Genomic DNA, 70,383 nt, shown 5'->3' on the forward strand with positions numbered 1-70,383 from the left:
CTGGGGCAGGGCAGACCCAAGCCTGCCACTGTGCTCTGCTATCAGTTAGAAAGTGAGCAGATTCAGATATAGTCAGGGCAAAGGCAGAGAAAGGCGCAATGAAAGATTCTTCAGAAGAAAGAATGATGGTGGAGTTGTGGGTATGGTTTGTCCCTAGAGAAGAATATCAGAGAGGCTCCCTCTCCTCCAGGGATGATACAAAGGGGGTCCGACTGCAGCTGGGAGGATCTGTTCAGACAGCAGGGGGATGTCTCTGACAGCTGGCCTGGCTGGGTCTCCCTTCCTTGGAGGACATCCCCATCCTGACTGAGGGAGCAGATCCTCAGAATGGTGTGAGGCTGGCCTTTAGCTTCTTCATCTCCTTTCCTATGGGCCCACAAAGAGAAGAGGCCTGGCTGTATAAGCTGTGCAGGGCACCTGGGCTGGCGGCGGGTCCGGCCTTCTTGGTAGTGATGGGGGATGCTTTGGGCATTTTTCAGGATGTGGATGCGGCTTATTTCAATAAGGTGGAGCTGCAAGCCAAGGTGGACTCCATGAACCAGGAAATCCAGTTCCTCAGGAGTCTCTTTGAAGCTGTAAGTCTGTCTCTCCACTCCATCCATCTGGGGCTGGGAAGGGCACAAAGGAGGGGGCCTGTAGTTAGCCATTCAACTCCCATCTCAGCCCTGGAGGTCCCTCAGTCTCTGCCCTCTGAGTGGAAAGGAAATGGGCCAGGGTCATCTCTCATGGCAGTGGGAATCTGCCTGAATCACTTTGCCCAGAGGGGCCACAGCCGTAGGTTTTACGCCTTTACGTTGGCATCACGGGAATCTGCTTGCATCACTTGAGGGAGGATGCCTGAGGCTGGCTTCCGGCAGCGGTCGAGCCCTGAGACTATCTCCATCTCCCCTCCAGGAGATCGCCCAGATCCAGTCCCACATCAGTGACATGTCCGTCATCCTGTCCATGGACAACAACAGGGACCTGAACCTGGACAGCATCATCGATGAGATCCGTGCCCATTACGAGGAGATCGCCCTGAAGAGCAAAGCCGAGGCCGAGGCCCTGTACCAGACCAAGGTGAGGCTGGGCTGAGCCGGCCTGGGGAGGGTGAGCCCAGCAGGCTCCTTCCCAGAGCAGAGGCCGGGTCCAGCCAATTGTCCGACATGCCCAGCCCAGCCCTGAGACATCACATTCCCCCTTGACCTGCTCATCAGGCTGGTCCACAGCTCTGTGCTTGGGTTCCCAGTTCCAGGAACTGCAGCTGGCCGCTGGCCGACATGGGGACGACCTCAAAAACACCAAGAATGAAATCTCGGAGCTCACTCGGCTCATCCAGAGAATCCGTTCGGAGATTGAGAATGTGAAGAAGCAGGTAAGGGGATGGTTGCTTGTGGCGGATGAGTTGGCCCAGTGGTCAGCTTCTTAGCCTCTGCCCATGAGACGGGAGAAGGCCCGGAGGTCACTGCCTCTAACAGAGGGGGCAGGACATCCCCAGAGGTACTTTGTTTCCTACTCACCCCACAGATCTTGGCTTTGAAGTCCCCTCCCCAGGAAGCCTTCGCTGATCCCCAGGCTGGGTTAGGACCACTTCTCCCTGCCCTGCCCCAGCGATGTGCTCTCCTGGCACCTGTACTTTCCCAGTACTTGTCACACTATCTGTAATTGTCTGACACACCTGCCTCCCCCCGCCCCACCACCCCTACCCCAGACACACACTGGACTGAAAGGTCTTTGGAGGCAGGAGCTATCTGTTCTGTTTGCCACGATTTTCCTGCCATCTAGCATAGTAGCTGGCACACAGTAGCAGCTTAATAAATATTTGTTGCTTTAATGATTGAGGAGGAGAAACGGGTTCAGGGAGCATCCCTTAAAATGCCTTCAGCAAACATTTATTAAGAATTTATTCCGGGCTTCTCCCTCCCAGGAATACAGAATTCAGACTCAGCTTTAGTAGGAGGGGAGGCAAGATGTAATATATAATATTACATCTATATAATAACATACATAAAATGATATATAATAACACACAATTATATATAATAATATATATAACAACAATAGCAGTGACTCCCATCATTTTGTTACATTTACTTCTCACAATGACCCTGACAAGTAGGAGTTTCAGATGAAGAAACTGAGGCTCAGAGAGGTTAAGTGGGTTGCATGCTGGTAAGTAGCACAGCTGTGAGCTGAACCAAGAGCTCCTGACTCCTAGTCCAGTGCTCTTTCCACTATCCCATGGGCTTTAACACTTAGTAGTGTGTGGTCTTGTACAAGCTTCTGGACCTCAGGTCAATGGGTGCTGTAAAGACTACAGGAGCTAAGGAGTGTGAGGCACTGAGCATGGTGCTGGGCCTACAGTGGGTGCTCAGTAAATAATAACTGCTCCGCGGGTCTCGCCCTCCCCATGCTCCTCATTTGTGGTTCTGCACCCCTGAGTAGCTGCTGTCATTGCTCTACCATGCGACACATCTCTCCTCCCAGACTTTAAACATCTCAAGCAGTCTTACTCTTATTCATTTCATATCCTCAGCACAGAGTTGCAAAGTAAATGTCTTTGCACTGAACTGAAGCTCTGAGTTGGCCATTCTCCTGGGAGGGCACATTGCCACAACCATCTAAACACAGGGAGGGGAGACAGAGCTAAAGAAGGCCTTTCTGGCCCCAGAAGGGTCCCAACCCTAGAAGAGAAGCATGACGGTGTGGAGGGTGGAGGTGGGCATCTCGGCCCTGAGGTCTTGAAGAACCAGAGAGGTTTGGATGAGGATGTCTCCAATGACCCCTTCCAGCTTCCTGACTTCTCCAATTCCACATTTAGGCTTCCAACCTGGAGACATCTATTGCCGATGCCGAGCAGCGGGGTGACAATGCCCTCAAGGATGCCCGGGCCAAGCTGGTCGAGCTGGAGGGCGCCCTGTACCAGGCCAAGGAGGAGCTGGCCGGGATGCTGCGCGAGTACCAGGAGCTCATGAACCTGAAGCTGGCCCTGGACATGGAGATCGCCATGTACCGCAAGATGCTGGAGGGCGAGGAGTGCAGGTGAGGGCATGTGCTCTGGCAGAGAGGCCCCAAGGGTTGGGGAGGAATCAAAGGAAAAAGTCTAACATCTCCTAATCTAGGAAAGAATAATGATAGTAATTAATAACACCCATCAAGGCTTGAGTGCTGACTTCATACCGGGCACTGTATATAACTACTTTACAGGGACTGGCTCGTTAAATCCTCACAACTTCCCTGGGTGCAACTGGGAACACCCTCACCCCCTAAAAAAACCACATTAGACCTCCTTGTTCCATCTTCCTTACCTGTTCACACTCAGTGTGAGCTTGTCAGAGGCATCCTGGGGCAGCCACTCCGCTTCCCCAGTGTCCTGGGGGTGGGGTGAGTCTGGCCCTCGGGGAGTGTGCCCAAGGCTCGTCAGGCAAACTATTGTTTATTGCATTGTTGCCTGGTTACCCCAAAGATTCAGGGGTTGCCCCCAGAGCTTTTCAGGTTCTGCTTGTGTCAGAGGAACCCTGGAGTTCCTACACCCACCCCAGGCTGGTGGGCTTCATGAGCTCTGAGGATTTCCCTGCAGCCTCCGGGCATAAGAGTCTGTGGGCTGGACGACTGCTCTCTCTTATTTTATTTCTCTCCTTAACAGGATGTCAGGAGAATATTCCTCCCCTGTCAGCATCTGTAAGTACTTGTGTGCTTTGCCATTAAATTGTATAATCTGGGATCTGTGTGTGTAGATGAGGAGTCTAAGAACCAGAGAGGGAAAAGCCTTGCCTAAGATCACACAGCAGCCACATGGTGGAGGCGTGGCCAGAAATCAGGTCTCCAGACTCCTAGTCCAGGACTCTTTCCTCTTTATCACTCCTTATTTCCTCTTTTTTTTTTTTAAACTCTTATTTCCTCCTTTCCTGGGGGGTGGGGTGGGATGGATTGGTGGGGGGATGTGGTGGAGGGAGGGAGTAGGGAAGGCTATTGCCATGGGGGATGGGAAACAAGGAATGTATTGCAAGACAATGATTTATGGATCTGTTTAAGATCTGGGGCACCAAGTTTGCAAGATGAAATTGGATCTGGGCCAGGGAATCAGAGGGGGCGGAGGGCAATCAGTGAATGGGGGTGCGGGAATGGCTTAGAGGTCAAGCTGATTGTTTTGGATCTCTGGGTTTCTCAGCAGGACTGAGAGAGTTAAATCAGAGCTTCCAAAAAATGCCATCTGTGGGACTGCTAATGGGAGAGAGAGGTTGGAGGCTGGAAAGTTTAGCAGAGAGACTAATGGAAGGGGTGGAGCAGTCTTTGGGATAATTTCCCTAGTGGGGAGGCTGTGACCCACCCAGGCTCTTAGTAGAGCCTCACTCATCCTGGGGAAAGGGGGCCTCCTCTGGTCTGGCCCCCAGCTGTGCTGAGTGGGGGTTCACCCGGTTCTCGCCCTGCAGCCATCATCAGCAGCACCAGCGGCAGCAGCGGCTTCCGGCCCAGCTCGGTCAGCGGCGGCTACGTGGCCAACAGCAGCAGCTGCATCTCTGGAGTGTGCAGCGTCCGCGGAGGGGAGGGCCGGAGCCGGGGCAGTGCCGGCGATTACAAGGATGCGCTGGGGAAGGGCTCCAGCCCAAGCACCCCCTCCAAGAAAGCCAGCCGGTAGAGAGGGCCACCCGTGTCCTACCGCCACCCCGTGACCCCAGCTCTGGCCCCGCCGCCGCCGTCTCCCCAACCCGCTGTGCTCTCTACGCTGCCACCCTGCCAGCCCCCTCTGGTGCCTCCGGCAATGCCCTTGTCATCCACTTTTCCTGGCCTGTGTCTTCCTGAGCTCGGACAGGTCTGGACCACTAAGCTTGGCTGAATTCTTCCTGCGGATTCCCAGTATTCACCATTTTGGCTGTGGTCCCCCAGCCCAGTCACCAGCTCAGCTCCCTGGCTCCCCACCTTCACTCCCCTCTCCGGCCTCTGGCTCAGTCTCTAACTACTCTGTGTGGTTCTCCAGCTCTCAGACTGATGCCATCTCACACAGCTGGGGTCTTAGTCCCAGCTTCTGCCTCTGCTGGGAGGACTCAAGGACAAACAGCCACGAGTGACCCAGTCCCCACCCCACCCTGGCTCATCTCCCTGCTCATTCTGAGTGGGACTCAGTACAGTTTAGGGTCTTTTTCTTCACTCTCCTGCATCCAGAAACAATGGAGAAATGGAGAGGGGGCACCTTTCTCTTGTCCCCTGTTCTTAAAGTCCCCCCACCCCTACCCCGTTGCATCCTCATTAAACAGCACAACAAACAGCACAATTGATCTTTGAGTGTTTGAAGTGTGTACGTGCAACCGCAGCTCAAATGCATGCCCCACACACATGCAGAGGGGGTGTGTGGATTCATACGGGAACATACACACAGCACAAACACAGACACACACAAATACGTCACTGTTGATCACCTGTGCAGCCTGTTTTTCCAGGTTAAATTTCTTGATAGAGCAGGAAAAGAGCAAACTCTAAGAATGCGTAGGAGATCGTCAGAGCTGCAGGGAGGTGCTATTCTGTGTGGCGAGTCTTCCCGGAGGAGAGAACTAGGGAGCAGAATTTGGGAGAAGGGGAAGGAGACAGGGAGAGAGAAGAAAGGAGAAGCAGGAAAAGAGTGTGTATGCAGCTTGGTATTTGGCTTTCAACACAAGTATGAACCGTGTCCAGTGACAGAAGCTGCCGTGTTCCAGACAGGGACCGTGGCCTCTTTCCAGGAACTGGTTCTTTCTTAGTGGGAAACTGGGGACTTGATGGAGGGGTAGCATATTTGTTTGACTCTTTCCTCGCTGCTCAGAGGCCTGGCTGCCTGGGATCTCCCACAAGAAGGGTGAAGCTGGTGGGAACCCACCCTCTGGGCCTCTCTACTGGAAGGTTAAGTTGGGTGACATCTCCTTGGAATCTGAGGCTGGGAGTGTGGTGAGCTGGGGACGGGCCAGGCTGTGAACCTCAGTTCTTGGGCAGTTGTCGTCTCCCCAGACACCATACTGTCAACCCAGGGGACCACTTGGTGAAGGCCAGCCCTGTGGTGGGGAAGGATGTCAGGGTGGGCAGACAGATTCCAAGGCCCTCAGCATGAGTGGGAAAACCTCAGCCAGGAAGTCCTTGGGGACTTGAGGGGCTCCCAAGGAGCATCAACTCTCACAGCTGTGGCTAGAGCTCTGTTTCTGCAGCTGGAGGGGATATTGGGGTGCAGGAAGGGCCAGGCATTTGTGGGTGGATTGGATCCAAAGTCTCCACAATTAGCAGTACCAGTCTATTAGCAGGTAACCACGCTAATGGCATCTGGGGGAGGGGGTATAAAGAGTTTTCATTCAGTAGAGGAGCAGGGGATGTGGCATTAGGGCTGGACTGTGGGGTCAAGGGAGGAGGATTTGGGACAAAAAGAGGTGGTGGGGTGGCAGCTTGAGCTGAGGGTTTGGAGGAAGGGATGAAGGTGGCTAGAATGTTCAGAGGGGTAGCTAGGTCTTAGGGCAATGCCACACAGTCAGCTTGAAACCCCTACCACCCAGGAGGCTGCCTTCAACCTGGATGTCAGCCTCGCCCTTCAGCAGGTACAGGTAGAGTGTGAGAAGATCAAGACCCAACAAGAAGTTTGCTTCCTTCATTGACAAATGGAGGCGTGTGTGTGTGTGTGTGTGTGTGTGTGTGTGTGTGTTTCTAGTAGTCGGAAGGGACATTACCTTTTCTTCAGTGAAGGAAGAAGCCTACATGCATGCTGCCTGTGCTCTGCAGCTACCCTGCTCTCTTTGCAGCAGTAAGGACTGAGGTGGGATAGCAGAAAGAACTTTCCAGCTGAAGGACTTAGAAGAAATGCTAGATTCTCAAGTTTGGTGGTAGAGTCATCTCTGAATGCTGTCGGCTTATGACCCATGTTTGGGTCATAATATCCCTTTATGACCCAGGGCTTACAGGGGTCTCCTGGGTCCTGAGTCCGTTTTCCAGCACAATAGGACAAGATGCTGGAGGCCCAGGGAAGGACAAGTGGTGAACAGTTCTGAGGCCCATGGTAGGGACCTGAGTTGCAACCTTGGCAGGCCCCAGAGGGAGAAGCTCAGCTGGGTGTCGAATTGAAGTCCAGGTGGGACTTGGGGGCTGCTTTTGCTTTCGGGAGAGGGAATAATGACGACAATGGCTGGCAAGCTGGGTGGCCACTACGTCACATTTTGTGAATCCACTTAGCCATTTGGTGGTGGTTGTCAAGAGCAGTCATTCTTCACACAGGCTGAAAAATAACCTGGGACCTTTAAAAAACAATGATGTCTGACCTCTGTCCCAAAACAATTAAGGTTATTGGGATGTGGCCCAAGCAGTCACTGGGATCTTGTAATGAGCAGCCAGTGGAGGATTCTGTGATCACATCCAGATCCTGAGGGAAAGGCCAGCCTGATCGATTAGCAATGTCTGCCATGGTCATGGGCGGAGAGAGCAGCGGCACTCACTGGCCCTCTCTGACTATCCTGTACCCGTTGCTTTGCAGTTTACAAAGCACTTTCAGTGCCAGGAATGAAGGCTTGTTGCTATGACCATTTCACAGATGAAGAAATAGAGGATCAGAGCCCCTGTCTGTCAACAACCAGCCTGGGCTGGAGAAGACCCTGAAGTGACCCTGCCTATCACCTGCCTCCTGGGGGTCGAGGAGAGGGCTCTGGCTCCTGAGTTTGGACAGGAGTTTGTCCTTGGCGGTGCTGCCACCTGCCTGCCTGCTCCTCTCACCTGGCAGGCTCCAGGACATCAATCACAGGGTAAGTAAGGAAAAGGACTCGGCGCTGCCAGGTTCACACTGTACAGGGAAGAGGCCCATGGCCCTGTCTCCCACTCAGAGTGTGGAGGAGTCTGCAGCAGGAGGGTGGAGATAGAGGTCAGATGGAGGGGCTGCACAGGACACCAGCTTCCCGGGGGGCCCAGGTCCCTGGGGAGGAATTGGGGTTGGCCTTCGCTGTGGCCCTGGGAGCTGGAGTTACAGCTGAGCCAGTCTCGGTCTCTCCCTGGCGGGGCAGGGGCCTTGGGTGCCCTTTGAGTTCTGCATGGCTCCTGGTCCCACAGACAGGAGGAGCCACTGAGGGAGGACACAGGTAGAGGAAAAACTGTGCAGCTGAACAAAGAATGAGATATGCTCGGAGAAGCTGAAGCCAGAGCGGGAACCCAGAGTGCTATGGAGCCCAGAGCTGTGTCCTGCCCTGACGAAAGGGCCAGGTCCAGGACACTTTAAATGGACTCCCACAGCAGGAGGGGGGCTGTCTAGGGGTCAACCTGACACCTCCCACCCAACCTCTGACACCACAGAGAGGAACTGAAATGTCAGTAGGTCAGCCACCAGGTGTGTTGGAGATGCTGGGGCATGTCGTGGGCTGAAGACAGAGACTGGTCCAAGACAGCTCTAGAAATAGCTGGACCACTCTCTTGGGTGGTGAGATGGCTTGTGCAAGAGAGTGCTTGGAATGGGGCTGAGGGTGAAGGGCAGAACCAGGAGGGCATCCAAGGGTTAGAGAAGGCTGTGGTTGGCCAGGAGGGGAGGGGAGGAGTCATAGCTTGTTTATTGCAGAAAGGTCTTTTCCTCAAATGCAGAGAATGGGTCCCATGACACAGAGCAAGTTCTCTTTGCAGGTGCCTGGCACACAGTTTGCACTCAGTCAAGCTGGAGGGATAATACCCCCTCCGCACAGGCCTCTGGACTCCAGGCTGCCGTGGTGGATACTGCTGCAGACTGACCTTTGGGATGCTCAGTTGGAGGTTGTCCCGTAGCAGGCTGAGCTAGGCCTGGTAGCCCAGCTAGGGGACTACCTGCAGTCAATCTGCCTTAGACTGGAGATCGGCACCTCCAGGACATCTCTGGGGGATGAGGAGAGCAGAAGCGGCCCATGTGGCACCTGGAGGGGGAGCCTGCCACGGTGGCTGAGGGCCTCCCCGCCATGACCACGGTTCAGCTCCTCTTCTCCATCTTTGATGCCTCATCCCCTGGCCCTTTCTTACACTTCTGGCCCAGAGTACCAGGTGGGGCCTGAGGAAAAGGAATGGAAACTGATGCTCATGGAGCACCTACTGTGGGCCAGACTCTCTCTCGGCCAGGCATCTGTGTCAGCTTTCTGAGGTGGGTGTCATTCCCAAGGCAGAGACACACGAGATGCAGGGCCACCAAGCCAGGAGATGGCAGAGCCAGGAATTAGTGAGGTCTGTCTCTCCAAAGCCCACACCCTTTCCACATCACCACCTGGTATGGGAAGAGTCAGTTTCTGTCCAACCAGTTACTGTACATTCCATTCTACACTGAAGTCCTGCAGGCTTGCTCCCCGTTTTCCGTTGGAACTTCTGTCATATTCCATCAGCTGAAGCTTGATGTCTCTGGGTCCCAGGGCAGTGTCCTCTTTTCTCCTGGTTTCCCTACCACAGGCTGGCTGCAGAGGCTGTGGCCTATAGGTCATGGAGGCTGAGCCCCTCAATGAGGGAGGGGGGCAGTGCCTAGGTCCCAGCCCCCCTTTTGCATCCCTTGAAGCCCTGCTCTCCTCTGGCAGAGGGGACAAGGGCAGCCAAGGCAGTGGAGTGGTGCTGCCCTGGAGCAAAATCATGAGTGGGGTGCTGGGAGGAGGTGGGCTGGTGGGGAGTGGGTGGGCTGACTGGGGTGAAGCAGGTTGGGGAGCAGTTCACCCTGAGTAGCTACCTGGGCTCTGGGAGCAGAAGCATCAGAATTAAATACAAGACCAGTACGAAGAATTTAGAGAAGCCTGAAGGAAAAAGCCTCAGGCAAGGAGCAGGCTCTTCTGGGCACTGTCCTTTCTTCAGATGTTGGTGTGGTGTTCACTCCAGCCAGCTGAAGATGACTGCCCCCTCTGCGGCGACCCCCGACACAGCTGTCTCCTCTTTTCTCGAGCACCTTCTGAGGAGACTCCAGCGTCCTCAAGTCTCACAACCTTGCTTAGGAAAGTTCTGCTTTGTGTCTGACCTGAATCCCTCCAGCTACACTGGACCTTTATCCTTATCCCTTATGCATGACAGTACTCAACAATGAAGACCATATCGTATTCAGTTCACGCACCCCTTGGTCTTCCCAGGGGCGTAGAATCATAGATATGTCATAGCCTGACCCCAATGTACAACTCTCTAACATTCCCCTGTTCACCCGTGGCCCTAGCACAACATCAGTTCAAGGAGAGAAGAAATTTTTTTTCAAGCCAAAAGTTCTCCCTTTCCTGCCTTAGCTATTTCTTTTTTCCCCCCATTCTAGACTAGAATACAATCATTGCCCATTGCAGTTGCTTGTAAAAAGGGGAGGGAAAGTCACAGATAATTCAAAAGTGACAGGCCATAAAACTGGTAATTCAAAGCACAGATGGATGACCCAAAGATTATTTCCATTTATAAGACATAGAAAACATTAATTCTCCAGGAACACCCTCTCTTCAGTTGTCCGGATTTTTTCTGGTTTGAATAAATCTTTGATGGTCTTGGAATCCAGCCAGATCAGGCAAGAGGGGCCTCTGGGTTGCCATGGGAAGTCCTGTAAACAGGTGAATCCTGACATCTGTCTGCCCTAGGGATGGATGGGACAAGGAGTGGGTGGCGGGAAGATTTGTCTTCAATTCTCTCTCCCAGCCAAGAAAATGGAGCAGGTTGAAGCAGATTTCTAAAAAAAAGGACTGGTGGGGACGCTACCCCCTCTGAAGTCAGAAGGACTGGGTAGCTCCCTCGGCACAGCCTCAGCAGGCAAGTCCAGCCCGGCCCAGGGTTTCCTCTGGAATCCCTGCCCCTGGGTTTGGGTAATGGCGGACGTCTTCCCCACTTGCTGGGAGGCGGCGCAGGCAGTAGCTTTTGAGTGTCCTTCTTGTTTCCTGAGTGGCCCAGGAGTCCTGGGTAAGTGCCCCAGCTGGGAAAAGGTGTGCAGAAAGAACGCCGAGCAAGCCCCAGGCAGCCCAGGCAATGGGGCGGGAGAATCCACTGTCGACTAGGATGTCAGAGCAGATGCCAGCTGACCCATGACTGCCGGCCTTATATTTGGCCAAGATGGGCCTTGAAAAAGCAAAAACTTAACATCTACTACCTTGATCATTCCATGAAAGAAATGGACAACTTAACAGTAGGAAGGACACTCTTTCAGAACAAGTGCAGTCCTGTAGATTAAAAATAAAGCTAGCTGCATGAAAAACTTACTGCACTGTACTCATTTTGGTCGATTAGCTGCAGATGAGTAAACATCACATCAAATGTGGGCCCTGTCACGGCATTTATTGTGCAACCCCTTTGTACTGCAATGCCCTCATCTAAACCATGGTGTTAAACCACACTGACAACTGCACAATGGTTAGAAAATCACAGAAAGGGATAATGAAGGAGGAAGCAGGTAGACTATGACAGGAGGAACAGAATGCAAGGAGTGATGGTGACGGTGACGACGATCCTGCCCGGGCAGTGCTGCGTGCTGGTGAAGGGCGTGGGCTCCAGTCCCAGACGCCTGGCAGAGCTGCGCTGACTGGCAAGGGCTTTACCCTGTGTCTGTTTCCTCTTCTACAGAAATGGGGCAATAATAATCATAATCACGGTAATAATAACTACCTCTATGTAAAATGCTTAAAATAGTGCCAGGCCCATGGTAAGAGCTCAATAAATGTCAGCGATTATTATCTTTATCATTCTCTCATTATTACCATTATTGTTAGAGACAATGATAGCTACTTGGGTAATTTTTAAGTGTTGGTTGGGAAATCTAGTCCTAAATCAATTTCTCGTCAGCAAGAGTGCTTGTCTTCTGTCTTCCCCCTGCTCCTCAGCCGGATGGATTTTAGGCTTTGTTTCTGAAACTCCACCTCTGCCAGGAAACTAATCCAGATTTTCAGAGCCCATGACTTCCTTCTTGGTCTCTACTTGTCATAATGGAGCTTCCACCTCTGTACTTACCCTGGAATCTCCTCCTAGAACCGGGCCTTGCTCCTGACATATATATGTTGCTCGGAGTTTGTGGCTTAGTTTAAAAGAGTTCCTGGTTTTACCCCCTATTGCTTACTAGTCTCAGTCAATGTGTCCATCTCCTCCTGGGGATCTCTGGTGGGCAGAGCCTGGTGGTGTCATGTTTTCTCGTGTAGTGCTCAGGACAGAACAGTTACAAGCTGAATTCAGTGTCTGATGATGGGGGATACAAGAAAACTTTGGGGCCCTGCGTCCAGTGTTCTGAACCCCACTCACCAGCACAGACCCCTCTCTGCCCGGCTACCCCTCTGACTTGCTTCAGTGCTGTCTTTGATGGGGCTGGGAATGGCTGGCAGGCAGGTCCGAGGCCCAGCCACCTCCTGCCAGTCCTGATCAGCAGTCACTGTCAGAGCTGACTTCAGCAGCGAGGTTCTCAGGGCTGGTGCAGGAGGGCAGGGCTGGGCCAAGGGCCCAGGCAGAGGAACGGAATCGCCATGGCACCATGAGTGACTATCCGAGGAGGGTGTCTAGAAACCGGGATGGGAGCCAGGGCAGCTGAGAGTAGAATAGACTGAACAAAGGCATCCTAGAAGGCACAAAGGGAGGAAGGGAGATGGGGAGGCAGAGGGGCGTCTTGTCTGCATCTCTGAGGCCCTGCAGATTTGGAAAGTGAAGGATGGGGAGGGACAGTCTGTCAAAGCCACAAAAGGCAGGGTCTCAGGACTGGGCTGAGGAGTAGCAAGGGGATGGGAGACTAGTGTGCTGGTAAATGTTTAACATCAGCTCTCTGGGGAAAAGAAAAAAGCATGTATGTTGTGATGGTTAAGTTCATGTGTCAACTCAGCTAGATTATGGTGTCCAGTTGTTTGGTCAAGCAAGCACTGGCCTGATTGTTACTCTGAAGACATTTTGTGGATTTAAATCATTAGTCAGTTGATTGCATCTATGGTTGATTGTATCAACAATCAACTAAGAAGACTGCCTTCAACGATGAGAGATCAGTTGAAGGCCTTAAAAGGAAAACATGATCTCAGCAGACAGAAGGAGAATGTTCCATCTCTACTTCACCCAACCAGCTTCTTCTGGGGAATTCATCAAAAATCTTAAATGGAGTTCCCAGTTGGCAGCCTGCCCTATGGAATTTGGACTTGCCCATCCCCACAGTCACATGAGACAATTCCTATAATAAATCTCATAATACTTAATACACACACATACATATATTTTTATATGTACCTAAGTTTATTATACTTTTCTTCTGATATAAAGGGTATCTAGCACACAATTTAGAAATAATAATAATAAAATATGCAATACTCTCTATTGTAAACTCTACGTAGCTAATGGAATCTCACAAAACATATTTAACTGATTTTTGCCAAACCCTTATATCTATGATTAACTTATGGTTGCAACTGACAAACTGTTATTGTTTTGATATGAATGTTGGCTCACATTTTCATCTTAACAATTAAGATGAAAGTGAAACAATGAAGGTGGATGTTGGAACTTCACTCATTCCTCAATGATGAGAGTAACTATTGAATCAGATAATAATTTTTGAACACTGGAAGATTATTTTCTCAAATTTTTGGATGGTACCCAATGTAATAGCTAAAGAGGCAACAAGTTTTTAAGTTTAACTTGCATCATTAACATTTTCTCCATCACTTTCTTAAATCTAGACCAGGGCTGTCCAATAGAAATGTAATGCAAACCATATATGCTCTCTAACTACTTGTTAAATTGCACTTGGAAAGTTACATGTTATATTCCACAATAAAAAAAAAAACCAACATATACAAATATTATCATGTCAACATGTAATCAATATAAAAATTACTAATGATATATTTTACATCCTTCTTTCATACTAAGTACTCAAAATTCACTGTGTACTTTACATTTACAGTACACCGAAATTAGGACTACCCGTATTTCAAGGGCTCAAGAGCCACATGTAGGTAGTAGCAGCCACGTTAGAGAGTGGAGTGCTAGATAGTCAACAGAGCAATCAAGTAAGCTCTGATTTGTAGTGTCTGCTGATTCCCTTAGTGTAAATACTTTCACAATGGCAATTTCAAGCTACCAACTTGACATCCCTGATCATGGAGTCGGAAGGAGACATGCCACGTAGCACACCACTGAATGGTGTTTCCACCACACAGATATGATGGATATAAACAACCTTTGTAAAATGTAGTAAAATAACTAGGAAGTGATAGTTTTTAAGCAATTCTTACCTTTGTTTTTAATGTAATTTATTTAATTGCAAGTTTATATGACTTAATTTGAATAATGACTGTAATAACTAGCTCACACAATTTCTAGAAAATTTAGCAATCAGCTCTTGCAAGCCCACCAAGCTTGTGCCTGCTCGCCACTAGTCAGAGTTAAGCACAGAGGGAGGCCTTCAAGTGGGACACATGCTTTCTGAGCAAGGATCCAAATGGGATTTCTCTTCAGTTAAACTTAACCGACATTTATCAAGGTCCCACCTGGAGCAGGGATTGTGCTGGAGAGCTGATGCCGGCAGGAGGAATACAGAAGCAGCACAAGGTGATTCTGGCCCTCAGAGGCCTTGTGACCTAAGGGAGGCACAGATGCCCACAGCAGAAGTAATATGTGTAAACTATAATGGTGGCCCTGAGGTGGAGAAGGTAGGGGACATTTGGGTTCCAGACCTGCCTCTGTCCTAGGCCACCGACTCTTTGCTCTCGGTGTCCTTGTCTATTAAATGAGAGAGTTGGATTGGGTGAAACTCCAGGTTCCCTTTCAGTGTCCAACGTGAGTCTCCCAACATGGTTGCTGGGGTGGTGGCTTCCTGGATGAAGTGGCTTTGGAGCTGGGCTTTAAAGAAATGGTTTCCAATGGATAAAGACATGGGATAAAGGAATTCTGGGTGTCAGGAACTCTGAAGACAAAAACAAATGGCAGAACCACGAAGGTCATGTTGGGAAGAAGAAAAATTTGGTGTGACTTCAGAATAAGGAAGGAAGAGTAAAGAGGATAAATCACAGAGTTTTAGAGATAGGACTGATCTTAGAAGTTGTCTAGAGATCTACCAGGCCAGGGCTTCTGTTTGCAGATGAAGGACCTGAAGCTCAGAGAAGTTAAATAACTTGCCCAAAGTTGCACAGCTAGCAGGTGGAAGAATCTGCTCTGTGCAACCCTATATAGCTAAGGATATATGTACTTTATGTATTTATACCCAAACTCACACATGTATGTGGTTATTCCAAATAGCACTTCATTTCTTTATGTCTGGGTATAGGGTAATCATTGATGAAAACAGACATAAAACTGTCACCTTATATGAAGAGCTTGGGTCTGGGATGCTCAAGGACAGCCTCAGAAAATGATGTGGAATATGGGGACAAGTATGAAAATGACTGAGAGAGAACAATGAGGACAGCTGATAAAATAATCAGCTTCTATAAGCTTTTGAGTAAAGGTCGGGGGAGATGGGTGCCTCAGCTTTGCATCTGCTGATGGGGGGATAACTCCAGCAGCTTCTGCTTTGTGTCCCTGGCACAAACTGAGGGGTAGGTGGCACAGACTGTCAGGGACCCAAAGTCTAGACCCCTCAGTAGGAACAAGAGCACCTCTGCCTGCTCCTAGGCCTCTAGCCTGGAGCCATTTTGGAAGTGGATTCCTTGGTTCAGTGTGTGGAGAGAACCAGAGGCTGCCTGCAGAGCCCGGGGCTCTCAAGAAGTTCCAGATGCAGACGGTTGCTGCAAAGGAGAGGCTAGGCCTCCCTATATTTGTGCCTAAGAGTCTCCTCCTGAATGCCTCTTTGTTGCTCAGATGTGGCCTTCTCTCTCTGGCTAAGCCAACTTGAAAGGTGAAATCACTGCCCTCCCCCCTACGTGGGATCAGACACCCAGGGGAGTGAATCTCCTTGGCAACGTAGAATATGACTCCCGGGGAGGAATGCAGACCCGGCATCGTGGGACGGAGAACATCTTCTTGACCAAAAGGGGGATGTGAAAGGAAATGAAATAAGCTTCAGTGGCAGAGAGATTCCAAAAGGAGCCGAGAGGTCACTCTGGTGGGCACTCTTACGCACACTTTAGACAACCCTTTTTAGGTTCTAAAGAATTGGGGTAGCTGGTGGTGGATACCTGAAACTATCAAACTACAACCCAGAACCCATGAATCTGAAGACAGTTGTATAAAAATGTAGCTTATGAGGGTTGACAATGGGATTGGGAAGCCATAAGGACCACACTCCACTTTGTCTAGTTTATGGATGGATGAGTAGAAAAATAGGGGAAGGAAACAAACAGACAAAGGTACCCAGTGTTCTTTTTTACTTCAATTGCTCTTTTTCACTCTAATTATTATTCTTGTTATTTTTGTGTGTGTGCTAATGAAGGTGTCAGGGATTGATTTAGGTGATGAATGTACAACTATGTAATGGTACTGTAAACAATCGAAAGTACGATTTGTTTTGTATGACTGCGTGGTATGTGAATATATCTCAATAAAATGATGATTAAAAAAAAAAATAAATAAATAAATAAAAAAAGAAGTTCCAGATGGAACAGAACCTGTTGACTGGATTCTTCTTGAGGTGGGATGAGGACTGGGAACAGGCAGGGCTCACAACAGCCAGTTTGATTGCTTAGCACCCAGAAGAGAAGCCTCCTGACCAATCCCTGCCCTAGGCGTTGCAGGAAGTAAGGCGTGTGGGGAGCGGCAGAAGGCCCTGTGCCTTCTCTCATGGGGCTTGGGACAAGAGCACAAACGGAGGCCCACATACCAAGTGTCCAAATATTTAAAAGTTATAAATCAAGCTTACAAACGGTTACATAAAGTATGTCGAACCTGCCCAATTGGGCAATTAAACCCTCATAATGACCATGGTGTGCTTGGACTCCTCAGGGTTCCATGTTGTAATGTGGCAGCTGGAGAGAGCTCCCGGCTTCCAGCCCGCCCCGTTCGTCTTCCCACCCCTGGCTCTGTCCTTGCCACAGGGGCCTCCTGCACACTCCAGCTCACACATCTGAGCTTCGACCACGCCTGCAGACAGCCCCGAGGTGTGCCCACCAGTAAGGTGGTCTGCTCCCTGGAGGACGCCCCTGGGGAGCTGGCTGGCACTGGCCCGGACGTGGCCTCGGGCTCCTGGAGAGGCGATTACAGGTCTTGTTGCCTGAACTGGTCCAGAAGGGGGAGTGTGGGCTCCAGAGGAGCATGTCCCTGTGACCTTGCAGATTCTTTGCTTGGAAGGGAGAGGGCAGCTGCAAGAGGCCAGAGCATGGTCTTGACTGGGTATAAGGAAGCCTCCTGGAGTCAGGACCCACACTCAGGACACCAACTGGAGCAGAACAAGGTGCCTAGGCCAAGCTCCAGGTGTCAAAGGATAGGAGGAAGGAGTAGGGAGCGGGGAGGTACTGAGTCCATCAACGAGATGGGAATGGGAAATAAGTATAGAGGTAAACTTTGAATGACATTAGCTACTGTTTATGGAGAGCTTCCTGTGTGCCAAACCATGGGCTAGATTGTTTAGGAATATTTTCTTTTTAAATCCTCAAAAACAACCCTATTAGTATGTGCATCTTTTATAAATAAGGAAATCCAGGGCCAGAGGAACTTTGGAACGTGCTCAGGGTTACCAGCCAGGAGTGGCAGCCCATGCCCTCTCCTCCCCCCAAGGTGATGGTGTTGGAGAGGGGAGAGGAGAGTTTACTGTCTCTTCCTGGTGTCTCAGATCTAGCACCTGAAGACCCAGAACCAAGCTCTGGAGACTGACCAGGGCCTCCTCTAGCAGCAGAGAAGCTGGGGACCGTCTAGGTTCAACAATAAAGGGCTGGGAGGGGAAAAGATGAGGTTGAATCAGCACAGTGGATGGACAGGAAGTGCCTGAGACCGTCAAGGCCATGCATGGTTGAATGTCCACACGGTCAGGGTCATCCTGAGGGGGTGGCCAGTGTGCCCATGGTCTTAAGCCCAGAGCCCTGGGGAAGGGCAAATGCCTTGAGAGGAGAAGCTTTCTGGCAGTTTCTCCTGGATCTGCCTGAGGTCCGGCAGAGGGTTTCCCAGCATCGCCAGGCGGGTGTTACCTGTCAGGTGGGGTGGGGTCTGCCTGTTGACACACACCTGAGCCCAACCTCCCGCATTCCTGGTTGTTTTGCCTGGTCAGAGGTTGCTGTATGCTACACTCACCTTCTCACCCTTGAAGGACTATAATTTGACTGTCTAAGGGCTTATTTGTGGTTTTCACACACTTGATCGTATAATTACAGAAATTCACCTACCTCCGGGCCAGGTGTAACTGCTTGTCCACATTCACAGCTAGATGTTCTGAAGACGGGAAGCAACACAGATATTGATCTTTGTCCCACCTCTTTCCTCAGTGCTGCAGAGAGGAGTTCCTTATTTAGTAGGAGATGAGTTCTAAGATCTGAGAGTGAGGGAGGCCTAGCTTCCTGGGCTGGTGAATGAGTGCAGGGACCACAGAAGGGGAGTCTATCCTGGGGAGGAGGTGAGTGGGGAGGGGCTGTGGAACTCAGCTTTCTTCTTGCCAAAGTGTTCCCAAAGCAGAAACAGCATTCCACAGCTGGCATGCAAAATCACCATAGGCTGTGGGTCCCAAACTTGTTTTATATTCATGGCATTATTTTAGTGTGTAGTAGGAAAAAATGTAATTCATTAGTGAACAAAGTTTCCTTATAAAATAAATGTAGTAAGTAAAAATATAAGCCAATTTAAGGAAAAAAATGTTAAAGAACAGCACAGGCAGTTTGTAGGTATGGGCAAAATCATGATGGTGGTACTCAAGTGACTGTAGTTGGGGAAATATTTAAAGAGTCATAGGGATATTACAGAGGGACAAACGGGCACTGGCTGGAGAAGTCAGAAAACCCAGCCTGGTTTGTGTGGTGTACAACAGCTGTAGATAGTTCCCGAGGGCCATGAGATGGGCAGGGTTAGAGACGCTGCTGCGGTGCAGGCAGCTTGGGATTTAATCACACTATTCTCCCCAGACGCAGTGTCCTTGGAGCCAGAGGAAGGGTGAGGGGACTAAGAAGTGCCTCAAGATATAGAAAAGTTTAACGCAAGGAAAAGAGGGATTGACCCTCTTCTGTGTAGCTCTGTAGAGCTCTCTGGTGCCTCCCAACCAGTGAAGTGTGACTCTGTGACAAGAGGAGGTGGAAGGAAGGCAGAACCATTCTGTTCTCAAGGGCGGGCTGGGGAGAGCCCAGGTGGGCTTGTTGGCTGTTGTCCCCCGGACGCCTGATGGGAGAAGCTCAAGAGGTTGGTTGATGGCCAATTCTGTTGCCGGGAGCAGGACGACTGAGAGCAGGGAGAATGCAGATTCGGTGAAGCCAAAGAGAAGGTGCTCCTTTCTTCAGCCCTCAGGAGATTTTCGGGTGCAGACCCTGCCTCAGACATCTCATGAAAATGCCCGTGGAAAACAACCGCAGCCCGGAGCAGATCAGATCAGAATGAAGAACGTGCCCAACCTGCTTAGCCCAGCCTGAGGCTGAGCTTGAATCCTGGTACCAGACCAAGGCGGATAACTAATTGGTGGTGCTGGAGGCTTTGGAGGCTTCTGCCCAACTGACTCATGAGCTGGGGCCCAATTTGGTAACCTGAACCCAGTGCTTAGGTATAGAATAGCCATGCTGGATTGGATTCCACAGGGAGCCAACAAAAGATAGCACTCAGGCCGCACCTCCCATTTCCAACTGGGTTCTCCCCAACCAGTGGAATAATTGTAACCCAGACATGGTCATTTCCCTGGAGGATGTGGAGAGGAAGCAGGTCATGGGAATCCTCGAGAGAGTGTAGGATGAAGGGGAGGGCAGAATTCCCAAGCAGCCCAATGCCATTTTCAGGTGAAGGACTTCTTTTTAACTTGTACTCCCAGCTGAGGTCATTATGAGACAAACATCTTAGGCATGCCCCTATTCTCCTCTATCAAAATTCTGACACAAAGCCTGCTCTCTGTTCTCTGCCAACCAAGAATGCCACAGGGCTTGGGAAGATGGGCGGAGCCCATTCCTTCTATTCAGGGGTGAGCCCTCTGGGGACTGTGTGGGTAAGGCTGGAGCTGGTTTCCACTGCCTCCCCCATGAGGAGAAGGACCACTGGGAAAATGCCTCCATTTGTCCACCAGGCCAATGTCCTCAGGTGTCACTTTCCAGGGTAGGCACCTTCTTCACCAGTTGGCAGAGACTATTCCCTACAAACTGTCATTATGCTTTTCGTGGTCTCAGCAGCATGAGAACCTGTAGCTGGGGCAGGTGATGGTGGGGAGAACCCAAGGTGGACAGAGGCAACAATGGGCAAAGCCAGTTAGCCAGGAGCTGAGGCCACTGAGCCGAGACCAATCCCTTTAGAAAAACAGGATGAAGCCTGGGGAGGTGGGGAGCTCTCCACCAGGCAGGCTGGGTGCACCCTAAGAGGTAAGGCCCCAGGGTGGAGCAGCCATGGGTCTGGAGGCTCACTCCCATCAAAGGGTAGCCACACTGTGAGTCTACTTCCAGCCTACTCCTGCCATGGAGTGAGGGCAGTTTTTTGTAGGGGAGCTGTGAGGAGCAGAATTCAGAGGAGGCAGGCAGGGGAAGGCACCTTGAAATTGGGAGAGGGTGAACCGAGTGTGGAGGAGCAGAGTCTGGATGGAGATGGTGAATTCCTTTCCTGGTGTTGCTGCAGCAAATGACCGTGAACTTAGCGACTTAAAACAACATAAACTTGCCATTTTACAGTTCTGGAGGCCAGGAGTCTGGAATGGGTCTCACTGGGCTACAGTTGAGGTGTTGGCAGGGCTGCACTCCTTCTGAGGCTCTGGGGGGGGGGGGGGGGGGTTCTGTTTCCTTGCCTTTTCCAGCTTCTGGAGGCCACACACATTCCTTGGCTCATGACCCACTTCTTGCCTTCTTCACTGCCAGCAACAGCAGGTCAAGTTCTCCTCATCTAGCGTCACTCTGACCCTTTCTTCTGCTTCCCTTTCTCACATTTAAGGACACTTAAGATTTCATTGGACCCATCTAGATAATCCAAGATAATCTCCCTATATTAAAGTTAGCTGATTCACAACCTTAATTCGTCTTGCAACCTTAAGTCCAGTTTGCCATGTAATATAACATATCCACAGGTTCTGGGGATCAGGATGTAGACATTTTAGGGGATGATTATTCTGCCTACAACAGATGGTAGGGTAGAAGGCATGGAGAGGCAGAGACACAGAAGAATGAAGATTGGGTATAAGGCCAGTAGGAAGCTACTGTGTGCTCTTGAATAAAGAAGGGCCACACTTCACCAAGGGCCTAGGGATAACCTCAGTTTTCAAGGATAGGGTGAGATTATTTTCCTGACGCAGAACAATGGAGCCATGTCTTGTCTGAGGTCTTGCAGACCACAACACGTTATTGTTCTCTGCTGAGGGCAGCGTGCCAGCCTGCAGGAGGCCAACGCTGACGCCAGTGTGAGGGCCCAGCCAGCAGCTGGAGACGGCCCAAGAGGGTTGCATAGGTCATGACTTTCTGATTGTGAGGCATCAAGGGCTACTGAGTGTCTCCTAGCCCTGGCCACTGAGGCTGTTCTTTCCAGAGCGTCCTGGAGGACGAGGAGACCGATGGGTAGGGCAAGCCCTCGGGGCAGACTCCGAAACTGGTGGGACTCCTGGGCAGCTGAGGAGGGAAGCGGACGTGGAGGGGGTAGGGGAGGGTTGTCGTGAATAGGAGCTTTTGTTCACTCCTTGGCACACACGCTGCCTAGGGAGGCTGCTGGGCGAGTGGAGAGCACTTGGGCCTAACAGATCTAGAGAGCTGGGGCGTTCCCTCTTTTTGTTGATGTTGATGATGTTTGTGGTACTGCATGGGCAGGGCCTGGGGTTTCAGGGTGGCGATCTGGTTAGCAGAAGGTGGCGGTTTGCAGGGAAGCACAGTTTTTAATTTCAGTGGTCTATTTATCGGAGATGGCTTTGCTTGTTGTGCCAATGGAGATTTGGGGGTGGGGGGAGGCTGGGCTCCTCGAGATCCCTTCAGCACCACCACTTGTGTCCTGGTTGAGAGCATAGGCCCTAAGAACAGCCAGACCTGGGGTTAAGTTCCAAGTTTGACACCCGTTAGCTGTGTGACCTTCCTTTCTGAGGTTCAGAAAATGGAGATAATAATGGTGCTTTTGCCTGTGAATGATGTGAATGGTAAATAAGACACTGAATGCACCGTCTTAACATGATGTCAGGCACTCAATAGCCATTCATTTCAAAGAAGGGCTGAAGGAAATCAGGCCCAAGGTCACCAAAAGAACAGATTCTACATAACTGAACGATATGGGGTTAATATCTTCTGAGTCATGTAGCCTCATGTAAGGGCTGGTCTAATCCCTAGGAAGCCACTGAATAGCTTGGCCCATCCCAAAGGATCAATAGTGCCAAATAACCCCCCAGGCTGGGGTCACTCCACTCCATTCTCCCCTATTCATGGCCTGAGTGAAGTTCTGTAGGGCCCTGTCTGGGTGTCTTGGCCATAGGTAATTGTGGGGTTGAGAGAGTTGAGAAATATCAGGAAGAACTAGGATTGGACCAGGACATGGTGTTGGGAGAAACCATTGTCAGACTCCTCCCGGGCGTCTGGAAGAGACTGCCCAGTGGGCATCAGTGGCTTTGCAGTGGGTGATCCCCCAGCTTTATCTGCAAGGACATTGTAAAAAGGATGATTGCCATCCACTGAGTTAAGTCCAAGTCTCAGCTGCCCCACCAGGGTTCTGGCAGGCCAAAGAGGAGAGGGGTCTCCCTAATGGTCCATCCTCTGGTCTCTGCTAAAGGGCAGAGCTTGCTCTGTCTCCGGGGAGCTGGGGGATGCTGCAACACACTGACTGGCCGAGAGGAACCTGAGGCCCTCTGTGTTTGCTGCCTTCACAGGCTGGCTGGACACACCAGACCTTCTGATGATTCAGTCCTCATCAGAGTCAAATCACAGCCATGGGACCACAACCTGAGAGTCAAGATGCAGGAATGGCAGACTTGCTTGGATTCATACCTGGGCCCTGTCCCTTACAGGCTGGGTGGCCTTGAGTGAACTGCTTAACCTCCCTGGGCCTCAGTTTCCTCATCTGCAAAATGGGAACGATAATAAACCCACCTCTTGGGGTTGTGAGGATTAAATGAGGATTAAATATCCAGAACCATGACTGGCACATGTGGCTACTGTTCTTATCTTTAGTTGTGCCACAAAGCACACCCCGGGCACTGAACCATCCCACATTTTGAGCCGTTTTGGGATTATAGAAAGTCCAGAGTTCCAGAGAATTACCAAGTCTAGAAATTGTCAGACACATCTCACCCACTTGGAATTGATGGCCCGGATCTTTGCCTCAGGTTCTGTACCAGGTAAGCCCAGACTAGAGCCAAAGCCAGCACTCGGTGGAGTTAGCAAGGTAGGCATTGGTGGGGGTGTGAATGGATTTACCTGGCTGCAGAATGGAGTGGAGGCTGAGATACCGTGGGAACCCAGGGGCTTATAGACGGAATGGATGGAGCCCTTGAAAACTGTCTTGGGGGATATAGATTTGACTAGACAGCCAGCCAAGAGCCCAGTGGGGTTCTGAACATAGACAGGTTGGGTTATGTGTAAATTCTCACTCCTTGTATCAGTCAGTGGGAGAAGGGGGTGGGCAGAGGGGCAGGGCAGGAAGGGATTTCTGTCACCCCATTCCTTTTCCCATGGGGATGGTCAGTGCCTACAGAGGACCTGAGGTGGCCTGGCATGGACAAACACCTTGGGGTAAAGGACCTTGATGCCAACTTTGGCTCCGAGGCTATCTCCTCCTTGGAAAGACTTGGGTCAGTGCCAGTTCTCAGGACTCTGGATGGGGGAGAGATGGAGGGCAACAAAATCATCATCAGCCATGACAGGTATCAGTCAGCCCCCTCAATACACATAGGCCTCCTTCTATACCAGCCTCTGGACATGGTTCTCCAGAAAGGGACCTAGACACACAGCCTTGGAGTGGAAAATAAGTAGGCTCTTGCTCTGGTCCAGGCAAAGCAGCCAAACATGGACTGTACCCTGGACAAGAATGGGATCCAGTCTTGGCTAAAATCCTGTCTTTCTGAGGGAGTTGGGGTTAGGTCCATCTCCTCTCTGAACTTCAGTCTCCTCCTCTATGAATGGATTACTGGGGAGTTGTCTGGGTATGGCTGGGAGGGAGTAGGGAGGACTAAAAGTCAGAAGGTTTCCATAGGAAAGTCTGGCCAAGGATTAAGGCTGGCCTTAAATGGCTTAAGGGAACTGAGACCCACCCCCAAAACAAGTCCGAAGGGATTCCCTTTCTAAGCCTTTGCACGGCCACTCCCTGCCACCAGTCAAGCGTGTGTGGGCCTGGGAAGGAGATCCAGGAAGGAGACCCAGCACTGCCCTCAGGTCAGAGAATCTCAGGAAGGAAATGGGGGAATGACACAGAACATGGAGCCAGGGTGAAGAAGTGACCCTAAGTCTCCCCTGAGGACCTGAGCCAGGCAAGAAAGGGGCGCTATCTACCTGTTTACTGCGGGCCTCCCCTGCTGAGGCAGCCCAGGGCACGGCACGGCACAATTGCTCAAAACACACGTGATGAACGAAGAAATGAGTGAACAACTGGTACATGTATGTCTGTGCTCTCTTTTCTCAGTATCTTTTGACATTGTATCTCTCTTGGGAGAAGTGTTAACCTGTTTTCACTGCCCTTGGACAGTGATTATTGGTCCAAGGGGGCAGTGAGCAAGGTCGTAGGACAATTGTGCCTCTGGACTCTGAAGACAGGATCTGTGGCCGTGTGCGGGGGCAGGGGAAGGGGTCAGTTTGCCTTGAGGACTGTCCGAACTCCATGTGTACTTGCCAAGGGATGGCCCTGGGAGAGGTAATCCTTCCAGCCTCAGCGCCGCCATTCATTTTCTTTTCTTCACCATCATATCATCACTGTCTCTACTGACTCACCCTCTTATGACTGGAGCTTACCCCAAACAGGAGGGAAAGCCAGATGGAAGCAAGACCCTCCGTCCCCCTGCCCCTCACCCTGCCATCCTCAGGACTAAGAAGCTGTGAGCCAAAGAGAAGCTCGGAGAGAGGGCAGCTCCGGTCTCACCCTCGATCTGAGGTGAGCCTTTCCATTCCTAGTTGTGGCTCCTGTGGAAGGAAAAGAAGGACGCAGGGAGAAAAGCAACATGAGGGCAGGTTAAGAATGTAAAACAGCTTCTGCCCATGTGTCTGATCCCATTTAGGATACAGTCCCTGCCTCTCCATTGTAGAAAACGGCTGTATAAATCCCAGAGTACAAGGCACACTCACGTTACACATAAGGACCAAATCAAATGCTAGAAAAAATAAAAGTCCTTTGTTCACTGTTTCAGATTTATACGCACAAAGTTCATAGGACAGTGCCCAGCACCTGGTAAACCTTATATAAGTATGTTTATTATGTTAATAAAACCTCTCTATGAGAAAGCAAAGCACAGAGGTTTTGCTGTGTATCCTTTTTCAGTCCCTCTAACTAATTGAAGCATTTGTTGATTTCCATCCCATAGTTTCAATCAACCAAGGGGGAGTTTGCCCCTGGCAAAACACCCTTCAGATGAGGGAAGAACATTCCCCAGACGTGTGGAGACCTGTTGGAGGGAAGCTGAGTGCTCTGTTCGGCAGCCCTAGCTTGGCAAGTGCCAATCGCCTGCTGAATCTGAGGGATGGGAGCCCAGGCAGTCCCCGCAGCTCCCTGCATGTGTGTCCCACCCTTCCTGCCTGACCCCCAGCCAGCTCGCGTTGCTCCTCCAAAAAGCCTGGGCCCCTTTCCTTCTGCATTTGTAGACCAGGCTTCCCTACCAGCACCAACAGGGGAAGCTGAAGAGAGCTGGCTGGGCAACATGTCCAGGGCCCCAGAACATTCCAAGGGCTGGATTAGGACCAAGATATGGTCCAGGGTGGGGCCACAAATGCCAAAACTGTGCCCACAATTTGTATGAGACTTTGTACAAGAAAACCCAACTTCAAGGGATCAGGGCTCCCGTGTCACTGTGACCCCAGCAATGGTGGCAGGGAGCCCCCTGCAGGGCCTGTGTGAAGTGAGGCAGCCCGGCTGCTGGACTTCTGGACACTGGCCTTTCCACCCAGGTCTGTTTTCAGACTTGGGGAGTCCTGGAGAGTCCCAGAGGGGCAGCATGGACTTCCCAGCATCACAAGACAGCCTCCACCAGACTGACGGCGTGAGGGAGGGGTGCTGGGCCCAGTTCCCCAGATCCAGAGAGGGGCGAGTCCCCCAAGACCCCCGCAATCCTGAGGATACAGCTGAGATCAATGCTGGGACCCAGAGTCGGGGTGGGGGCAGGATTCCCGCGGGCTTTGGGTGGAGGCAGGAAAATTCTCCCCTCCATTCCTCCCTGAGGCTAGGGCTTTGTGGGGCTGGCGTCTGCCCTTCCCTGTCCTGCTGGCTCCAGGTTCCCAGATGAGGCTGCCAACCATAGCCCAATGAATAGAGTGACTCATGCCCCAACTATTGCTCCCCCACTTTTTGTGCTGAACATTCATGGACTGGAAGGTCTGCAGAGACAAGGACACCCCAGCTTTCTTTTTCTCCTGGAGGGAGGTCTAGGGGCTGGGTCAGGGCCAGGGGGCTGTGTGGTTGTGAGCTCCTGTGGATACAGAAAAGGCCCAGGAACAACTAGTGAGCTCAGGCCAGGGCGTTCTCGGGGCCAGTGGGAAAAAGAGAAGTGGAGGGAAGTGCAAGGAAGGAAGGGTTGTGAGCTCTGCAGAGTCTGAAGGGGAGATGAGACCTGCCCTCTGGACAGGGACCCAGAGACGGTAGCAGATGGATAGGACTCAGCCCAGGGCTGGGGAGAGCCCCACACAAAGGTCTGGGAAAGAAGCATACGATCGGTCTAATCCTTGCCCGTTGGGCACGTGGCCCCTGCCTGGTCTCTGTGAAGGGCCTCCCCGTTTATAAAATGCTGTTCAGGTTCTACATCCTCTGCGCATCTCTGTGAGGAGGACAGAGCCGTCATTTTATTTTATTGCTGCGACTTCTTTGACAAGAAGACCAGAAGGGCCAGCCACGAGCAACCACTTAGTCCTGCGCTCAGCTTTTGCTGATGAGGAAAATGCTGCCCGGAAAAACTAAGTAACATGTCCTACCAAGTCTCTGTACCTCCCTCTGTGGGGTGCCCAGGAGAAAAGCGCTGTGAGCTCAGAGTAATCCCTCTCTTCCTTACACAGTGAAATTCCAGGCTGGGGTGGGACTTTCTCACAATGTGAGGGTGCTGGTGTCTGGTTACCTGCAGGGTCGGCTCCAATATTTATACCTGTCCAGGCCAGGTAAGGGCTTGCCCTACCTGCTAGCAGGAGGAGTCCCACAAAACTTGGACAGCAGAGTGCTGGGCCTCTGTGAACGAGGCCCCCAAACACTCTCTGCCACAATTACTTGCTGCCCGCCCACCTTTGGTCCCTGACATTTGAATCCCAAGCTCTAGTGATTCTCGGACTGGCCAGAACACATTCCTGCTCCTTCCATACACAGCTGGGAGGAGGGTGATTGGCGAGGACACCGGTCCGGTGTCTCAGGAGGGTGCGGCTTCCCTGAGGGCAGTGGGAGCCGCACTGGGGCAGGGGGGCGTGTCCACACACCACCTTCCAGAGGAGAGGGAGAACTCGTGCTAGGAGCCCCCAGATACTTGTTTCAAGCTTGGACCTGTTCTAGCAGGGGCTGGGAGGCTCCCAATTAGTGCAGGGCACCCCAGACATTCACAGCTGTTCCCTGAAAAGCAACAAAGAGTGAAATGGTGAACTCAGTAAAATTCATCCCTGAGAGTCTCAGAAATTCTCCAGGGAGGCAACCAAACCTCATTGCCCAAGACCTGTATTGCCAGTTCTGGCTATTGGTCCATCTGCTCGGATCTGTGTGTCAGCTGTCATCTCATCACAGCCCTCTGGTGAGCAATCGCCAGCTTGGCCAGTCCCCAGCCCCTCGTGGAGTCATTTTTCCGTAGCCTTGGCTTTCTTGGGGCCAACCAAAGGCAAGGCCCTGACGAGGGATTCCTGAGTTGGGATGGGTCCAGATTCCTCTCCTCTTGAGAACGTAGCCCCCTTTTTACCCCAAGGCTTAGTGCCCACCCCCACCCCACCCTGACCTCCAGCCCAGCTCAGGGGTGCCCCCCGCAGCTCTCACGGTGTGGCCAAAGCACTGTCCTGCCTCGAGTCCCAGTTCTGTTGTGGGAGAAGCAGAAGAAATGGTCTCACTAGGGTCTGTGGCCAACAAGAGGGGGTGTGATTTAGGACAGATAATTGCTAAAACCTAACCAGAGCCTTCCCTCTTCCATCTAGTCCCACAGCCCACCCAAACCAGCCCTGTGGAAGCCATCCTTGGGGGTCCTCTCTGAAGCAACGGTGACAGATTGTTATGCCAGCTGCCTGGCCCCCCAAACGTGCTCTGTCTTGTCTCTCTGGCAGGACAATCTGTAGACTTAGAGTTCCATTTTCCATTCCCTTGCCCCTGAAGGACACTTTGGGCTGGAGCTTAAGGAAAGCACAGCAATTCCTGCTGCTTGGAACAGGGCGGCTTGGAACGGGGCGGCTTGCCGTTATAACAGGTAGGCAGATTCTCAACATGTTACTGATGAGATTAGACGCTCCTGCAGGTATGTGTTTGTGGCCGCCTGCAGCCTGTATCAACAGATACAATGATTCATTTCTTCCCTAGCGGAATAACTGAGGGCTTGCTAGAACACACCTGTGGGGGGTGGGGAAGGGGGGCAAGGCAGCTCCCCCGAAGAGAGACGTGACTGTGAGGCTGAGTCTCAGGATTTTTTGTAAGGGAACGCACAGAATCTCTGGGTTTGCCAAGCCCCTGTAAGGCCCCTGCCCTAGGCTGCGAGGAAGGAAAAAGGTCAAAAGCCACAGAAAATGCTGTGTTAGGAGCTGCTGTGGGAGGATAGGCCTGTCCTCGCAGAGGGCAAAGCGGTATAGACCAGTGGCCAAGGGTTTCCCAATCTCTGCTTTTGAAGCTTGGGGTTGTGGAGGCCTTTCTGGCCTGAACCCACTAGGAGAATCTGCCCGGGGGCTCAGGGATCATTTTGCCTCCTCTGAGAAAGGAAATTCCTCAGTGAGGGACTGAACTCTATTTTTCCCTCTGGCACATCGCCAAGATATCAGGCCACAGGCTGCCTTCCCAAAAGCTGAAATTCCTGCAGCAACCTCCTGCCGAGGAAAGAGTAAGAAGTGCAGCTCGTTGCCACGTGGGGGACCGGCTCTCCCCCACCCCACCTCCAGCCCCGATAGACAGCGTTCCCTTACACTTATACCGCACCGGGGTGGACAACAACACCCCTGGGTTTGTAAGGATCCCCCTGTGCTTCCTGGCTTCCTTCTGGTCTGCTCACAGCCCAAGGCCCCTACGGAGAAGCGACACTTGCCAGCGGGGCTGCTGACTTGCTGCCAATAGTTCAGTACTGCAAGGCAAGGTTATTTGTAAGTGAGTAGAACCTGCCGGGAAGAAAGTGTTTGCAGCCTACACCATTGTGCAGGTGTGAGCTCACAGCTGCCCCCCAGGCATGCCCAGCCCCTTTAATCATTCACATCTCGACAGCTCTCAGGCCCAACCCAGTTCTGGAGGAAATAAAAGTAGGGGCTGCAGTTCCCGGGTAACAGAGCCGTCTTCTGCCTCCTCCTGTGCTCTGTTCTCTCCAGCACTTCCCATCACCCTCCGTGCCCGGACCTCTTGCTCCACCAGGAACAAGCCGTCATGTCTCGCCAATCGAGCGTGTCTTTTCGGAGCGGGGGCAGCCGGAGCTTCAGCGCCGCCTCAGCCATCACCCCGGGCATCTCCCGCACCAGTTTCAGCTCTGTGTCCCGGTCTGGGGGTGGCGGTGGTGGCTTTGGCAGGGTCAGCACTGGTGGAGCAGGTGGCTTTGGCAGCCGGAGCCTCTACAACGTGGGGGGCTCCAGGAAGATCGCCATCAGTGCTAGTGGCGGTGGCTTCAGGAACCGATTTGCTGCTGGTGCTGGAGGCGGCTATGGCTTTGGAGGTGGAGCCGGGAGCGGATTTGGTTTTGGCGGTGGAGCTGGTGGTGGCTTTGGGCTCGGTGGCGGAGCTGGCTTTGGAGGTGGCTATGGCGGCTCTGGCTTCCCCGTCTGCCCCCCTGGAGGCATCCAAGAGGTCACCGTCAACCAGAGCCTCTTGACTCCCCTCAATCTGCAAATCGACCCCACCATCCAGCGGGTGAGGACTGAGGAGAGGGAGCAGATCAAGACCCTCAACAACAAGTTTGCCTCCTTCATCGACAAGGTGAGTTGTGATCCTTTGTGCAAAACTACTGTGAGTCAGGAATAAATGCCAAGGAAAGGGGGAAGAGGGAAGATATCTCTGGCTTTATGCAAATCCTACATAGTTGGCTGTTATGTGTTTCCATTTGTTTCTGTGTCCCAGATTTGTGGTCCACGTTCTTATTTAGACTGGGAGCTTGGAAGGGTCTCATTTCTTCCTGGTATGGAGGTTCCCGTGTCAGGGCTCCTTGATTACTGTTAGGCAGAGAGATTAATTCTGTGCCTCACATAACGGGCTGATTGCCTAGGAAGGAAGCTGAGCTCAGCGGGCAGCAGCCAGCAGGCCTTCGCAGCCACCTCTGCACTGAGCCACACCCCGACCAGCCGTCCTTAGGGCTCTCTGTGCTTGGATAAGCATCCTGTCTCCCCTGGTTCGCTTCCCCCTTCCTCCCTGCTGAACCCCCCCTTCCTAGGGCCCAGGACCAAGGTGCCTTGCAATGAGAAAGGTTTAGGAGGACAGCCTGCGACAGGAAGGAAAACAGGCAAATGAAACACCGAATCATGAAATCTAAGCCTCTTCACGTCAAACCCTCTGCTCCTCTCCAGGTGCGCTTCCTGGAGCAGCAGAACAAAGTTCTGGACACCAAGTGGACCCTGCTCCAGGAGCAGGGCACCAAGACCATAAGGCAGAACCTGGATCCTCTGTTTGAGCAGTACATCAATAACCTCAGGAGGCAGCTGGACTCCATCCTCGGGGAGAGAGGCCGCCTGGACGCGGAGCTGAGGAACATGCAGGACTTGGTGGAGGACTTCAAGAACAAGTGAGTCGGGAGGCATGTTGGGGGTATGAAGGAGCAATGTCTTCTTGGCTCCAGATGGGCTTCACAACCAGAGTACTACCTATGCCTTCCCCATGGACTGGAAGCATAAACCTTCTGTGGACATGTAATGTACTAATAAATATATATATAAAAAAAAAAAATCCAGGTCCATGTTTAGAAAGTTCCAGCCCCAGGCTCGGCCCCTCTGCAAGGCACTTAGCCAAGGGCCAGAGCAACAGGATCCACACCTGGTGAAATGTGCAATCATGTCCTCCTTGCTCTTTGGGGCCTTCCCCAAGTCCACAACAACGGCTTTTTGATGGCTCCCCCACCCCAAAGCAGGAACCGAGAAAATAACCCAGCCTAAGTGGCTCCAGTAATTTCTTTTAGTCCTAGCTCGACCGCTAGATTTTGTTTGTTTGTTTTTCTTAATGCTCTAAAGAAACACTAGAGAAACGGACCGGATGTGGAGATGTGGAAGAAACCACAGCTTTTCTACAGGAATATTTTTGAAGCAGCTAAATTATAACAGCAATAGAAATTATTATCCAAATGGGCAGTTACAGAGAAAACATGCCCCAAAGTGTCAAGACCCTGTAGAGGGGCTCACTCTACCAGTGGCCCCTCTCTTGGCTGGCTAGATGTGAGAAGCTCCTCCCCGACGGGGAAGCAGGCTCACAGTTGATTTTGTGCAAGGAAGACCCCAGGCTTCACCTGCCCCTTAGCCTCTGACCAATGCTTCCTGTTCCTTTAATCACCAGGTACGAAGATGAAATCAACAAGCGAACCACCGCTGAGAATGAGTTTGTGATGCTGAAGAAGGTGCGTGGGGTGGAAGAGAAACTGCAGCCTGTGGTTATGCTCCCTAAAGGGGAGTAGCTCATTTTAAAGTCAAGGTGAGCATCTGGCTCAGTGCCAATCATTCCTGTTTCTCTAGGACGTGGACGCTGCTTACATGAACAAGGTAGAGTTGGAGGCCAAGGCTGATGCGCTGATGGATGAGATCAACTTCCTGAAGATATTCTTTGAGGCGGTAAGGAATGCCCTGTGTTTAGGACCTAGAGAGATGGACACTGGGGACACCACTGGTAATTAGGGTCCATGGATGGCTGGAAATCCCCAGGATGAAGTGAGTTTCAGTGGTTCCTAATCTGTGGAGCTTGGTTTTTCCTACCTCTTTAGTACTGCTTATAAGGAATAAGACTAATGCTTAAAAAAAAAAAAAAAAAAAAGCAATCATGTGGAAAGGAAAAGACCCCTTTGACGATCATTTTGCTGTGTGAGGTTAGAGTAGGTTATTAGAGGCATGATTACACCTTTCCTGGCCATCTTCCATTTCTGGGGTCCCACCTCCTCTCTGTTTCTGCCCAGTATGGCAGACCAGGCAAACAGATTCTTCAGAAATAGGTTACAACCTAAGAGGATTTGCATCTGCAAGGTTACATGGTAGGGACATCTTGGAGACTCAGAATTGTTCAAGTTTGTAAAGAAATAGATTTAGTGATGATTTGGATTTTCAGTGAACTTACCTGATGTGTTGATGTGGGTAGTTGTTTTTTTCTCAAGTTGACATACCATATGAGAGGAAAATTTGAATGGAAATGACATTAAATAACAGAGTCAGATGACTGGCTTCAAACTTCCCTGCAGGAGCTGTCTCAGATGCAGACCCACATCTCGGACACATCCGTGGTCCTCTCCATGGACAACAACCGCTCCCTGGACCTGGACAGCATCATCGCCGAGGTCAAGGCCCAGTACGAGGACATTGCCAACCGCAGCCGGACGGAAGCCGAGAGCTGGTACCAGACCAAGGTGGGTCCTAAGTGAGGGGATGCCCATATGCCTGGGACGGGACTCCTGAAATCTGGGGATGCCTCTTGGATGACTTATGGGAACTGCCATGTTCACATTTCCACATAAATCCAAGAAGCTTAATGAGAATCTCACTCTGAATCTCACACCAGTGTCTCTAGGAAAGCAGAGGCACTAGGCAGAAAATTGTCCAAGGCTAGGTCCATCTTAACAAAGCCTAAACCAGTCCCAGACTCCCAGATAACTACACCGCTTGCCACTTCTTTGTGAGCTCACTGTTTGTGAATTCTGGGAAAGTGCTGTCCATCCTGATGTAAGCTGGATCTTTCCTCTTTTCTGGGGACATCAGTATGAGGAGCTGCAGCAGACAGCTGGGCGGCATGGCGATGACCTGCGCAACACCAAGCACGAGATTTCTGAGATGAACCGCATGATCCAGAGGCTGAGAGCCGAGATTGACAATGTCAAGAAGCAGGTAGGGTGGGATTGAAAGGAGGCCAGGAAGGGGTCTGAGGTCTGAAAGGGAAATCTATTTTGTTCTGTTTGGTTTAATTTGTACTAAACACACCTATTTACACCCACACAGTTGAAACTAGTACCAGTGTTTCAGTGTTCCACCATCAACAATGCCCAAGACCGATGTACTGGGTTCCATCTGGAGTTCCACATAGTTTGGTTTGCAGGACTCAGAATTTCAGAAAGAAACCCTCAGGCCCAGCTCAGCTGCCACAGCGTCCCCACTCTTCCCTCCTCTTCCCCTCTAGTGCGCCAACCTGCAGTCAGCCATCGCTGAGGCCGAACAGCGAGGGGAGCTGGCCCTCAAGGATGCCAGGAACAAGCTGGCAGAGCTGGAGGATGCCCTGCAGAAGGCCAAACAGGACATGGCCCGACTGCTGAAAGAGTACCAGGAGCTGATGAACACCAAGCTGGCCCTGGACGTGGAGATCGCCACCTACCGCAAGCTGCTGGAGGGCGAGGAGTGCAGGTGGGTAACACACAGCTGACGCCACGAGCCCAGATGGCCTCTTGTCTGATAAAATGGAACTTCTTCTCCACTACAGGGGGTAAAACATACATACAAGTGACCACTATCTTGTGCATGATAACTATCCATCTGGTTTCATTCTTACACATGAACATACAGTCGATCCCCTACAATCCAGCCCCAACTCATTTTTCTGGCCTCACCACCAGTATTCTTGGATGCTTTCTCTCCTCCAAACAATTAAGCAACTCAACAAATGTGTCCAGGACTTTGTCCCCTTTCTGTTTTTTGCTCATATGCTTCTCTCAACGTCGATGTCCATGTCACACCCAATCTCCACTCTAGTCCTCTTCATTATTCAAGTACCTCTTCCTTTAAGAAGCCTTTCATGATTACTCCAGCTGAGTTAAATTCACCCACCTTTGGATTCTCAAGCTACTCCTTTTGTGTCAATCTTCTGACACTGACCACAGCCTACTCTTAGTAGAACTATTTCTGTCTATGCCAAGTTCTCTCATAGAATTTCTCCTCCAGGATGAGGACTGCCTTAGACAGTTTTATATTCCCCACAGCCTCTTACTCATGCTTTCCATACAATGGGTGGAGGAGAATGTTAACTTTAATTTTCCTCTGGAAACTTGTTTCTAGGTCAAGTCCTAGAACTTTCAATGGAAAGTCTCTCTAGATATCTTTTCCTTCAATTTAAGCAATTTTGGGGCTTGCCAGCTTCTGGCTTATGGAATGAGCTCTAGTAATGACTATGGAGTTAATCACATGCTGTCTTTTCTGGAGTTTTCAACTCTCATTTCAATTTTTCCCCCTTTCAGACTGACTGGAGAAGGAGTTGGACCAGTCAACATCTGTAAGTAACTCTGAATAGACCGTAACAATGTTGATAATTTGGGGTATTTGGTGCCAACTCAGAATCCTGCTGTTTCTAGATACCTGATATTCCCATCCCAGTATGTGGTTATTTAATATGCTTAATGAGAAGCAGATTCTGGAAGGTAAAGAACACAGATTGGGACATGAAGCAAATTGACTCATGTTCTTTTCTCTTAAAGGGTGAACCCTGTATCTTGTACATCTTGAGCTCTGTCCCCCTGCGTTGCCCCTCCTACCCCACCTGTCCCTAGTACCTAGCGCTGTGCCTTGCCTATTATGGTCTCCATTGTTCTTTAAGGGACTTAAACTAAATGGCAATGTTTTCCAGGCCTCATTGGCTACTCTGTAAAAGGGACCAAGTAGATTTCTACGACTACAGCAGTATCTAATAGGTTGGATGTGTAAGATCAGTCTGACACTGGCCTCACCAAGTTCTCCCTCTTTTCTCTGCAGCTGTTGTCACAAACAGTATCTCCTCTGCCTATGGTGGAGGCGGTGGCCTTGGCGGTAGCGTTGGTGGTCCTCTTGGCGGTGCTCTTAGCGGAGGTCTCATCAGTGGTCTTGGAGCCAGCAGCGGGGGTTACTACTCCAGCAGCAGTGGGGGCATTGGCCTAAGTGGTGGGCTCGGCGCTGGGGGCTCTGGCTTCAGTGCGGGCAGTGGCCGAGGCACAGGAGTGGGCTTTGGCACTGGCGGAGGCAGCAGCTCCAGCGTCAAATTTGTCTCCACCACCTCCTCCACCCGGAAGAGCTTCAAGAGCTAAGAGCCCTACACCAAGTCACTGCCTCCCAAGTGGAGCTACCAGCCCATGGTGACTGCCTCTTAGGCAGATGCCTCAACCAAGTTTTTTCTTTTTCTGGAGTGTAGTCTAGACCAGGTCTATTGCACAACCACATTCTCTGGGTCCACTCAAATGTCCAATCTTCAGTTTCTAGTCTCCCATGTCACAATTCTTTGTTCTGCTTCAAATCAGCCTTCAGGTCCTATAGCATGGACCTTGTTGACAGAAGAATCCAAAGTTTTCCAAGGTCTAAACAATCAAAACAGAATCCCCACCCCAACCCCACAGTTTGTTCTGGTTCTGATTTACCTCCAGAGTTTGTCCAATAAAATGCTTTTCTAATATAAGTTGTTGTGCAGAATTGTTTTTTCAAGGTCTACAACCACCGTAGAGATCCTGTGAGTCGATCCATCCAGATGCAATTGCTTCTTTGATGATTCATAGGGAGAACAGAATGACCTTGAAGGGAAATTGGTCAATGGGATGGTTCAGAGACTCCAGGAGGCATGAAAGGAGGCTGCTAAAGCTGCTACAATGAAGTAGTCTCGGGGGTGGAGGAGTGGGGGTGGGGGGCACTAACAAAAGTGTCAGTTGATTTGCAATTGGACACATTCTAGAGCTCTTTGTTGGACGGGACACCATTAAAGGTGGGCTGGTTTGCAAGCGACAGCATAAATAGGGCAAGTAAAATTTGTAAATGAGGAAAATGCTACCTCAAGAACCCAAAAAGGCCTAAAAGATGTTGGTTTTCTCCCCACATTGTGGGTGCTGAGTAGTTCTCTTTTTGAGAGTGCCAGGGATGGAGCAGCCCTTGGTTTACCAAAGAATTTTCAGGAATTTAGCCAAGATTGCAGGACCTTGCACTATGTGTAAGCAATGGCCCATCCTCTTTTAGTGAGCTACTTTGTACTTGTACATCTTTAATGAGTGTGTCAAATGAATCTTTTTGGAAGAGGATGTCATCAGTATAATGACATGCCTGCACTCCTGGAGAAAGTCAGATGCAGTTAAGATCTTGTCTGCAGAGAAGTGCAATGGTAAGGCTGTTTCCTATGAACAGCTGGGGAGAGGTGTACTATGCCCCTTCAGAGGTGAAGGCAAACTGAACAGAACATGTTAGCCAAATCTATAATGGAAAAATACCTTCCAGTTTCTGATTAGATGGAGTCAGCAGTTTCAATAAGATTGTGTACAGGTCCTCAATGGGTGGGACCAGACCACCAAGATGTGGCAATCCACTGGGAGGCACCATTCACACTTTCCAAGTTGAAAAAGAGGCCACATTTGATTATTAATTGGAGAAGCAGTGGGGATGATCAACCTTTCTCTAAGTAGGTCTTGCATAACGGGTTTCAATCCTTGAAGGCTCTGTTTTAGTTTACATTGGGCCACATGAACTATTTTAACAGGGGACAAGGTCCACAAGGGTTCCATTTTGCCAAGCCAATTTATAAGTGCCAAAGATTTAATTTAATTTAAAATCATTCTTCATTGGATCAGAGTGTCCATGCCCACTATGGGACATTTTATGGCAATGGATGGAGAATTCAGGCAAGGCAATTCTTCTGATATTTCAGGTAAGCCATACCTATTTGTTCTCTATTTTATGTTCAGTAACTTCCCCAAGATTATAAAGAGTGCCTTGTTTAAATTTAATGAGATCCCCAAGTATAAATGTATTTTGAGCTCCAGTGTTGATTAAGGCCCTGAAAGTTTTAGCAATTCATGTATTTCAGCAGATGTTACAACTAATTTGGAACCTATGTTGTAGTGACACAATGAGCACCCATTTATTTTTTTGTAGTATAAATTCTTTTCATAAACTTTAGATTTCCAATTGGGTCAAATTGTGGACCTCTGTTTCAGTTTTTTGTTTCCTTCCCCCGTATGAAAGTTTTTTCCTTCTTTCCTTCCTCCCTCCCTTTCTTCCTTTCTTCCTTCTTTCCTATCTTTTTGTGGTTGTGTGATATACTTGAAAGGGGAGGTTCTTTTCACCCTGCTCGTATTTATAAGTTTCTTTCTCCAGTGACCCTCAAATCAGTATCGGCAAGGTTAGGGGCCTCGCCAGTGGAAATAGTTGAGTCAGTCCCCTGAGGTCACAGGGCAAACACCAGGCTGAAAACAGCCTTGGCTGTTTTCCCCTATAATCCAAAGATCAGGATCTTTTTGGCAACATTGCAGCAGCAGTGGCAAAGGCATTTTGTAGGGTACTAGTGATCCGTTGCCTTTTAGGAGTGTGACTCAGCATGCCACATAGCACCTGTTCTTCCTCTGTATGAGTGACTACCCACTGGGACTGTACATTGCACAGGTTATCAATCTTTCCTCTAGGCACTCTACAGAATGGAAGCCAACACCTGCTTGTGACACACAACCATGGTAAGAGTTGTTCTCCCGAGCCTAGTGGAATGAAGACATGTGATTGAATCTGGGACAAACAGATAGGTCTGGGTTGAGACACATGACCCAAGACACTTTCACATGTTCCTGTTCCTAAAGGACAATTATTGAATCTTCTGACTTAAGTCAGTCAAATCTATAACAGTCTCGGTAGAACTCAGCAAATGCAGCAGGCAGCAACATAGGTCGATGAGCACACTAGCCAGCAAGCAGCAGCTCAAAGTGAATGCTTGCCAACAGGCAGAGGAGGCAAACAGCAAGCCAAAGCAAGAAAATAAAGTAGTGGTGATAGTGGTCATCATCTGCATATCCTGTTCATAGCACCATTGTTGTGACTACCCCATGAAGGCAGGATTGATGTCCACCCAAAATTTAGTTCAGATATTGAGACTGATGATGCTATATACATACCAAGAGGATATGGAAAGTCTATTACTTACATAATAAGGTTTTCTGGGGAGATCAGGGCAGGCATCCCAAACTGGTCCAAAAAAAAAAATAAAAACAGTCTTAAGAGAACAGAGAAAAGATACTGGTTGCATTTTTTTAAAATAGTGGTTAGAGGTGGGGAAAGAATGAGAGTTCCCACACCTGGCTTGAACTTCCCACTGTTAAAAAAGAAGGAGAACCCAGGATTCTTATCATTTTCCAAGATGTGGGCAGAAAGTGAAGAGGGAGAGGTGGAGCTTAGAAGCTATTGGCAGTAGAAAATCATTACAGTAGGAGTGGTTTAACATTCAAAAAATCAATTGTATAATACCAATATTAACAGAAAATGAGAAAAATGATAATCTTTGGAGATGCAGGAAAGGCATCTGATAAAATTTAACACTCATTCATGATTAAAAAAAAAAACGAAACGAAACAGCAACTCACAGCAAACCAGAAATAGAAGGGAACTGTCATATGATAAAGATTTCATATGTTAAGGAACATCTACTAAAAAACAGACAGCAAATGTACTCAGTAATGAATGATTAAAAACTTTCCCATTGAGATCAGGAATGAGGCAAGGATGCCTATTATCACCACAATTATTCAACATTATACAAGAGATCAGAGTCAGTGCAGTAAGGCATGACAAAGAAGTATACATCTTAAAGATTAGAAAGAAAGAAATAAAACTGCAATTATTGGCTTCCAATTTATGGTCTGACATGTAAAGAGATCAGAAGTTGTCACTCCCTTCCTCACAACAAGGAAAAAGCTGAGCAAACTGAAATGAACAACTCTTCTTAGATCCATCAGTGAACTGAGGTCACAGGGCAAACCACCAGTCTGAAAACATGAATGGTAGGTATATTCAGGGAATGAAAGCTTATTGGGAACAGAAGGCACTGCTGGAGCTTTTGAGGAACACTTAAAGGGTTATTGACTAATTGCTAGAAATTGAGTTTAGACTAGCTTAAGGGATAAAAACTCCTGGAGCCTAGTTCATGGGGGCCTTCACACTTTTGTGAGTTTCACCTCCTGGAGCCACATAAATTCTCAGGGTGAAGACTGGAGAAAAATCCTTGTGTGATTCTGGCAGAGGAAGGAGAAAAGTAACCAGCAAGCGTAAGGCCTACTCTCAAGGGAAACTATTTTACCAGGGCCTAAAGACCTGGCTCACTAAAAGACTAAGATCTAATCATGGGATTACAGGACATTCCTCCTCCCCTCACACCTCACCACCACATCAATAGAGTTCCCCTCTAAAAGCAAGATTACTGCTAAAAGAACTGCAAGCCTCAGGCTCTATTTAAGAAGGAGCTCATAGGGAAACTCAAAGACAGAACAAAATAGGAGACAAAAACAAAGACATCAGAGGAAATTTTAGCCTCTAACACCATAGCCACAACAAACAGTAAATTTAGCCTACCTCCTAGCCAGATAAACATAAAGCTTCACACTAAAGGCCTATTTAACTCAGTTCCTTTTAAGGCCTATTTAACCCAGTTCCTTTTACCTGATACTTCATGTCCAACTTTCAACCAAAAATTATAAGGCATGTTGTATCTGTCAGGGTTCTTAGGGAAACAGAACAAACAGGAGATATCTGTAAATAGTATGAGATTTTATAAAAGTGCCCCATGCAACTGTAAGGATGTATGAGTCCAAATTCCATAGGGCAGGCTGCAAGCTGGAAACTCTGATACAGGTTTTCAATAAATTCCCCAGGAGAAGCTGGCTGGCTGAAGTAGAGTCAAAAATTCTCTCTTCTGACTGCTGAAGTCATCACTTCTCTTTTTAAAGCCTTCAACTGATTGGATGAAATATCTCTAATTGCTGAAAAAGCTCTCCTTAGTTGATTGTAGATGTAATCAGCCATAAATGTAATCAACTTGCTGATTATTTAAGTCCATGAAATGTCCTTACAGTAACAGCCCAGTGTTTGCTTGACCAGACAACTAGGCACCATTGCCTGGCCAAATTGACACATGACCCTAATCATCCCACATGGTATAAGGCAAAAAACACAGTCTGAAGAGACGAGCAAGCATCAGGACCAGACTCAGATATGGCAGAAATTTTGGAATTATCAGAATTTAAAATAACTATGATTAATATGCTATGTCTCTAATGGAAAAAGTGGACAACATGCAAGAACAGATTGGTAATATAAGCTGAGAGACAGAAACTCTAAGAACGAATCTAAAGGAAATGCTAGGAAAAAAAACATTGTAACAGAAATGAAGAATTCCTTTGATGGATCACCAGGAGACTGGACATAGCTGAAGGAAGAATCAGTGAGTATGAAGATATGGCAATAGAAACTCCCCAAACTGAAAAGCAAAGAGAAAAAATAATGAAAAAAAAAAAAAAAAAAAGGAACTAATATCCAAGAACTGTGAGACAATTACAAAGTTACAAAAATATACATAATGGGAAAACCAAAAGGAGAAGAAAGAGAAAAAAGAACAGAAGAAATATTTGAAGAAGGATCATAGACCTAAATGTAAAAACCAAAATTATAAAGATTCTGACAGAAAACCTAGGAGAATATCTTTGTGAACTTGTAGTAGGCAAAGATATCACAGTCAGGACACAGAAATCACTAACCGTTAAAGGAAAAAATTGATAAATTGAACCTCATCAAAATTAAAATATTCTGTTCATCAAATGGTACTATTATGAAAGTAAATAGGAAAGCCATGGATTGGGACAAAATATTCACAACACAATTATCTGATAAATAACTTTTAGCCAGAATATAAGAAGAACTCCTACAACTTCCCTTCAGAAACCACGCCATCAAGAAAAGAGTGGAATGAAATATTTAAATTGTTGAAAGAAAAATACCAACCTAGAATTATGTATTTAGTGAAATTATCTTTCAAAAGTAAAAGGGAAATAAATATTTTATCAGATAAACAAAAATTGACAGAATTTGTCATTAGTAAACCTGCCTTGCAAGAGAAGTCAAAAAAATTTCAGAGAGAAGGAAAATGATGTAGCTGAGATACATAAAGAAAGGAAGAGTACTAAAGAAGGAACAGATGGAGGTAAAATAAAATATTTTTCTTATGCTTAATTGACCTGATGGGTAAAAATTCATTCCAAATAATAATAGCATCAATGCATTGGGTGATTATAGCTTATGGATAAGTGAAATGAATGACAGCTATATAATAAGGGATGGGAGGAAGGAATTGGAAATACTCTGCTATAAGGTATCTGCAGTACTTGTTAAGTGCGTTCATGTTATTTGAAAGTGGACTAAGACTAGTTGCAAATGTATATTGAAAACTCTACAGCAGCTACTAAAAAGTTTTTTAAAAGAAGTATAATTGACATACTGAGAAGAGAGAAAATGTAATCACATAAAATTCTCAATTAAAATGAGAGAAGACAACTCAATAACAAACAGACGAAGGAAACTATATAAATGGGCAAGGGACAAACACACTTCCCAAAAGGAGATATATGAAGGGTCAATAAGCATATAAAAAAGTAGGCAAACATCGTTCATCATTGGAGAAATGCAAATTAAAACCACAATAAGAGCCCACCACTATGCACCCAGTAGAGTGGATAGATGAAATGGATGAACAGCATCAAATGTTGGCAAAGATATGGAGCAAGCTGAACTCTCATTGCTGGTGGGAGTAAAAAACGTATAACCACCTTGGAAAACTGATACATTTACTCTATGACAAAACAACTCTATTCCTAGGTGTTTATTTAAGCAAAATGAAAACACGTGGCCACACAAAGACTTACAAGTATGTTCATAACAGCTCCATTCAAAGCAACCCCAAACTGGAAATATCCCAGGAATACATCAATCAGGGATTGGGTAAACAGACTGTGGTATATTCATACAATGGCATACTACTTGGCAATAAAAAATAATGAGTGACTCATATTCACAACAGCAAGGATGAATCTCAAAAACATTTTTGCTGAGTAAAAAAAGCCAGACACAAAAAAGTGTACACAGATGCAAAAAGGTATATTTCACCCATTTGTATAAAATTCTAAAATGAACAAAACTAATCTATGATGAAAAAATCAGAACTGTGATTGCTTAGGAAGGGGCACAGAGGAAATTTCTGAAGTCATGGAAATGATCTCTATATTGATAATGGTGTGGGTTATAGAAATGCATGAATTTGTCAAAACTGAACTCTACATTTAAGATTTGTACATTTCACTGTTTGTAAATTATACCTCCACAAACACATTTAAAAAATAACTTCTCCAGTTTCTGTAGCAGAGATGGGAAAGGAAGAAGCGAGTCAGGAATGAAAACTACAATAGCCCATTAATGTTCCTGCCAAAGGTCCAAACTTTCCTACTCATGTTGCGTGTTCTTCTGTGGCATGTGGAAAAATCCAGGCCATTTCCTGGAAGCAGCAGAGGGAAGGAGAGAAGAAAAGTGGAAGTTAGTCAAATTTATCAGATCCCCTGAGGCCTCACTTGCAACATCAGCTCCATACACTTATGCCAGAGTATCGGTGAGCTGTCAGTGATCACCACCCTGTGTTTAAAATGAGATTATAAACGATTAACAAATGGAGGCAGCCACTAAATGCCAAGAAATCTCAGGGGAGAGACTTGGACGCATGTTTGCTCTCTAGGATATTCATACTTTCTAGGTGATTTTGAGATGAATTTTGGGGGGTAGGAATTATCCACTACATTTATAATTAACCAGATATTTCCCCTTTACTGAAATAAAGGGAATTTAACGAGAAGGCAGATGTAGTAAGACGTTGTTCCACCAAGACTTCACCTCAACCAGGCATTTATATTATGTAAGCCAGGTACCTTGTATATCTCATTAGGAGGTTGTTGGGGGTATTTTTCCCCAACTATACTTTTTATTTTCAATGGTACAGGAGAGTGAGGTGGGCCCTGAAGCAGTGAGGAGGTAGAAGCCAGAGGCTCAAAGTAGAGATGAGAGTAAGAAGGGAGGTGGGGATGTGAAGGAGGCATGGAGAGAAAAAGAAACCAGTCCACTGGTGGCTCTTAGTGGAGATCTTGCCCCTCTGGAGCTTTGGTTCAGCCCCCTTCAATCCCTGTTCTTACTGGGGTCCTCGGGGATGTGACAGGAGGAGAACCTTCTCCCTCCTCCCCTCACCAGGTCCTTTTTCCCTGCTCATCCCACGCATGCCCTAGCCCAGCCCCATTCCTCAGCTCATCCTCTTCCACTACCACATCTTTTCTAAAGCACTGCTTTTCACCTCCATCATCATCACTTCTTGCTTCAGTCCCCAACCCAACTCCGCATTTATCATTGACAACAATTCAAGTGCACCTACCTAATACCAGTCTATACAGGGTGACTTGGAGAGAATGGATCACTTTCAGAAACGGATTACTCTGTAACTAGGTGTGATGTGAATATATCACCCAAATCAATTTATAAGGGAAACATCAGGGTGATTTCTGTAGTTGTACAAATGCCCAATGTGTGCCCCTCATGGCTCATGACATGCATCAATCCTGTAGTCTTAATAATTGTGCTCTAATCCAGTCCAAACCCTTGGGGTTGCATATTACTTTAGATGGTTGAAACAGCAGCCCCAATGCTTCCCTGGATTTTCTTAAGGCCTTGAAGAAGAGGTGGGGCAAACATGAGGTTCTTGACGTATCCCCACTAGAAGAAGTCATATGGAATGGCATTGGACACTTGGGACCACCATTCCTGAGGCAGTTCAAGGCTTCAAATAGATCATCTTGTCAAGCATGTGGAAGATGTTCTTTAAATGGCCTCTGGGCCCCATGACTGAACTGTGGGAGACCCTCCTGCTGGAAAATGAAGTTGTCAGAGACTTCCTGTAGCTGTGGAGAAAGCCACTCAGCTCGTCCAGATAAGTGACCCCATCACTGTGTTCTCTGCAAAGGCCAGGCCTGTGAAAATTGAGACATGTAAGAGAAACTCTACATTTCAGTGCATGCTACGTGTTCATAAATTACCTAGTGACTAAGAAACTTGATTTTCAAAGTTTCAGTATGTTTTGAATCACTCTGTGTATCATAGAAAGCGGCATTTCCCCCTGAGACTTGCTGCTACTGTCTACATTGCAGGTGCTTCTCTTTTATGGGTGTTCCCTAGGGACGGGACCAGGTCTGTGGGATTCCCTCTGAACGGCATCACCCTGCCCTGTGGCTTGAAGGACTAGGCCCTTAGTCTTAAGCTTTTGTCCACAGTGACAGTAGTTAATTCTTCATTCCCATCTCCCAGCTCCACCTAGGGAGGCAGAAAGACAAGGCAAGTCCTCTTGAGGCAGCGTTTCCAGGGGCTCAGCCCTCCAGGGCCCCCTCCTGTCCTTCCTCCACACTTGAACAAATGCAAGAAGTTGGGGTAACCCCTGGACCCCAGAACAAAGGCCTTCCTCCTTCGTGGCAGTCAGAGACAGCTGCTGTGTGGCTCTCCTGGAAGGGAGGAGAGCTGGGTTCAGCAGCCCGCGGGGGAGAAGCCGGCTCTCCTTGGAGTTACTCACACCACTTGCTTTGGCTTCTCTCACGTAGTTCCCTGAGCTGTCATCCTTTGTTCTAATCATGTTATAAAGATTCTGACCTTCCCCGCCCTGCTCCTCTGGGGGAAATATAACTCTCTGGGGCTCCATCATTCAAGTCCCCAGTGAGATTTCATCTGAGAAGCTAATTCTCCAGCCACCCAGTGGGTCCTCACTGCCTCTGAGCACAGCCCCCTCCTGGGTGCCAGGGCTGTAGGGGAGGGAAGGAACACAGCTCAGCCCCAGGGGGGATGGTAGAGTGGGCAGGGGAATGCTAGGCAGCTGTCTGGGCTCAGACAAGAAAGACCTAGAAAATCAAGGGCAAGTGAATCAGGTACAAACTTGACCCTTCAAGGGTGTGGATTAGAGTGGAATCAAATGGATTGGCCAGGGGAATCCTCCTCTCCGATGCCCCTCGTCTCAGGAGCCCTCGTCATCTCTCATGAGCCCTCCCAGATGACCTCACATTCCATCAGGGTCACTCGAATTGGGTCCCAGGGGACTGATTCCCTGTTAGGTGGTGATGGGGAATTTTAAAATAAAGCTGTTAATTATGTATAATCAACCATATGTAAATCTACCAGTAGGGGATTAAACCTGATACTCTATATCACTGGTGCTGTCTGGCACACAAACCAAGCCTGGAGTTGGATAAAATGTGGAAGTTAAACCATCCTCGGAAAGGGTGCATGGTTGGTGTGAGTTCCTTGTTGCAGTTCAATTATACTGCAATTAAATGGTATACTTTGTTCAAGGATGCGTCCCACCCCAGCCCCAAAAGATGTAACAAGAGTACTAACAGAGGAAATGCTCTGGCTCCCAGTGCTGGCGGATGGTGGCCCGCCCACGGTGCACAGCACAGAGCACCACCCAGGACCCAGCAGAGACTGGCAGGAGACAGCATGACTCCCAAGGATGGAAAGCAGCCCGCTGGGCTCCTGCCAAAGACTGGGATCCTGCCTCTGACCATGGTTTTTTCCAGCCACTTGGACAAAGTGCTGCAGCCACCAGGGACGGAGCTCTGCCCCATCCTGCTGCTCTGCACACCGGTGAGCTTGCAACTCGCCCTTCTGATCCCGTTGCTCCTCTGCCTTCTGGGGCTTTGCATGGTCCCCCGGATCCAGGGCAAACCCAAACACGTGGCTCCCTCAGTCCTTGTTGACGTGGCATAAGCCGACAATGTTGGTTTCATTTTCTCTTACTCCCCCTGCACACATTTGTTACACCTGTGCTACAGATCTTAGAGCTTTTCCCGTGTCCCTGAACACACCCAGCTTCTTCATACTTCCATTAAAACAATGGTATTAGTTCATCTTCACCCAGAACTTAGGTGGTAGGCACCATGCTAAGACATTTACACTAATTATCTCATTTAATCCTCACATCAGCCCTGTGATGTAGATACGATTTTCACTCCCAGTTTACAGGTGTAGGAAAGAGGCACAGAGGGGATGGAAAATTTGCATAAAGACACACAGGAGCCAGGTTTATAAGCCTAGCCGTTCTGACTCCAAAGCCCATGTTCTTAACCAGGGATCAGCAAACTTTTTCCTTTAAAGGCCAGACCGTAAGTATTTTAGGCTTTGTGAGCCCTGCATCTCTGTTGCAATACTCAACTCAGTCATCTCAGAGAAAATGAATGGGCTTGGCTATGTGCCAATAAAACTTTATTTACAAAAACAGGTTTTTCTATTTAAAAAAAAGTTAGATTTGACCTACAGGCTGTAGTATGCTGACCCCTTCTCTTAAACATTAATGTGCCATGCCCTCTGCCTGGAATCCCTTCCTCCATTTTATTCTTAACCCAGCAAACTCTAGTCATCATTTAAAATCTGAGTCAAATTCCTCTACCCAGTAAAATCTTTCCTTATTTCCCAGTCAAGAGTTTTTGTACATTTTTCTGGGTTCCCAGAGTGCTTTGTTCAAACTTCTGCTTCCAGGTCATGTGTAAAAAGGTCAACATTGTTTCCATTATATTGTAATCATTTATAGTAGTTATTCCACATCTAGAGGTTCTCGAGGATGGCAATATACTACGAATAGTGCTGAGTATTGTACACAAAAACCCTGCTTGAATTTAAGTTCCGTATGGCAGGACTTTTACTCCATCCCCTATTGAATCCTCGGTGCCTTCAACAGTGCCTGGCACATGGTAGCATGTGCTGAACAGATGAGTGTTCTCTACACATACTGTGCTCTCAGGCGCAATGTTCCTATAAGAGAAGGACTATGTCTTATTCATCTCTGTAGCCATCGCATAGGCCTGGCATATGTAAGTGCTCAATTAATATGTGCTGTTGATTACATAGAACCAAGTGGAATTTCCTTGAGAAATGCTCCCCTGAACAGGCTTAGAAACAGATAATCAGAGCATGAGACACATTTCTTTCTTTAAAAGGCAGCAATGGATAGAAGTGTTGAGGCAATAGAGTTTGATGTGATGCACAATTGGGTTTGTTGCAAGGGGAATGAATGCATGGGAGAATCCAAAGGAAATTTGAGGAAGCAAACATTTTAAAGTCTGGGTAGGAAGAAAGAGGGATGCGGGGAGAGTGAAGGCAGTGAAGCTGATGAAAAGACAAGGCCTCCAGGCAAGAAAGGCTTGTAGTCCAGGTGTGCAGGTACTACCATGAGTGGGATATGGAACTCGGTGGGAAGCAGCCATGCTGTTGCCAGTGGCAAGGCAGGGTGGAGAGGATGGCTGGAAGGGCAGGCAGTTCATACTGGGGAAAGTGGAGACCTAAAGAGGGGATGTCTTGTGCTGCCCCCCACCCCCACCACCATGTGCTACATGGAGGTGAACTTAGCCCCAAAGGAACCTTGGAAAGAAAGGAACTTTCTGGTTTGATTGGGTGGTCTCTCACTCAATCACTTGCCAAAGGCACTAGTAACAGAAACTAATGCAGCAAGGGAGCTCATGACTGACTCAATCTTGCGGTCGCGTCTACTGCTTCGGGGGGGGGGGGCGGCCGGTTGCTGAACCCTCGGCTCTCGGCGTTGCTCGGAGGGTACCGGCGGCTGGGGCTCTTTCCCGGAGGCGAGGGCGAGGCGGGGGACTTGGCCAGGTCCCCGGCGGTGGCGTGCAAGGTGTGGAGGGCGGCGAGAAGGGAAAGACAAGACACTCTTCCTCCAGTAGGGGTAGAATAAAAGGACCTTTATTCAGGGGTGAGCACAGGTTATATAGGCTGGCATAGAGGGCGGGGGTTGTTACAAGCCAATGCTGAGGGGATAAAGGGTAGGATTGGTTCTGAGAGGGTGCGGAGGTTAGGATTGGTTCTAAGAGGGCGCGGAGGTAGTTTGAAAAGGGGCGGGAGTTGCTCTGGCAACGGTGTCTGGCAACAGTGTATGCGCACTGGTGGTGGCGGGAGTTGCTCTGGCAACGGGGGGTGTGCGAGCAAGATAAGGGGGTGGGGAAAAGGCGGTTCCCTCCGGCAAGCCTCCCCTAACGGTGGTATTTTGGGTGAGGAAATGGGGCCTGCCTCCGGCCTCACTTTCCCAGGCCTGGGGGGCTGTGGAGGGCGCTGTCACCCGTGCCCACCACCCTCCCCAGGGGCGGATCCGGTCCCCTGGCCCAGGCCCACCAAGTTGAAGCACGTAATCAGTGTCCCGCAAATCTGGAGGAATGCATGAAAGGAGTTGCTTATCGAGGACCCATATTACTGTCTGAAGTCATTAAGTTGTGCTTAGCAGGCTGTGGACCAGGAAATAAGGACATTGTGGAACATCTTTAATAAGTATAACTTTGAGCTCCCCACTTGGTCAGTGCACTGGGGGGTTGGAGGGTAACCAAAAAGCTGAAGGGAGTAGAAGCAGAAAGCAGGTGCTTTCAGCTCTACCCCTTAGTGACTTCACCTAGTCAACATCAATTCCAGAACTCCAGTCCCGAAGCACCACCTAGTGACTAGGCATCATGGGAGTTTACCCACTGCAGAGAAGGGAAAACAATCTGGCTCATTAAGGGTACCAGATCTCTGGAGGGAGAAACATACCCTGATTGATGACATTTGCTAATTTTCATGTGTAAATCCTCCCATCATGGGCAATTTCACGCTACTAATGCTTAAACAACCGACTTGCAAAATTCCTGAATATTTAAAGTCTCTCTCATTCTAGTACACCATCTGGGTAGGTTCTAGGGGTGCCCCTTCCTCCTAAGCACATGCAGTAAGCCAGGAACTTTGCCAGGTGTTGGAAATAAGGAAGCACAGTTCCTGGCTCAAGTTACTTACAGTCTAGTAGAGAAGAGAGTAATTGGCAATTACATGCCACCGTGATGGTAAGAGGAGGATGTCTAAATTGAGCCCTGCAAAGTGAGGAGAAGCTAGCCAGAAGGAAAGGATTCATTGGCAAGTATTGTGTTCTAGTTGGAGAAAAGAGCAGGTGCAAAAACTTAGCTGAGAAATGAAGAGCATGGTGTTCTTTCTTCCTTCAAATCACTTCTGATGACTGGATGCTAAGATTGGAGGGGGAGGGGGCAATGGTGGTGTATCACGCTAGAGAGGGGAGCAAGAAGAAGCTATTCAAGAGTCTTGTGAAACAAGTTAGGGCTCTGAAATTTTACCATCCACATTTCCATAGGGTTCTGCTGTGGGAGGTTTGTAATCTCTGCCACTCCCTTTATCACCCACTCCAAGCTCAGTATCACTGTGAAGCCTCCTGGGCTTGTCTGCAGTGAGAAAGGATCAGAATTTGAACTGGAGCCATAGTCGGGGAGCCAGAAGGAGCTATGCATTGCATAGAGTCTACCACCTTCCGCTTCCATTTGAGAGCACCAGGGACCCTTCCTCACTCCAGCCCCACAAACCCAGAACTAAGCTTCCTAATGCAAAACAAATGGGAGGTAGTCACAACAACATTGTATGGGGGAGGGCTGGGAATGATGTGGGTCAGAGACCACAAGAAAAATGCCAGAATGAAAAGCAATCTAGGCAGACACACAGATGCTTGGTTCTTAAGAGAAGCATCAGCACACCGACAACAAAATCTTCTTTCCCCTCCCTTCCCTTTGATTCCGAATTCCCAGCATGGAGGAGGATAAAAAGGGGTCATGCCAGCATCAATATTTATTGAATTGCTCAACTCACAAGGTAAACATACTGATCTAACTTCAGAAACAGAGCAAGAGTATTGAGGAGCTAGAGACTCTGTCTGCCACCAAGAGAAAGTGCCTGGAGTGTAGTCTACCCCAAGGATATTGCGCAAATGCCTACTGCTCCCACACAAATTTCCAATCCTTCCTACACCTGCTGGCATCATCCATGCCAAGTTAAAGCCTTAATTCCAAAAGAGTAGAGTGCTTAAGAATGCTGTGCCCAAACAAGGCACACTTCTTTCCCAGAACTGGGTGGAAGCACATTCTTGGTCAACTATTGCACAACCAGGGAGAAGAGAGGGGTGCTGCTACCCTTGTGTCAGGAAGGTGCCCCTCTTTCCTACCAGGTGCCGAGTTAGCAGCTTCTTTTGGTAGGAAAGACCCTGCCCCCCTGGATTTCATGCCCTCAAAATGTAAGAGAGATGGGACTGCTTATAGAACAGAAGCAAGTGTTTTCCTCAGGTTCCCATCAACCTGGGGATTTGTCTTTCCTCCCACGGTTACCCATTTAACCAATATGTTCTCACAGAAAAACATGCCTAGAATTGCTCTCAGTTCTCCTCATACATAGTACTCTATGCCTGGACTGGAAAGATGAAATTCAACCTCATTCCCTTCGAAAGCAAGTAATGCTCTCATTTCACAGCCTAACTTCCCTGAGAAAGTACATAGGGTTTTGACGTTTCTAGCCCTGAGATTAGAAATATAAATTTGAAATCTACTTGTGGCATCATTCCACTTGTAAGGGCACATTTTTATGATTCACTGTTACTATATACCCTTCACTTTCTGTACACACCCCACGGAAATATCTAATCCTTGAGTCTTAAGAAATATCCAGTACTGTGGGAATGAATATTTAGTGAAGTACTTAATGATTTTTATGCTGCTCATTTTGGATTTCTAAAATTGAAGATCTATGTGAACTTTCCGAAACAGCAGAAAAAAAGGTGTCTATGAATTTCAACTGTGAAGAAAATTGCATGATAATGAGATCAATGGGAAAAGCAAGTATTGGGGAAGGGGTGCAGGCAGGGAAATAAACCCCTTTCAGAAGTCAGGCCTCTGGGCAGAATGGCCTTTGGGCATATTTGCCCCTGTCCTCTCAGCAAAGTAGCAATTAGGCAGCTTATCACAGAGCTCAAGGCAAATGTCACCCATACAGTGTAAAACCTCAGCTTCTCTTTTCTTCTTGCCATTCAAAGGGAAGTTGAGTCCTCAAAGTAGCCTGCATTCTCATACCCATACCTCAGGGAGGATAGCCAGCTGCTCCAGGACTGGCTCAAACTTGGTGGACAAAAAGCAGCAGGTCACTTCTTGCTTAGGTCATTGGGAAAATGCCTTTAAGCCCTCGGGGAGAGTCCTATCTTGGATGGGAAGGTGGAGCTTTGGGAGGAGAAAACCAGTGTGGGAAGGGGACATACTATGGAATATCTGAGTAAGCAGAAGGCAGGGACAATTATCACAGATCAGCTTCTTGTCTCCTTTGTTTGAGAACATGACTAACTCATGACTTCAATGAATTTGTGTACAGATCTATTGTGTTGGGATCAAAGAAAGTCTGGAGGTAGGAGAATTTCTCCATGACTAAAGGAAGCAAAAAAAAAAGCAAACTTCACATCCCATATCTTTCTAGAGACTGGGGATGATCTCACTATTTGTAAAGCCCAACCCTTCCCAGACTGCAAGCTCACCTTCAAGGACTGAGCCCAGCCCATTTCCACAATATATAACCTGCTGCTTAGAGACCATCTCACACTTCCCTTCTCTCAGCTCTACGCTCCAGCTGCTTGCGCTTTCCTCAGCCTTCATCTCTTCAGGGAACCATGTCTAGCAAATCCACCATGAGGATCCAGAGCAGCAGGAGCCACCGTGGCTTCACCACCAGCTCAGCCAGACTCCCTGGGGCCGGCCGCTCCGGCTTCAGCAGCGTCTCTGTGTCCCGCTCCAGGGGCAGTGGTGGCCTGGGTGGAGTGCACGGAGGAGCTGGCTTTGGGAGCCGGAGCCTCTATGGCCTGGGCGGCTCCACGAGGATCTCCATTGGAGGGGGCAGCTGTGCCATCAGGAGTGGATATGGTGGCAGAGTTGGAGGAGGCTTTGGCCTTGGAGGAGGAGCCGGGAGTGGATTTGGTTTTGGCGGTGGAGCCAGTAGTGGCTTTGGCTTTGGTGGTGGGGCTGGATTTGGTGGTGGCTATGGCGGCTCTGGCTTCCCCGTCTGCCCCCCTGGAGGCATCCAAGAGGTCACTGTCAACCAGACTCTCCTCACCCCTCTGAACCTGGAAATCGACCCTACCATCCAGCGGGTGAAGAACGAGGAGCGCGAACAGATCAAGACCCTCAACAACAAGTTTGCCTCCTTCATTGACAAGGTGAGACGTGGGGATGGGCCTTCCAGAGGGCACTTCAGATTCCCTACACTTGAGGAACAAAGGAGAGCCTAATAAAGGGTTGGGGTGGGAGAGACATAAGAAAAAGGGAGAAGGGGCAGAGATGACGTTTCCACAGGGATGATCTACTGGCTCCTAGTTGAACACAGGTAGAAAGTGATGGGAAGCAGGTACACCTAATGAGTCTCTGAAATGGCCCACATTTGTGCCTAGGGACAATCCTCGACTTTGTTAAGTGTGAAGCAAAGAGAAGTAAATGAGAAATGGAGTCTGTTGCCTTTAATTTCTGAACAGCTAAGGGATTACCAAGGAAAGCCAGTCAAAAACTGCTCTGAATGGGAGGGAAATAAAGCAAAATATAAAGGGTATTCTGTCCAGATGAGATAAAGAGACTTACAACCCTCTATATAGTCCCCTGGGAAGTAAATATATTCAGAAACAGGAGATGGCAATCTATCAAGGATATCTTGAAGAGACTGATGTGCTAAGGGGGAACTTAAGTTACACTAGAGTCATTAGATACCATTTCATATCCCTTACAATGGTGGTCCTTTGTAAAATAAAAGATTTGGATAAGGTATCTGGGTAATGCTATTTTTATGGTATATTTACATTCTGCTTTACAAAAAAAAAAAGGAGATTCAGTGTTGTAAATCTCTGATGGGTTCTATAACCTGCAGGGTGAACAAAGCTCAGAGATCGATTTTGGGGTTTCTCTGGGTTGGGAAGAAAAAAGTTTAAGGGAAAAAACTCTCAGCCTGAGCACAGCTCATGCTCTGGAGTATCTCAGCACCATGGAGACCTCCCAGGTCCACATGGGACCTATTTAACACAGACACTTCCTTCTTCCAACCTTTGTCTGACAAATGCCATCTTATCTGCTCTCCAGGTGCGCTTCCTGGAGCAGCAGAACAAGGTTCTGGAGACCAAATGGACCCTGCTCCAGGAGCACGGCCCCAAGACCGTGAGCCAGAGCCTGGAGCCTCTGTTTGAGCAGTACATCAACAATCTCAGGAGGCAGCTGGACCAAATCCAGGGGGAGAGACTTCGCCTGGAATCAGAGCGGAAAAGCATGCAGGACGTCGTGGAGGACATGAAGAACAAGTGAGTTAAAGAAGAGATGTAGGGCTCGGTGCTTGCAGGGAGAATGTGAACGAAAAGGTATCATGAGGTATCCCCTTGGAATCACCATGCTTTTCATGTCCACTGGAAATGAAAATTATAAGTCATTGTCCAAAAGCATATCCAAAAGAGGAAAATGAATGTGTGGGTGGATAGGAAAGAAAAGGAATTGAGAGACCCAAAGAAACATCTTTCAGGCTTTTTGTGGCAGGAAAGCTCAATGTGGAAATATTCCATTTCAAAGAAAGGATTGAAAACCAGGCTTCTTTCCCCAAGTCATGTTACCAAATGGCTCTAGTGTATATTTTCCTTTCCCTGTTTAGATATGAAGATGAAATCAACAAGCGCACAGCAGCAGAGAATGAATTTGTGACTCTGAAGAAGGTGAGCTAATGAAGATCAGGGGTTTACATTTCTTTGCTAAAGGAGCGGAGTGTGTGTCACTGCCCAAAGCTGGGACAATAATACAGATGAAGCCTGAGGCTCGCAGAAGGGGGCACAGCTGACTGCACGCTGTTGGTCTTTTCCTCAGGATGTTGATGCTGCCTACATGAATAACACTGAACTGCAAGCCAGGAGGGATGCTCTTGGACAGGAGATCGATTTCCTGAGGGTCCTATATGAGGCGGTAAGCATCTCCGTCTCCCTTTTATTTAGTTTAGTGGAGATCTAGAAAGGGTGGATATGAATGGGGTTGGGATCCCCTTTCATTGTACCTGGAGAATGTGATCTTATAATGTTTTGCTCTACAGGAACTGTCTCAGATGCAGACCCAAGTCTCAGACATGTCCGTGGTCCTCTCCATGGACAACAACCGCAACCTGGACCTGGACAGCATCATCGCCGAGGTCAAGGCCCAGTACGAGGACATCGCCCAGAGGAGCCGGGCCGAGGCCGAGTCCTGGTACCAGTCCAAGGTGAGCGGCGAGTTGGCAGCTGTGAGGAATCCACGTGGCCCCTAACTGCAGATGTTCAGATGTCCAGCAAGACTGCAGACTTCACTCAGGAAACGTACTGCTAGGATACTAGGGTCACTACACCAGATGTGCATCTGCACACAATCAGGGTGCACACCTATGGATTTTTTGCCCAAGTCTATTCAGTAAAAGAATCCAAACACAGGAAGAGAGCTACCATAGGTACAGAGCTACTGATCCCTGCTTGTAGCTTCACCATGAATACTGGCTTTCAGAAGCATTGTACAGGATACTAGGCAGAAAGCGGTCACACAATAAGGATGGTCTGTGATTCAAATGTTCAATGTTCAACTATCTTGAAATACCAACTTCTCTGAAAATCCCTTAAGGTGAACCCATTATGTTCAAATTTAGTAAATGCCTGGTTGGGAGTGGAAGCCATCCATCTCATGGGAAACCTCACATTCAGTGTCTCCCCACCCCCCACCCACCCCCACCCCCACGGTCTACAGTATGAAGAGCTGCAGGTCACGGCAGGAAGACATGGGGACGACCTGCGCAACACCAAGCAGGAGATTGCTGAGATGAACCGCATCATCCAGAGACTGAGATCAGAGATTGACAATGTCAAGAAGCAGGTAGGGTGTGGGAGGGGAGCAGTAGGAATGGAAAGATCCTTATCTGTCATCACTCACAGTTTGAACAAATTCCTGCATACTGCTGAAAGTACAGGAAGAGAGAGGGTGACATGCATTGTCTGCCCCTAGTGAGCCCTATTTGATAAGAGAGATGGGTCCCAACCCAAGATAACACATGGACAGAACCAGGTCCCACTGACCATAGGGGTGGATATTAGAGATAGAGCCATTGAAATGGGGTCACCGAAGAGTAATAATTGGCTTGGGAACTTCCAAGGAAAAAGTAGGGAGGAGAGAAAAGGTCAAAATGTTTGAGGTAGGATGCTGTCATTTCAGTCAAGTTTCATGAAAAATAGAGTGTAGCTAACATAGACCATGGAAAACCCAGCTTACCAAATGCATAAGTGACACAAAGAGGAAGAAGGCAAGTAGATTCCTTGAAAACTCTGTACCTCAATTGAAAATGTTAGTAACATTGTAAAACTGAGTTGTGTTCAAGAAAGTCACTGCCAACAGTGGTCCATGTTTGCCTTTGGAGACCATACTCAAAAACAAAGCTGTAAGTCCATTTCTTCTGATGTCTCCTGGTTTTACATCCACTAGTGTCTCTCATGAGTCATCAAACAGTCAGACCACATTCTCACGCAGGGTAGTCAACACAAAGGGACACAGGTTTACCTCAAGTGGTTCCCAGACTTGGCAAGTTTTGTAGTAGAGAAAGAGAATGGATAATAAGAATCAGTGTTCCTTATCCATCAACTCTGGGCTGTAGGATTTTGTCTTTGCTGAGAAAAAAAGAACCAGTTAGTCTCCACTGGAAACCAGAGCATACATTCATTCTCCCTGTTTTTCACCCTCTAGAATGCCAATCTGCAGGCCGCCATCGCTGATGCTGAGCAGCGTGGGGAGATGGCTCTCAAGGATGCCAAGATTAAGCTGGAAAGTCTGGAGGATGCCCTGCAAAAGGCAAAGCAGGACATGGCCCAGTTACTGAAGGAGTACCAGGATCTCTTGAATGTCAAGCTGGCCCTGGACGTGGAGATTGCCACCTACAGGAAGCTGCTGGAAGGGGAGGAGTGCAGGTAATAACTCTCAGCCCTTCCTCAGCCTCTGGGTGTATTGCCAAGCATCCGGCCACTGAGTACAATTTTAGGGCTGCATGGTCAAGGCCATGAGTGGTATTCTTAGAAACAGCTGAGAGTTTGTTTTCCCCACCATCTATACCACCAATTGAGACATCCCGCTCTTATCCTGCTAATGGCCCTGTGAGGTCTGATCTTCCCTGTGTTTCCTCCCATAGGCTGCAAGGGGAAGGCGTTGGACAGGTCAACATCTGTAAGTACTTTTGCTTGCCCTGCTCCCTTCCTTTGCACTCTCTGGGTTGGACTCAGGCTGCAGAATAAGTCTCACTGTGTCTTCTTTTCTTGTCCCATCCTCACCACAGCAGTGGTGCAGTCCACCGTCTCCAGTGGCTATGGTGGCGCCGGTGGTGTCGGCAGTGGCTTAGCCCTGGGTGGAGGCAGCAGCTACTCCTACAGCAGTGGTCACAGCCTTGGAGGTGGCTTCAGTTCCGGCAGTGGCAGAGGCATCGGCGGTGGCCTCAGCTCTTCCGGGGGCGGCAGTTCCAGCATCAAATATACCACCACCTCATCCTCCAGCCGGAAGAGCTACAGGCACTGAAGTTCCACCTCCAGCTCTGGATCCCTAATGCCAAGGCCCCCTCTCGAGCTGACTAGTGCCCCCTTTCCCCTTAGGGGTCTTGCAGATGTCAGGTGTCTTCTTCCTCACTGGGTTCTGGTCTTCTCTGTCTCTGTGAGTCAGAGCCCACATGCTTAAGCCCTCATTTCTCCTCTCTGTGTAAACCTGCTCCACCTTCCTTTGCTCAACATCAGGATGTCAACTTCTGATTTTACACCATAATTTAATCACAACTGATTAAATCACAAGCTTCACTTTGTTACTAAATTATCTATCTCTTGCATCCAACATCTGATATCTGAGGCTGAGCTTTATAAGTAAATGACGTCATACCCTGTCAAAATAAAAACCTGGCGTGGTCCTAATTCAGAACAGAACAACTTCCCTTCAATTCCTGTGCCAAGGGGACCCCCTCTTACAGGTCCTGAGAGCCTTCCTCACCATGGCCGTGAAAGCACGAGTGAATAGTCCAGTGATGTAGAGTCTGTGTCCCTGTGAATGTTTCCTCTATTCTTTGCTCTCTTGTGATTGGTAAATAAAGCAGATTTATAATGTAATGCATTGTTTAATATTGCCTTGCCTTGGTACCAACGGTTCTTATGCTTTTTCATCTCAATAATGTTTTATCATTTTTCAATGATATCCCAGGTCCCCATGGGCTTTTAGCTACCCCCCACACACTCACCTCTTCACAGAAGTTTGAACAAACAGCAGTGTGGCATCTTCCCAATGCTCAGAGTTCCTTCCCAGATCATATCCCATCCTGAATGTTTAGCAGGTGGAGTGGGAGTGATCTGACCTACCTTTGTTGTATCCTCTGCATTTTACTGCCCATAACTGGAACCAGCATTTTGGTCCTTCTGTCTTGGTCTCTGGACCTCTCCACACCCTATGCCAGTGCTCACCCATAATACCCTCCCAGAGAAGCATATTTTGGGCAATCTGAGCAAATAATATTTGAAAAGAGAACAGAATATTTGGTCTATGCTTAGAATAGCCATTATGACCATGAAAGCTGTGCATCAAGAGCATTAAGAATGTGCAGATCCTCAGTAATTTAACTTGTGTGGTCAGTTTATTCACACAGCATAATTACACGGAACTTAGAATAGGAAGTGAGTGCTGGGAGGTTTGTACAGGTTAGTAGGAAATCCCGATACATCCCAAAATAACTTGGGCAGGGAATAAAAATACATTTGCAGGGTGCCCCTAAGGAACTGGGGGAAAATGTGGAAATATTAAACTTCCCCACCTGGGGAATTACTGATATTCTCACAAGCACTGGGGACTACCAATTCAGTAGTATGAGCCCTCGATCTTGGGGCTTGCCCTTATGAGGCTTGTTACTGCAAAGGAAGAGTCTAATCCTACTTATAATTGTGCCTAAGTCTCTCCTTTAGAAAACCAGTTTTGTTCCTCAGATGTGGCCTCTCCCTATAAGCCCACTTGGCAGGTAAACTCGCTGGCCTCCCACCCTACACGGGACATGACTCCCAGGGGTGTAAATCTCCCAGGCAATGCAGGACATGACTCCCGGGGATGAGCCTGGAGCCGGCATCATCAGATTGAGAAAGTCATCTTGACCAAAAGGGGGAAGTGAAATGAAACAAAATAAAGTTTCAGTGGCTGAGAGATTTCAAATTGAGCTGAGAAGTCATTCTGGAGGGTATCCTTCTGTGCTATACAGATAGCCCTTTGTAGTTTTTAGTGTATTGGACTAGCTAGAAGGAAATAGCTGAGGCTGTCTAGCTGCAACCCAGTAGTCTTGCTTCCCGAAGACGATTATATAACTAGATAGCTTACATGGTGTGATTGTGAAAATCTTGTGGCTCACACTCCCTTTATTCAGTACATGGACTGATAAGTAGAAAAATGGGGACAAAAATTAAATGAAAAATAAGGTGGAATGGGGGGATGTGATGTTTTAGGTGTTTGTTTTTACTTTCATTTTTGTTCTTTTGTTTACTTTCTTTTGGAGTAATGAAAATGTTCAAAAATTGACTGTGGTGATGAATGCACTACTGTATGATGGTGCCATGAACACTTGATTGTACACTGTGGATGACTGTGTGGTATGTGAATGTATATCAATAAAACTGAATTTTTAAAAATATGCAGACTACTAACCAGTATAACACAAGGAAAAATATATCATAAGGAAATGGTGGAGGTGCAGAAAGGAGGACAGACATGGATGGTATCACAGAAAGGTTCAAGCAGCGGAAAGTTGGAAACATTAGAGTGGGTGAATTAACAGCGTAAACAAGCAGGCATAAAATTCGTGTGCTCATTTCTCTTCTTTCTCTGTTAGCTGTGAGGTCCGAAAAGGAGCGACATACTATAACAACAAGAATGCCTAGTCCCTGCATCGTGGGTTCTAATACTTATCCCATAATAGGAACCAGGACTTCTTGGAGAAATGGCGGATTCTAGAACTAATGGCAGGAAATATACAAGATGAGCCTGGAGCATATGGTACTATCAGAAAGTAAGGGGTCCTAAGACAAAATAGAGGCATGTTGAAGGGACACAGGCTTTATCAATGGAGTGGAAACTGCAAATAATGGCCAGGGCTGGAACTTGAGGCACAAAACAAAGAAGTGTTTGATTATAACCCAAAGTGAAAAATAAATATCCATGACTCCATACTGATTTCAACAAATGACAAAATAAACATGAATGGGGAAAATAGATAAATCTCCCATGCAGAAGAATTCCAAATAATTCATGTAGATACTCCCACCTCAAGGATGTGGATCAAAATTCCCTATTACTTAAATGTGGACTGTGCAGAATGGCTTCTTTCCAAAAAGGAGAATAAACACAGAAAGGCGCAGAAAGAATAACTTCACAGTAGAAAAATCTGAAAAACACTACCTCAGCCGGGTCATAAAGTTTAAGAGCGATAGTAGTCACTTCTCCGGATAGCATGTTCTTTGATGATATGCTGTGCTGAGTGCGGAGTTTTCTCTCTCTGGTCTTCCTTTCCAAAACTGGTATCCACAGTTGAAGAATGAGGAAAACATTGGACAAAGCCCAATTGAGGCCATTCTACAAACAACCTGACCAGTATTCCTCAAAGCTGTCAACGTCATCAAAACAAGGAATTCTGAGAAACAGCCAAGACAGATGATGAAACGTAATGTGGTATCCTGGACGGGATTCTGGAACAGAAAAGTACTTAAGGGATAAATGAAGGAAATCTGGATAAATATGGACTTTAGATAATACTAATATATTGAGATTTGTTCATTAGTTGAGACCAATGGACCAGACTGATATGAGGTATTAAGAAGAGTGGGAGCAGGGTGCGGGACATACACAGCCCCTTGCTACTATCTTCACAATCATCCCGGAAATCTAAAACTATTCTTATGAAAGCGTTTATTACCCAAAATTATTAAGGTGAGGGGCACTGAAGTAACATCTGTATTTTTAAGTAACACTTGCTGTAAACAATATTGCAAAACCACTAGGATATGGAGAGAAAAGAAGAGAGGCAAAAAGAAAGAACTGAAGGATATATCCTAAAATATCAACATTGGTTATCTCTGGTGGGGGTAAACCCAAGTAAACTTTGTTTCTTTTGAAACTCGCATACTTTCTGAATTTTTAATGGTTGAGAAGGTTTTCCTTTCATCATTGGAATTATATATCAAAATGAAAGAAAAAGTTTCCTCAATGATGGTGTAATTACAGGGCATTTGAGACTAAACGTGGTCATTCTTTCTGATAGAAAGGAGAAAAGAGCTCTAAGATTCAGTCTCCAGATTTAAGGCCCACTGGAACACAAAAGTGTGGACTACATTCCTTTCCCCGGCAGGACTGAATAAGAAGGGATGAACGCTTTTGCAACAGCAAAGACTTGGCTTTGAGGAGAGGAAAGACTTTCTCTTAAGGGGTCTAGAAAAGACAGGGAATTCATATTTTAATAACACCCTCAAATATGTTAACATTTAGTTGGTTAGGGGCCACATCCAAAGTCCACATCACCTGAATCCTCTGTGACCAGCCTGAGGGCCTGTAAGCCGAACACTGAGCATCTGGCCGTGTTGGCGAGAATCCTGAGCGCACCCTGATGTGTGGAATCAGTGTGTCGTGGTGGTGGAGGGTGCAGCACTCGGGAGGGAATGTTTCAGAGTTGCTGAGAGGAGTCTGCCTTTCTCCACCTGGCTCCCTGCCCCAGGAGGTGAACTCCCCTGGACTTCTTGCCCCTCTTTCTTGGTGCCTGTCTGGGCCAGTAGCTGCCTCCCGCCATGACCATAGCTCCTGCTGGGCAGACCCTTGTGCACAGTGAGCTCACTTGCTGGGCCCCAGCCCTCATCTCTCCAGCCCTGTGGGTGGCAACTGTTTTCTGCACTAGGCTTTGGATACCTGACTGCCCTTGTTGGACCTTGACTCTTCTGACACACTGGCATCTTCATCACAAAGCATTCTGCCTCCTACCTGGCCTCTGACTGGCACAGCGGTTCTGCCCGGGAATCAGGAAGCAGGATGTCTCCATGTCCCAACTGCATGGCCCCATCTTCTCTGAAACACACACATTCTGAACCCTGACAGACGTTCAAGTTTTTCTTTCCCTGAAAGCTCTGTGGAATTCAACAACAAAGCATTGTGACTTTATCTGGCTATATGGTTCCCTTTTCATTAGAAGGTGGGGATGGGCAGAATAAGCCCTGCTGTAAATGAGAAATTAGGATTTAGGGGATGATTATGGTTACTGAATCAATATAGATAGTCCTTTTTACTTTCTGGTATATTAGAATAGACAGGGGAAATACCTGAAATCTATGAAGTGTAATCCATTTGCCTTGATCTCTGCTATTGATTGTATAACTACACAGCCTTTATCTTGTGCACTTGTGACTGGGCACACAGAAGACTCAGTTTCCAACTCAGGTCCAGAGAGCATCAGATAAAGAATTTCCAGACAGCCACATCTATCTGAAGTTAATTGTTTCCAAGGAAAGTTTCCAACCTTGCATTTTAGATCAGAAGTTGACCCCTTTACGAAGAACTCTGCTTTGCTCTCAGTCTATCAAAACTTTTCTTCATTTATATTTTACCTAATTTCTCTCCTTCCCCAAAATCCTATACTAGCTCTTCCTTTGCCTTTATTTGGTTATATGCCCCACAGTTCCTTTGCTGTGTCTTTCTCATTGCAATAAGCAGACTACAGACCAATCGGGATTAAGGCAGACTTCGAATAACTCCATTTTTCATATATTCCTCTGTTGGTTCTCTGTCTCCCCAAGTGTTATGCAAACTGCAATATAAGGGACATCATCTTGAATCACAGGTAAAAGCATGCCATCCTATGTTATATAGAGAATCTCAACAAGTATTTGCTGGATGGATGAATCATAAGCAAATCCTCTCAAGATCACTTAAAAACCAGACAACTTATAAGGGAGGGAGGGTACAGGGTAAAGGAGACAGGAATTGTGGTAAGAATTCTGTGAATTTGAATTGATCTTTACCTTTACTTGGGAAACATGTAAAGGCATTACATAATTTTTTAAGTCAGAAGGAAATGAAAAGCATCCCTAAAAATGGAAAACAAATTAAATTATCTTTGTATCAAGTAAGTAGTAAAGCGACACAGATCAAGATTTACCTCAGGTGACTTTAAAATATATGATTTCGACTTACATCCCTTGTAGAATGTATTTTCAGGACTAAAATAAACATAAGAAATCATAAACTGCATTCAGTAGACTTCTTTTTATTATAGTAATATTGGTATTTTGAGATTATCATAGGTATGCTGTTAAGATACAGCACATAAGCTATTTATAATGGCTTATGAACTAAGCTTTTCAATGTGAGAAAAAAATATATAGGTATCAGACCACATGCTTATTTCTCATTTGAACTGGAAATATCAATAAAAATTTTGTTTTACTTCTCTTATATTTTAAATTATATTGTTACATTTTTCCTCTCTCTGCCCATTCAAAAGTCTTCAAAACAAAGACAACCAATAACAACGAGCACCCCTAGAATCCAGATTCAGGTTTATAAATATCATTTCCCAACTAAAGCACCAGAGCTCCTCAGAGAAATGGCTGAGTCCATGTCTTTTGCAGGCTATGTGCCAGGTAAGCCTGAGACATCTTACCTCGGAAAACAAGGAAGTTATCAACCTTCAACGGTGTCATTTCAAATGGACACTGGGGCCTAAAATGGGTCAATTTAAGCATCAGAAAGAATTACAGACTAAGAGACAAGAAATATATTTTTAAAAACCTGTGAATTTTAAATTATACCCCAAACCACAACTAGTACAAATAACACACAAAACGCTTTCATGATTACATGTGGAGATTGCTAACACTCCAATCCATTACTCAGAAAAGTGGTAAATAAGGGGAAAGAACCAATCATTCATTCTGGCTTTTCTAAGTGAATTAAATGTTAAGCCATCTTCCCAAAAAGTCAATTATGAAGAGCCCTTCTTTAAAGATGACTCTAAGCTAATAAATGCAGAAGGCATGAGAAAATGAGAAACTGAACATTTTGCAACCCTTAATGAAATAATGAATCTAGGGAATAACCGTCAATGGATGTTAAAATTTTAAATGAAAGCATTATGGCATTCTTCACAGCGGAGAGATCAGGCGGAAACCTGATCCAATTTAACATCGATAGTATTATGTGCCTCATGATATGATGCGATAGGAAACACAGAGCACTGGCTATGAAATAATCTTGCCTGAAACAACTGAACTAAATCTATTGAAGACTCTAATCCAACTATGAGTATATAGGAAAGAATGGGGAATAAAGAAGTTAAATGACACCAAGATACAATCAGCCAAAACCAGGATGTGGACATCCTACAGAGAGAATAACCCAACTTCTTCCCAAATCAATGGCATCAAAGAGAGACAAAGAGGTCTTTTATTGATTAAACAAAACTTAAGAGACCAAATGTCTCTTAAGTGGCCAAATGTAACATATGAACCTAGTTTGAATGTTGCTTCAAGCAAACCTGTCATAAAAATACATCTGTGAAATAATCCGGAGAGGGTGAGTAGGAAGTGGGTATTAGATTTCACTAATGAAAGACTACTGATTATGATAGATAAAATATTTTATGCAGTTAGATTAAAAAGCTATTATTACTTAGAGATGAACACTATTTACAAGCATGCTGATTTGATATATGGATTTGTTTAAAATGCTCATCAAAAAATAGAGTAAGGAAGCTGGATGAAACAAGATTGAGAAAATGTTGTCTTGTTTAAACAGATTATTGGTACATGGAGGCTCATTACTATTCTCTTTAATTTTACCTGATTGAAACTTTGGAAAATACAAAGTTTAAGTAGTAATGTAGATCGTTACACTGCGGAGAGTACAAATTTTTGGGGGGATTATATTTCTTTTAACTTTCAATATAATGTGCTCTGGAAACTTGTGGGTGACTCACAATATAGCAATTGGTGAGATAAAAGCACTGAGACAAGGATATCAGCATTGAAAAGAATTATTTGCAGAAAGTGTGAAAGAGGAAAAAATAATAGTTCTAAACTAAGTTATGTTAGTATTTTAAATGATACGATATTTTAAATATGAACATGTGAATGGAAAACTTCTGAATTTCACCTAGAGAAGGAAAACGAGACATTTCCCCTTTATCCTCAAAAATAACCTAAAACTTTGAGGAGAAGAAAAAACATAGAGATAAACTTCAGTCTCCACCACCAAAATTAAAAGATCTTAGAACTCAAAACCAAAAAATAGAAGAACGTTCTCACAGAAATAGAAATGAAAACCGAAGGTGTTAGGAAACAGAGAGGATACCCACAGCTGCATATCTAAGAACAAGCCCGTGTAAAGCACTCTCAAATCCAGCAAAGCAGAGGGAGACAACGTGGGAATCACAAAGCAAAACCAAGCAAATCTTCACATTGAGGTTTTACTATATGCCAGGACCTGTTGATCCATTTAATTCATACTAAGTCAATGTAAATGACACTTCCTCAAGTGCAATTCCAAGAATTCCTTGTTTGCAACTTTGGGAACTGGGTGGGCATGTGGGCTGGAGGCAAGAGGCTATCTGTCAGAAAGCTTCCAGAAACTGCAGTCAGGGTTAAATAATAAGAAATCAGAGACAAGCCTTATCTACAAAGAAAGCAGAGAGAATGTGAATTATGAGCCAATCTGCAGACATCTTTGTTGGCTGGGGTAAATCAAAGATTAAAAGAATTATCCATGCAGCATTGGAATATGGCTCAGACCCCTCCTCCAGAATACTCTGCAATTTCAAACATGAATATAAATTAGAAAGTAACCATCTCAGGCCAACAAATGAGATAAACGTACAAATAAATTAAAGTAATAGGAAAAATAAAAGGCAGACAAAGAAGCCATCATAAAAAAGTCACTAATAAAATATTACCAATAATTCAATGAAACAATCATCTCCATGAAATAAGAGAATAGAGAGAGTATAGTGAGAAAAGAAAGATGAAACAGTAGCTTGTGGAACTCAGAAGAGAAGCACAGGACAAAATAAGGCCAACTCCTAAATGAAGACCAAATTGAAAGCCACAAAAGGGGAACAGACATTGCTGAACACACAATAATGGACAAGCAGAAGACGGAGAAATTTCAAACAGCATGACATGAGGACCACAGAGTGTTTAGAGATTCAAGAGAAATATAGCGATGAAAGGCAAAGTAAATCTAACACAAGCATAATTGGAAACTCTAAAGGGAAAGAGAGTATGTACCGTGAGTGTGTGGGTAGGTACATGTATATGCTTATATCCACAGATGAGAGAGATAGATAGGTAGATACATGATAGACATATTCTCTCTCACACACTCTCTCTTTTTTTTTTTTGTGACCCTAATCCAGTTTGACCTCATCTTCAAAAATCCTATTTCCAAATAGAATCACATTCATGGGATGGAGATTAGGACTTGAATGTATCTTTTAGGGGGACACAATTCAATTCATAACAGTATTTATCTACCATATTTGCTTACCCATTTTAGTTTGATCTCCCTTTGATGGGCATTTATGTCGTATCCAGTCTTTTCCAATTACAAATGTTCTTCACTTATATCCTTTTAACTGCAAATTTTATTGAGATATATTCACACACCATATAATCCACCCAAGCATACAATCAATGACTCACAGGACCATCACCTAGTTGTGCAATCATTACAATCAATTTTGGAACATTTTCATTACACCAAAAAGAAAAATAACAAACAGACATAAAAAAGAAAATCCAAAACACCTGATAACTCTTATCCCCACCACTATTGCCCCCTAGTGTTGGTGTGGTCCATTAGTTACTGTTGATGAAAGAATATTAAGATATTACTGTTAACTATAGTCTGTAGTTTGCAATCGGTACTTTCACCCATAGATGAATCTATTATTTACTCTTTGTACAAGTGTCATACATTTGTTCTAGTTCATGAAAGTACTCATTTATATTTGTAGTGTTAACCATAAACATCATCCACCACAAGGTTCACTGTATTATATATTCCCGTATTTTAACCTCTAGCTTTCCTTCTAGAGCTATACATGACTAACAACCCCTTTCAACCATATTCACATACAATTCAGCACTATTACTTATGAGCCCAATAACAAGCTACATTCATCTCTGTCCATTTCCAAACATTTAAGTTCAACCTTGTTAAAAATTCTGTACATATTAGGGATCTGCTCTCCATTCTCTAGTCTCATTCTATATCTTGGTAACATATACTCTAAATTTTATGACTATGAGTTTACATATTATAATTCCTTCACATCAGTGAAATCGTACACTATTTGTTCTTTTGTGTCTGACTTATTTCACTCAGCATTATGTTCTCAAGATTCACCTATGTTGTCATGTGCCTCACACTCTGTCTTGAACACACACATACACATCTGTCTCACATGCCCCAGGAAAAGCACAGAAACATATCCAAGTTAAGTTACTGGAAGGATACACAGGGACCTGGTAACAGCGCTTGCTTCAAAATAGGAGAATTGGATGACCGGGAAATAGGCTGGAGCATGTATTTAGTTCCACAAACTTGTATTACTTATTTAATTTTTAAATACTTAAAAATACATAAGTAACAATGCCTAATATTATAAGCAGACATTTGCCTATATCTATATCTGGAAAAGTTAAAACACATAAGAGAAACTCACTAAGCTTCAAGATTTAACTATCAGTTTACCAGAAATGCAGAGGACAGAGTAAAATATTAAATGATATCATACGGGTGAAATCAGAAAAACCAAAGAGTGAAAAACACAATAGGACAATTAGCCTGGTTTCCTTGACAAATGAATTGCAAGACAAAAAGGGATAAAGACAGACCTAATGATATGAATGGTTAACTAAACCTATAATTTAAAAGACATATAACCCAAACACAACATGGATGAACATTATTTGGATCCGGATTCAAGAAACTAAATTGTAAGATATCACGCCAACAGGAATCTTCAAATATTGACTAGACACGTGTTGTTAAAAATGTAGAAAAGTTTCTACGATAGGAAAATGGTGTTTTGGTTATATATATGTATTTTCTTTTTTACTTTTTTTTCCATTTTATTGAGATATATTCACATACCATGCAGTCATACAAAACAAAACATACCACCACATAGTTGTGCATTCATCACCAAAATCAATTCCTGACACCTTCATTACCACACACACAAAAATAACAAGAATAAAAATTAAAGTGAAAAAGAGGAATTAAAGTAAAAAAGAACACTGGGCGCTTTTTGTTTGTTTGCTTGTTTTTCCTTCCCCCATTTACTACTCATCCATCCATAAACTAGACAAAGGGGAGTGTGGACCATATGGCTTTCCCAATCACGTTGTCACCCCTAATAAGCTACATTTTAACACAATCATCTTCAAGATTCATGGGTTCTGGGTGGTAGTTTGATAGTTTCAGGTATTTACTGCTAGCTATTCCAATTCACTAGAACCTAAAAAGGGTTGTCTATATTATGCGTAAGAGTGCCCACCAGAGTGATCTCTCGGCTCTGGTTATGTTTTTAAAGAATCATTTGATGAGATATCACTCTGAATTATTTAATGAGGAATTGATATGATCACTGGGATTTGCTTTCATAAATTAAGTGGGTGAGGGAAGTGGGGTGGGTATAGAGGAAAAAAGTATGGCCGTGAGAAAATTGCTACAGCTTCATGATGCACATGCGGAGTCCATAAAGTTGTTCTTCTACTTTGGCACCTCTTTGAAATTTTACATTTAAAAAGGTCAGATTTAACATTTGTAGTCATCAAAAAAAAATCATTAATCTCTCTGTGAGAGTCTATATGATATATTGCATTTGAACTCCAATTTCCGAACTGGTAGAAAAGAACATGTGACAGAGGAGAGAGCATTCAGTATATTCTCATACACAAGCATAATAGGGTGAATCTTTGTTTGAAACAATGACTAAATCCTGACTTCAGTGAATTGTTAATAGACTTAAGGCACTGGCATCAAGTCAAAGCTGGAAGGCAAGAGATTTTTCCCTGAGTAAGGAAGCCAAAAAACAAAAATCTCCATATTTCACAACTTTTCTAATAATCTGGGGATGATCTCACCATTTGTAAAGCCCAACCCTTCCCAGTCTGCAAGCTCACCTTCAAGGACTGAGCCCAGCCCATCTTCAGGATATATAACCTGCTGCCGGGAGGCCCATCTCACACTTCCTTCTCTCAGCTCTACACTCCAGCTGCTTGCGCTTTCCTCAGCCTTCATCTCTTCAGGGAACCATGTCTAGCAAATCCACCATGAGGATCCAGAGCAGCAGGAGCCACCGTGGCTTCACCACCAGCTCAGCCAGACTCCCTGGGGCTGGCCGCTCCGGCTTCAGTAGCATCTCTGTGTCCCACTCCAGGGGCAGTGGTGGCCTGGGTGGAGTGTGCGGAGGAGCTGGCTTTGGGAGCCGGAGCCTCTATGGCCTGGGGGGCTCCACGAGGATCTCCATTGGAGGGGGCAGCTGTGCCATCAGGAGTGGATACGGTGGCAGAGTTGGAGGAGGCTTTGGCCTTGGAGGAGGAGCCGGGAGTGGATTTGGTTTTGGCGGTGGAGCCAGTAGTGGCTTTGGCTTTGGTGGTGGGGCTGGATTTGGTGGTGGCTATGGTGGCTCTGGCTTCCCTGTCTGCCCCCCTGGAGGCATCCAAGAGGTCACTGTCAACCAGACTCTCCTCACCCCTCTGAACCTGGAAATCGACCCTACCGTCCAGCGGGTGAAGAACGAGGAGCGCGAACAGATCAAGACCCTCAACAACAAGTTTGCCTCCTTCATTGACAAGGTGAGATGTGAGGACAGGCTCTCCACAGCGCAGTTCAGAGTCCCCACATTTGAGGAACAAAGGAGAGCCTAATAAAGGGTTGGGGTGAGAGAGACATAGGAAAGAGGGAGAAGGGGCAGAGATGAGGTTTCCACAGGGATGACCTGCTGGCTCCTGGTTTAACACAGGTAGAAGATGGTGGAAAGAATGTACACCTAATGAGTCCCTGAAATGGCCCGACTTTGTGCCAAGGGAGTATCCTCAATGTTTGATAAGCCAGAAGCAGAGAGAAGTAAATGAGAAATGGCTAAGGGATTACCAAGGAAAGGCCAGTCAAAAACTGCTCTGGGTGGGAGGGAAGGAATAGGAAAACGAAAAGGGCATTCTGTCCAGATGAGGTAAAGAGACTTACAACCCTCAATTTAGTACACTGGGAAGAAATATATGCAGAAACAGGGGATGGCCATCTATCAACAATGTTTTAGAAGAGACTCATGTACTAAGGGGGAAGTTAGGTTGCAACAGATTCATTAGATACCATCTCACATCCCTTATAATAGAAATCCTATGCAGAAAAAAGATTTGGATAATATATCCGGGCAATGCTATTTTTATGGTATATTTACATTCTGCTTTACCAAAAAATAAAGGAGATTCAGTGTTGTAAATCTCTGATGGGCTCTATAACCTGCAGGGTGAACAAAGCTCAGAGATCGATTTTGGGGTTTCTCTGGGTTGGGAAGAAAAAAGTTTAAGGGAAAAAACTCTCAGCCTGAGCACAGCTCATGCTCTGGAGTATCTCAGCACCATGGAGACCTCCCAGGTCCACATGGGACCTATTTAACACAGACACTTCCTTCTTCCAACCTTTGTCTGACAAATGCCATCTTATCTGCTCTCCAGGTGCGCTTCCTGGAGCAGCAGAACAAGGTTCTGGAGACCAAATGGACCCTGCTCCAGGAGCACGGCCCCAAGACCGTGAGCCAGAGCCTGGAGCCTCTGTTTGAGCAGTACATCAACAATCTCAGGAGGCAGCTGGACCAAATCCAGGTGGAGAGACTTCGCCTGGAATCAGAGCGGAAAAGCATGCAGGACGTCGTGGAGGACATGAAGAACAAGTGAGTTAAAGAAGAGACGCAGGGCTCAGTGCTGAAGGAAGAATGTCAATAGAAAGGTATCATGAGGTCTCCACTTGGAATCACAATCGCTTTTCATGTCCGCCGGAAATGAAAATTACAAGTCATTGTCCAAAAGCATATCCAAAAGAGGAAATTTCAATGTGGAAATGTTCATAGAAAAGCTTGAAACCCAGGCTCCTTTTTCCAAGTCATGTTACCAAATGGCTCAAGTATATATTTTCCTTTCCTTGTTTAGATATGAAAATGAAATCAACAAGCGCACAGCAGCAGAGAATGAATTTGTGACTCTGAAGAAGGTGAGCTAATGAAGATCAGGGGTTTACATTTCTTTGCTGAAGGAGCAGAG

At 47.0% G+C, this 70,383-nt stretch overlaps 4 protein-coding genes across 5 annotated transcripts in view; all 4 read left to right on the forward strand.

The window, feature by feature from the left end:
• Window positions 1-4,618, forward strand: part of LOC119541534 (keratin, type II cytoskeletal 71) — an 8,414-nt gene extending 3,796 nt beyond the window's left edge. The window contains exons 4-9 of one of the 2 annotated variants that reach the window (XM_037845636.1): window positions 480-575; window positions 895-1,059; window positions 1,229-1,354; window positions 2,801-3,021; window positions 3,626-3,660; window positions 4,374-4,618. In XM_037845636.1, coding sequence (XP_037701564.1) covers window positions 480-575; window positions 895-1,059; window positions 1,229-1,354; window positions 2,801-3,021; window positions 3,626-3,660; window positions 4,374-4,618 — 888 coding nt within the window. The remainder of the gene's footprint in view (window positions 1-479; window positions 576-894; window positions 1,060-1,228; window positions 1,355-2,800; window positions 3,022-3,625; window positions 3,661-4,373) is intronic. The other variant, XM_037845637.1, reaches the window with a different exon arrangement.
• Window positions 4,619-29,512: 24,894 nt separating this feature from the next.
• On the forward strand, window positions 29,513-35,716 carry KRT5 (keratin 5). The gene is made up of 9 exons (XM_037846800.1): window positions 29,513-30,135; window positions 30,720-30,934; window positions 31,696-31,756; window positions 31,872-31,967; window positions 32,585-32,749; window positions 33,099-33,224; window positions 33,514-33,734; window positions 34,562-34,596; window positions 35,073-35,716. The coding sequence occupies exons 1-9, from the start codon at window positions 29,593-29,595 to the stop codon at window positions 35,378-35,380; spliced, it is 1,770 nt and encodes a 589-aa protein (XP_037702728.1). The 5' UTR covers window positions 29,513-29,592; the 3' UTR covers window positions 35,381-35,716.
• Window positions 35,717-36,928: 1,212 nt separating this feature from the next.
• Window positions 36,929-57,137, forward strand: LOC119542223 (keratin, type II cytoskeletal 6A-like). The gene is made up of 11 exons (XM_037846805.1): window positions 36,929-36,975; window positions 37,730-37,777; window positions 51,611-52,206; window positions 53,114-53,328; window positions 53,670-53,730; window positions 53,879-53,974; window positions 54,099-54,263; window positions 54,776-54,901; window positions 55,763-55,983; window positions 56,202-56,236; window positions 56,346-57,137. The coding sequence occupies exons 1-11, from the start codon at window positions 36,933-36,935 to the stop codon at window positions 56,579-56,581; spliced, it is 1,842 nt and encodes a 613-aa protein (XP_037702733.1). The 5' UTR covers window positions 36,929-36,932; the 3' UTR covers window positions 56,582-57,137.
• Window positions 57,138-68,376: 11,239 nt separating this feature from the next.
• LOC119542219 (keratin, type II cytoskeletal 6C-like) overlaps window positions 68,377-70,383 on the forward strand; it is a 4,795-nt gene continuing 2,788 nt past the window's right edge. The window contains exons 1-3 of the mRNA XM_037846801.1: window positions 68,377-68,919; window positions 69,802-70,016; window positions 70,273-70,333. Coding sequence (XP_037702729.1) covers window positions 68,377-68,919; window positions 69,802-70,016; window positions 70,273-70,333 — 819 coding nt within the window. The remainder of the gene's footprint in view (window positions 68,920-69,801; window positions 70,017-70,272; window positions 70,334-70,383) is intronic.

This window comes from Choloepus didactylus, chromosome 8 (assembly GCF_015220235.1).
Source record: "Choloepus didactylus isolate mChoDid1 chromosome 8, mChoDid1.pri, whole genome shotgun sequence".
NCBI classification, from domain to species: domain Eukaryota; kingdom Metazoa; phylum Chordata; class Mammalia; order Pilosa; family Megalonychidae; genus Choloepus; species Choloepus didactylus.

Excerpts from the sequence above, each read along its gene's own strand:
- LOC119542223 (XM_037846805.1), top strand. The coding sequence starts at position 36,933 with ATGGATGGAGAATTCAGGCAAGGCAATTCTTCTGATATTTCAG. Across the intron at positions 37,778-51,610 it reads GCTTGTGACACACAACCATG|CTCTACGCTCCAGCTGCTTG; the intron begins GTAAGAGTTGTT and ends CCCTTCTCTCAG. Across the intron at positions 54,264-54,775 it reads AGTCCTGGTACCAGTCCAAG|TATGAAGAGCTGCAGGTCAC; the intron begins GTGAGCGGCGAG and ends CACGGTCTACAG.
- KRT5 (XM_037846800.1), top strand. The coding sequence starts at position 29,593 with ATGTCTCGCCAATCGAGCGTGTCTTTTCGGAGCGGGGGCAGCCGGAGC. Across the intron at positions 31,968-32,584 it reads TGAAGATATTCTTTGAGGCG|GAGCTGTCTCAGATGCAGAC; the intron begins GTAAGGAATGCC and ends ACTTCCCTGCAG. Across the intron at positions 33,735-34,561 it reads CTGGAGGGCGAGGAGTGCAG|ACTGACTGGAGAAGGAGTTG; the intron begins GTGGGTAACACA and ends TCCCCCTTTCAG.